This window comes from Fusarium oxysporum, chromosome 6 (assembly GCF_000149955.1).
Source record: "Fusarium oxysporum f. sp. lycopersici 4287 chromosome 6, whole genome shotgun sequence".
Lineage (NCBI taxonomy): Eukaryota > Fungi > Ascomycota > Sordariomycetes > Hypocreales > Nectriaceae > Fusarium > Fusarium oxysporum.
In genome coordinates, this window is record NC_030991.1 from 3,828,629 (window position 1) to 3,881,826 (window position 53,198).

At 48.3% G+C, this 53,198-nt stretch overlaps 12 protein-coding genes across 12 annotated transcripts; 6 read left to right on the forward strand and 6 right to left on the reverse strand.

The window, feature by feature from the left end:
* Positions 1–1,072: 1,072 nt before the first annotated feature.
* On the forward strand, positions 1,073–2,912 carry FOXG_14074 (uncharacterized protein; the record flags this gene model as incomplete). Its single annotated transcript, XM_018394140.1, has 5 exons — positions 1,073–1,114; positions 1,582–1,726; positions 1,894–2,345; positions 2,395–2,584; positions 2,638–2,912. 5 exons carry the CDS (start codon positions 1,073–1,075, stop codon positions 2,910–2,912), a joined length of 1,104 nt encoding a protein of 367 aa, XP_018253630.1.
* A 3,066-nt stretch (positions 2,913–5,978) lies between these two features.
* On the reverse strand, positions 5,979–7,783 carry FOXG_14075 (uncharacterized protein; the record flags this gene model as incomplete). The annotated part of the gene is made up of 6 exons (XM_018394141.1): positions 5,979–6,447; positions 6,543–6,631; positions 6,702–6,738; positions 6,797–7,512; positions 7,560–7,653; positions 7,749–7,783. 6 exons carry the CDS (start codon positions 7,781–7,783, stop codon positions 5,979–5,981), a joined length of 1,440 nt encoding a protein of 479 aa, XP_018253631.1.
* A 3,517-nt stretch (positions 7,784–11,300) lies between these two features.
* FOXG_21389 (uncharacterized protein) lies at positions 11,301–12,268 on the reverse strand (the record flags this gene model as incomplete). Its single annotated transcript, XM_018401724.1, has 3 exons — positions 11,301–11,563; positions 11,717–12,081; positions 12,234–12,268. 3 exons carry the CDS (start codon positions 12,266–12,268, stop codon positions 11,301–11,303), a joined length of 663 nt encoding a protein of 220 aa, XP_018253632.1.
* Positions 12,269–12,405: 137 nt separating this feature from the next.
* Positions 12,406–12,525, reverse strand: FOXG_21390 (uncharacterized protein; the record flags this gene model as incomplete). The annotated part of the gene is made up of 1 exon (XM_018401725.1): positions 12,406–12,525. The coding sequence occupies one exon, from the start codon at positions 12,523–12,525 to the stop codon at positions 12,406–12,408; it is 120 nt and encodes a 39-aa protein (XP_018253633.1).
* Positions 12,526–13,557: 1,032 nt separating this feature from the next.
* Positions 13,558–13,802, reverse strand: FOXG_21391 (uncharacterized protein; the record flags this gene model as incomplete). The annotated part of the gene is made up of 2 exons (XM_018401726.1): positions 13,558–13,646; positions 13,754–13,802. 2 exons carry the CDS (start codon positions 13,800–13,802, stop codon positions 13,558–13,560), a joined length of 138 nt encoding a protein of 45 aa, XP_018253634.1.
* A 772-nt stretch (positions 13,803–14,574) lies between these two features.
* On the forward strand, positions 14,575–16,621 carry FOXG_14076 (uncharacterized protein; the record flags this gene model as incomplete). The annotated part of the gene is made up of 3 exons (XM_018394142.1): positions 14,575–14,857; positions 14,950–15,587; positions 15,809–16,621. The coding sequence occupies 3 exons, from the start codon at positions 14,575–14,577 to the stop codon at positions 16,619–16,621; spliced, it is 1,734 nt and encodes a 577-aa protein (XP_018253635.1).
* A 1,897-nt stretch (positions 16,622–18,518) lies between these two features.
* Positions 18,519–19,838, forward strand: FOXG_14077 (uncharacterized protein; the record flags this gene model as incomplete). Its single annotated transcript, XM_018394143.1, has 1 exon — positions 18,519–19,838. The coding sequence occupies one exon, from the start codon at positions 18,519–18,521 to the stop codon at positions 19,836–19,838; it is 1,320 nt and encodes a 439-aa protein (XP_018253636.1).
* A 1,071-nt stretch (positions 19,839–20,909) lies between these two features.
* Positions 20,910–21,314, reverse strand: FOXG_14078 (uncharacterized protein; the record flags this gene model as incomplete). Its single annotated transcript, XM_018394144.1, has 1 exon — positions 20,910–21,314. One exon carries the CDS (start codon positions 21,312–21,314, stop codon positions 20,910–20,912), a length of 405 nt encoding a protein of 134 aa, XP_018253637.1.
* A 2,940-nt stretch (positions 21,315–24,254) lies between these two features.
* Positions 24,255–24,419, forward strand: FOXG_21392 (uncharacterized protein; the record flags this gene model as incomplete). The annotated part of the gene is made up of 1 exon (XM_018401727.1): positions 24,255–24,419. The coding sequence occupies one exon, from the start codon at positions 24,255–24,257 to the stop codon at positions 24,417–24,419; it is 165 nt and encodes a 54-aa protein (XP_018253638.1).
* A 10,244-nt stretch (positions 24,420–34,663) lies between these two features.
* FOXG_21393 (uncharacterized protein) lies at positions 34,664–38,540 on the forward strand (the record flags this gene model as incomplete). The annotated part of the gene is made up of 6 exons (XM_018401728.1): positions 34,664–34,904; positions 35,193–35,244; positions 35,298–36,019; positions 36,069–36,770; positions 36,825–36,883; positions 37,587–38,540. The coding sequence occupies 6 exons, from the start codon at positions 34,664–34,666 to the stop codon at positions 38,538–38,540; spliced, it is 2,730 nt and encodes a 909-aa protein (XP_018253639.1).
* An 801-nt stretch (positions 38,541–39,341) lies between these two features.
* FOXG_21394 (uncharacterized protein) lies at positions 39,342–39,731 on the reverse strand (the record flags this gene model as incomplete). Its single annotated transcript, XM_018401729.1, has 2 exons — positions 39,342–39,426; positions 39,484–39,731. 2 exons carry the CDS (start codon positions 39,729–39,731, stop codon positions 39,342–39,344), a joined length of 333 nt encoding a protein of 110 aa, XP_018253640.1.
* A 1,724-nt stretch (positions 39,732–41,455) lies between these two features.
* FOXG_14081 (uncharacterized protein) lies at positions 41,456–44,487 on the forward strand (the record flags this gene model as incomplete). The annotated part of the gene is made up of 4 exons (XM_018394145.1): positions 41,456–41,627; positions 41,700–42,827; positions 42,882–43,129; positions 43,177–44,487. The coding sequence occupies 4 exons, from the start codon at positions 41,456–41,458 to the stop codon at positions 44,485–44,487; spliced, it is 2,859 nt and encodes a 952-aa protein (XP_018253641.1).
* Between the last annotated feature and the right edge of the window lie 8,711 nt (positions 44,488–53,198).

Below are 53,198 nucleotides of genomic sequence, written 5' to 3' on the forward strand. Positions count from 1 at the left end.
CATCCTGACATTCCAGATGAACGCGACAGCTTCTGCGAAAAGCATATTGGAGGTCAAACTTCCAAACAATCCGTTGACTAGGACCTTGCAAGTACACATGAACTGACGAAGCTCAAGGAGTTAGTCATTGCAGGGGCAAGCAACGGCAAAGTCTGGATAGCCCTAACAATTGTTCAAATTTGTGCTGAGATAGATTGAGTGCTGGGTCATTTGAATCAACTTTCAAACCCCCTGTCCCATATGCAAGGCTCTGGACCGACGCGCCCAGTGTCTTATTGAGCCTCTTCACGCTGACTCCAGAGCGCAAGGCTGTCGACTACAGAGAACAAGAGGAATATCCGAATCGACAGTTGCAGGCCGCATCAGGTTGAAAGGTTTCTATCCGACCCTGGGCACTCACTCTGCTCCTATTTTACAAGTAGCTTCGAAGTTCTCAAGACCGCCTTTTATTGATGGTGGTCCCGTATTTGCGGATCAGCCTAGATGGCACGTCAACCATGATGTTGGACACTAGGGCCCTGGAAGCATTACGGTGCACGTCAATTCTCAAGGAGTAGGCTGACGCGCAGGTACCTCAATGTGCACGACAGTCTCGTCGGGTCTGGCTTGTAATTCTTCAGTCAGCCATATCACTTGTGCCGCATATACTGTCCCACTTTATGCAACATCAGCTAGCAAATCGGCTTATTAACGATCTTTGCGTGCGTCAAGCGCGGTGGAAGCGGTGTACGACTGTCACCAAGAGACTCAGCCGAGCTACTAACCAAATTGCGATGGTTCTTTATCAATTATATCTAAATAAGGCTACTCGCCGAGCGTAGATTTCCCTTACCTGACACTAAAACGAATAGAGACGCAACACGTGGCCTAAGGCTTATCGTTCTCAGCCTGAGCATTTCGTTAATGCTTTGCCACTGGTGAACAAGCCGACAAGACGGCAGCAAAGCTTCCAACTAGTAACAAGGTTCAGAGAGAATATCGGTAAAGGTTTGGCTCTGACCGGACTGGTTAGGGAAATTCTTCGCTGGGGGCCTGTTGTTTGAAATATCAGGCGGCAGTGAGAATTGTATGCATGTGTACTTCTATACAAGGGGCTCTGGTCAGCCCAGCTTTGGTAGGTATACGGTACCAGCCGAATCATTTCGATCATGCAAAAGCCTCTTCCTCAGGCATGGTTGTTGAGTGGTCATAGCCGTCTCTGAGATTTTGCTCCTGACAAGATCGAGAAGGCTCTTGCCACAGTTGGCCCGATAACTTTCGCATGGTTATTGTATCTCGTAACTATACAGGCAATTGGGACCAGAAGGAAAAGTGGTACGCAGCCGAATATCGCCATGAGAAGATTCCTGATGATCTTATAGAGGAGTGCAAGAAAGCCTTTGCAGTCTGTCCCAAAGGTCGTCTGCCTGCCCTTCATCTGCCTCACAAGAACCATTTCATTCCCAAAAAGCTCGAGGTTGAGAAGAAGGACATGGATGAGTCGGCACTGAATCCATGAGTTCTGCGCAATGATAGGATTGCCAGGACAAGGTGGAAGAAGGATGATACCTTCTGGGTTCCTCGCGCTAACGTCATTACCAGTTTGAAGAACCGCTCATCTATGCTTCGGCAGAGAACAATGTCAAGGCTCGACTGTTCTCTGACCTGGTCCGTGGCGCGGTCGAGGAGTACTCATACGACGCGGAGCTGGCTGGCTTACAGAACAACATAAGTCTCGACTCACGCGGTCTGTTCTTGGATGCTAACGGCTACAATGATAAGCTGCCTGTGCTCTTGGAACAAGTCGTCACAACAATGCGAGACCTGGATATCAATGAAGACCGTTACGAGATTATCAAGGAGCGCTTGACCCGAGGGTACAGCAACTGGCAGCTACAATCCTCCTACCATCAGGATGGCGATTACACCAATTGGCTCAATACTCCCGAGCGGGGCTTATAGTAGAGGAGCTCGCAGCAGAGCTTTCGAGCGTCACATTCGAAGGTGTCAGACTGTTCCAAGAGCAGATGCTTGGACAAGTTTTGATCGAAGTGTACGTGCATGGTAACATGTACAGGGAGGATGCTCTTAAAGCAACCGACATGGTTGAGTCCATTATGAAGCCGCGAGTTTTGCCTAAAGCACAGTGGCCTATCTTACGGTCACTCATTGTGACCGAGAGTTCCAACTATGTCTTCAGAAAGACCATCAAGTATCCTGCCAATGTCAACCACTGCGTAGAGACTTGGTTTTATGTCGGTAGTAGAGAGGATCGCGATGTTCGAACCAAGACTCGACTTCTGGATCAGATGCTCCATGAGCCAGCCTTTGATCAGCTCCGGACTAAGGAGCAACTCGGTTACGTCGTCTTGAGCGGATGTCGATACTTTTCGACGACTTATGGTTTCCACAGAGTTCCTTGACTCGCGTATCGAGGCTTTCCTCATGAGATATGCGGACACTCTGGAGAAGATGAGCAAGACTGAGTTTGAGGACCACAAGCGAAGTTTAATCGTCCGGCGTCTAGAGAAGCTTATAAAACTGGATCAGGAGTCCCAACAGAATTGGTCCGAAATCGAAAGCGAAGAATATGATTTCGAGTTTCGTAGGCCAAGAAAACATGCGGTCCAAGCTTGTGAATATACTATTCATTGGTAGCCCAACGCGATGCCGCCCGGATTAGACAGCTAACCAAAGCTGAAATCGTGGATTTCTTCAACCAGAAAAAAGCCGATGAGAAGCTCTCACCCGGGGATGCTATGAAGACGGCCGAGGAAATCACTGACGTTGGACTTTATAAGGCCGGTCTTGCTGCCAGCTCAGGAGCCAGATCCGTCAAGGACATTACCATATACAACCCCCCTTTCGACAGCCCCACCCTTTCGTCAAGCAAAAAAAAAATAGCACCACCAAAATTCGTCAACTTCACTTAACGTACGCGATAAGCGAGCGGCACAGACAAGCGAGCGGCACAGCATACTGTACAGCTAGAAATAACCTACCCTATAGGAATATACTTTTTAAATAAAATAGCTAAAAATCTAGAAAAATTATCTTTAAAGATAGTATAGTTAGCTTAATAAAGGGATATTTTTATAAGATTTTTCGCTATTTTATTTTATATAGAAAACCTTAAAATACAGTGTATTTTACAGTATAAATAGACTTTAAAGTTTATAGCTATGTAGAATCTTTTTTAAAAATTTAAAAAAGTTCATATAGCTTATTTTAAGACTTATATATAAGCTATTAGAATCTTAGCTATTTAAAGCCTAGTTTGAATTTTAAAGAATTATTTAAAAACCTGCCTTTAAGGTGATAAGTGGGGTGTGCCGCTCGCTTGTCTGTGCCGCTCGCTTATCGCATACGTTATACGAAATTTGGCCAGAATAAATAGCTACCTAAAAGAAGCTTCTTTTATTGATTATATAAATGAGTGGAGATAATTATTTTGACCTGTTGAGGATGTGCTGGGCACGCGATATATGCAAGTCATGCTATTGAAATATTTTCAATATGGTCACTAACCTCCTCACCGCTCTTTCTCGTGATTTTTGATCTTTACCCTCGACAACAGCAGAAAAATGCCTAAATCACGACTTAAATGGGAATATACAGAGGACGATATGGCTGACGCCATATTGGACATTACCGATCATGGTTTTTCACCCCCTCAAGCGGCCCAGAGAAGAGGAGTGCCCCGAACGACCCTCATCGATAGACTTAACGGCCGTGGGGCCGCTGAAGACCAGATCCAGCCTCGCCGACGTTTGTCCAAGAGCCAAGAAGATAGGCTCGCTTTCTGGATACTCCGTCAGGAGTCTTTGGGCTATGCTCCGTCCCACAGTCAGATCCGCGCTTGCGTCATGGGCCTGCTGAGACAGCAGGGCGAACATCCCGACTTAGGACGTAACTGGGTGATCAAGTTTATCAATCGCCGCGCAGACCTAAAGACCAAGATGCGTAGACGTCAAGAAGCTAAAAGGTTCGACTCTTTCACACCTAGAGCGGTTCATTGGTACTTTGATATCCGGGATGGCCAGTATGGCTGGATCAAGCCTGAAAACACCGTCAACGTTGATGAAGGCGGTATTATGACTGGTTTCGGCAAGTATTCACCTCTATTACTTGTCGGTGCTTGCATTTTGACCGACTAATTCTCTTCATTCAGGCCTAGATAGCTTAGTTGTTGGAAGCGCGGACCCGAAGCGCAAGGCCTTCCTCAAGGGACCACAGACTCGGAATTGGACTTCATTCATCGAAGCTGTCACTGCTGACGGCCGCGCTTTAGTTCCTGGCATAATCTTCAAGGGGAAGGAACTGCAGAAACAATGGTTCCTTGACGAGTTCAAGCAGATAGCAGACTGGTATTACATAACTTCGCCCAACGGGTGGACTGATGACCACATAGGCATTGAATGGCTTGAAAGAGTTTATCTGCCCCAGACTACACCTGCCGACGAGTCAGACGCGAGACTGATCATCTTAGATGGTCACGGAAGCCATGCAACAGTATGTCCTCCATTTTCCCCATCTCACGATCAGTGCTGAGTGGTGGAAGGATGAATGGATGGCCACGTGTTTTTTAAACAATGTTTATTGCTGCTATCTACCAGCACACTGCTCTCATGGACTCCAGCCACTGGACAATGGAGTATTTAATGCGTCGAAGGCTGCATATCGACGAGAGTTGGAAAAGTTCGCTTCGTTGACTGATTCCGCTCCAATGGACAAGGTCAATTTCATCAGGGCCTACGCCAAGGCTCGCCGAGTTGGAATGACTAAGAAGAACATACTGTCAGGCTGGAGGGTCACTGGCAACTGGCCGATTTCGCGTTCCAAAGCGCTGCGACACCCTGAAATCCAACGAGACAGGCCAAACAGCGACCCAAGAGTGACTCCTGAACCTAGGCCGTATCTTGGCTCGGATGATACTCCACAGACGAGCCGTCAAATTCGAGATCTTGGGCTGAACAAAACACCAAAGACGCGGAGACGGTACAACGTGATAGCCAAGGGCTTTGAGGCTCAACAACAGACAGTAGCGGCGCATACGCAGAGGATTGCCAGCCTAGAGGAAGAATTGGCTCGGCTGAAGAGAGGGAAGAAGAGGAAGGCGGTACCGAATCCTAACAGGCGTTTTATGACTCTCGGGGAGACTTTAGCTGTTGGAGAAGCCATACCTGAAGGGGAGACTCAAAACGAGTCTGTCGTGGTGGAATCTGTCTGTTCAGACGAGCGAGAGTCAGAATCAGAGGCTAGCTCGGTCATTGAAGTGAGAGAGGAAGCCGTACCTCAGCAACGAACCACGCGGTCAGGACGGCTTATTAAAAGACCTAAATTCTAATAGAGATAGTTGTTCGCTATTGTGAGATGAGATATTTTGCACATGTCCCTCATTTTGGCCGAGTTGTTTATAAGTGAAGTTGTCCATTTTTGGTGGTGCTATTTTTTTTTTGCTTGACGAAAGGGTGGGGCTGTCGAAAGGGGGGTTGTATATGGGTAATGAGTATGAAAACCCGGATGCAACACTTTAGGGGGTGTTAGGTTACGTTCCGTCCTGGAGTATTTCTGGGCTCACTACTTGAATGTCGATCGAACTTTGGTGTGAATTTGTCTATGATGTGTAACCGATCTCTTCTTTCCACTAATCAGAGTCGAGAGAAGTGAAGAGTTGGTAGCGTGTCCTTCGTGTGATTATGAATGGGACTGTCGACGCCTTTATGTACAATACGAAGAGGCAAGGCTCCCGATTAGCCAAGACTAGCAAGGTCTGACTTCTGCTACGAGAGAAAAGTTTGCGACGCATTCGGAGTAAACTCTGGGTCAAACATGACGTAAGCTTCAGACGACAGTGGAAGCATCTAATGTAATCCAGCTCGTTGTGCTCTTATGTGTCTCTATTCGCGTACGACCGTTCAAGCGTTCTCCCGCGAGACAGAGTTGAGATTCATTACATTACAGACTAATCTAATTAATGAATAGTTGGATTGGTGTATTTATCGAGGCGTTGGGTCCTCTTCCAACATACAAGCATTTTCAAGCATGTTGGTCCATTTCCCGCTTGTCCCTGCGTGACTATGCTTGATATGCCGTCTAAAGTGATCCGCGCGAAAGAACTTGCTCGATGACCTGCATTCTCTGAACTTGTGCACCTCTTGCAAATGTTTGATACGCTCCTGCCAGTCCTGGTCCGTGGCGTGTCGAGGTGCATCACCACCAGTCGCGACACCTGTATTAGGGACACGTCCCGACCGTGGGAATTCACCGCCACAGTAGCCGCAGATGTCAGCTTCGCCAGGCCTGTTAGCAGAATCATGAAAAGCCCTGTCATATCCGGAGAGAGTTGAGCATGACCATGAGTGGCGGCGTTTGTGCAGCGATTTCTGGTGTCGCTCTGCCTCGTTCTGGTTCTTGAAGCGGTTTCCGCAGGATGGACATTGGTGTGGCTTTTTAGCCTCGTGGGCACTGATTGTTGGTTAGCTTTGAAACATATACAACAAATCCTATCATCCCGAGCAGTCCCATTCAAAATGAGACTACTGAGTTGAAATCTGACTTACTTGAGTTCCTCAAGCGTCTCAAACCTCTCGGGCTTCTTGGGGCAACATCCGCACACGAAGGAGTCCTGCACCTTAGTTTCGCCAGGCTCCTACACTTCAGTAATCTTAAATGTGCTTGCGCTCAGTATGTCCTTAGAGCAAATTGATCCTAGATCGGACGCGGAGGTCCGAGGGCTTGGGTTGGTAAATATAGTACCTGTGTCAGACGAATTGTTAGCGTGAGTGGCAATCATAAACAACAAAAGCGAAGAGACTCACTGGGCTTTTTGGTATCTGAACAAAAGGTGGTGTACAGAATGTGTAACTTCTCCTTCTTTGGTATGTCCATGTTGCCACGGCATGGCAGACCAGTCATATGGTTCTTCATATCCTTCTTGCCAAATTTGGCATAACATCGCAAGCAAATGACCACACCATGGTGGCTCTGGTCAACAAAATCATCGTCCCCCCATGTAAGCAATGAGCAGCATTTGCTGCAGTTCCCTCCCTTGTTGCTGAAGTTGTCGTAACTATGACAACTCGCCAGGTACCCCCAGCTACGGGGGCCGTAGTTGGGATGTATTCCACGAATCAGGCCATGATTATTGGCGACATGTGCAACAATATGAGATATTTCTTTTTTCAGTCCAAGGCATGCTTTCCAACCAGGTAGAATGAGATTTGGCTTATATAGTAAGAAGGGACAAATCTTGTCTACATTCTGGAAATCATCGGGCGTAACCGATTCGCGTGATTGGCTCTGTGCTGATTCATCTTTTCTGGGGCTAATTGAGCCGGTACCACCAGCAGCATCAGAAGACCGTGTAAAGCTCCGAGTTCGTCGCTCGGAGTCTGGCGGTCTTGTTTGAGGCTTTGGTTGTTTGTTGAATTTCGAGTGGCCCTCTACACTTGGGCTAGGTCTTGTAAGAGCCTCCTCATTCTCTTCTACTCTTCGTTCGGGTAGGCCTGGGGGAGTCTGTTCAAGGAATACCTGCGAGATGTTAGCTGAATAGGTAGAATCGCGGCTGCTTGGCATACCTGTTGAGTTGAAGAAAAGTGAGCTCCATAGTTTCTTTTTGAATAATCTCGATCGTCAACCTTCGACTCCAGTAGTAGGACGGCTTCACGCGCGCTAGTTGTTGGTCAGCTTTGAAACATATATGACAAATCATGTCATCTCGCGCAGCCCCATTCAAAATGAGACTGCTGAGCTGAGATCTGGCTTACATGAGTTCCGCATGCGTCTCGAAACTGGAATTCATTGTAAAAGCGATCGTATTCAGTGGGAATATTGTCTTGAGATCTGCGATCAAAATAAGGTTATTTGGTTCATCCAACTTTCATACCAAGCCATTGAAAACCTGAATAGCAGGAATATTTGATAGCTCGTATTCCGTACCTGACAACTGATGGGTAAGTAGCATAACCTTTGTGTTGGTTACTCAAGGTTGAGGTGTTGCCGCTTGGCGGGCAATTTGTAGAATACTCGTTATTTGAAACAGGCACTTTCAGCCGAGGCATCAAATAGATCACAATCAGAATGTAGATGAGATTCGGCCGTGAAATCTTCCGCCATGCTAATGCCGTAACTGCGGATTAATGGCAACCTGAAAATGGACAACTGCGGCTTGGGAAAAAATGTTGGACGAGGAAGATGGGTTGCACCCCATGTCCCGTTTAGCGGCCGAAATCGACGCTTTGTACTGAATCGATAAGGTTACCAACCACGAGGGCCAATGAGAAGGGCATGGAAGGCGGGGAGGGTTCATTCCAGGCTGTCAACATATCCCTGTGTACATCGCGAAGCACAGCCCTTCAAATGTTCCTCATTGAAGAGCGTCCAATTGGAGACTTTCGATGATTACGCGGGGCATTTGCTTCGATGGCCAGGACGTTAAGGCCCCGAAAAATCCAGGAGAATTAAGTGGGGAAAGCCTCTGTTAGATTGGCGGCTGGGAATGGGCTCCACTTCCCTTATTGCAATATTATTCTTGTATCCAAAAGAGGGGTTTCACCCCTCTTTGACAGACTGATCAAAGAATCAAGTCGACGATCAATAACATCACATTCTGGTCCACACTTGGATACACTCACCCCATCGTATTCGTGCGTATCTAACAGCCTCAATTTCACACCAACTGGAAGAGCCTCTGATTGATCAGAAAAACAGGACTAACCCCCTCAAAGTTAGCGAATTCAATGGTTGGAGAGACTCGATAATAAGGATGCAGATGTGACATCAAGTCAAGGCTACGTTTTCCGCGCTCGTATTCGCAGTCACGAGTATGCAGTTAAAATCGTACGTATCAACTAATGCCTTCAGTGAGCTACCGCTTCCTGGATTTGTCTTTGGAACTTTCATGGCTTATAATTGATTTCTTTGCCAGTTCAAATTCTTCGATCTGATGACCGAAGAGTACCGTATATTTTCATGAAATTCGGTAGCGCCAGAGAGAGCCTAGCGTGACCCCACCGGCGCTACCGAATTTCATAAAAATACGGTACTTTTAGGGGTCAGCGCTGGGCAGAGATACTCCCCTTGATACAGCTGCGTACTATACTGATCCGATTTACGCACAATGTCGAGCATACGGCTGTATTCGCGAGGCTATAAAACAGAGGGTCCCCAAGGCGGATGTCGCTATTCCATGCCACGGATTTCTTTTCTTAAGACCTTATGATCAAGATGCATTGAAAAGTCTCGACATTGATCTCGGACTGGGCGATATAGATCTGGATTACCAGAAATCTACTATCGGGGATTAAGAGCTATTGTGAAAGACATCGCATCTTCGGATAGTGGGGTTAGCTCTGAAGGTATCAGAAAGATCCTAAGTAGGGTCATATCGATGAATAGAGCAGGGATATACAACATGGACATCCGGATTGATCATTTTCGTGATGGAAAATTGGTGGACTTCGGCTCATCATGGACAGAGCCTCATGCCCTTTTGGATTCGTTGAAGTCATCGAATCAGCGCGCAGCCCTCGAGTCAAAGATAGCAGATCGAGTAACGATTGAACAGATGGTGAATGACGAAGAGATAGAAACCCGATGGAAGGTTAAAGCGCTACATCCTATACGACTTCGGTCTCAGACCAAACAGTAATAATGTATATTCAGATATATCCTTTCATCCCGATAATCCATTCCAATAATCCAAGCTATTAATTAATGCTGCAAGAGATAGAACAGTGACTAGATGAAATTTGCTTTACATATATCGTGACAACGATAGAGGCTATCAAGAAAAATGGCGACTGGTGAACCTTATAATGATTCTGAGATGTTATTACGTCTAATGGAGCGCCAAACTCGCCAAGCTTATCTAGTGAATGCTCAAGAATGAACTCTTCAGTGCTCCCACTTAAAGTTTCTCAGCCGCATAGTGTTGTCGTTGCCGTATTGGTGACGGGTCAAGGCTCGTGATCATGTGGAATGGCTTGGCGATGACAGTGGGCTTCCAAAGGACGAGGGAGGTCTGGGGCGCCTACTGACATTCGAGAGCTATCAAAGGTTGGGCCAAGAGTGACAACGGCGAAACGGGTTGGGCTGGTACCTGTTACATATTTTGATAGTATAGTTGGTGAGATGAACGTGTTGAGAGCATGCAAGAGAAGAGGCTTGAATGGCAGTGGGAGAAATCTCAGCGATGAGGACGGGGACTAGGGAGTGCTTGGAATAAAGGAGGCGTCGTAGCCCCATGGGATCGAATGCTGAATCTTGATTCGAGGTGGGGAGGAAAGTGGGCGACAGTTTAGGCAATCCAGTCTTCGTGTAGAGCTGGCTGATATGGATGTGTCTGATGGCGAGAGCGAAAAGGCTGGTGCTGGTGGTGTACGACATGAGCAGTAAGTGAGCTGCGAAAATCTGGAAGCGATAGAGGTGCGCTGTGGAAGCTGATAAACACTATTGCAAACGACAGAGTATTTCTCTGGCAGCTAGTCATCCAAAGAGCCCATCTGGATCGTCCTTGAAGACAATCGACGGCGCCGTGCGCTCAGCAACCCCCGATACCTCTGTCCGAGAGTAACGCAAATGATCTAGGCACTCGCATTAAGGCCTAGCCCGATGGATACACACGGGCAAGCCCCACTCTCCCTCTCCAGTGCAGAAGCTAACCAGCTCCCTCCTCCCAGCTGAGGCACACTCAACGTCGACAAAGTTCGCAAGGTCAAGGACCCCCGCAGGAGCGATCCCGATCCCGGTCCTAATTCCTACCAACACAAGCTCCTCAAAGGTCGAGTTCAAGAGCCTTGCTCACGAGCGAACCGGCGCCGTCTTTCCGGTTTTTTACGTTAGACAACGCAAGAAAGAGCAAGGTGGACTCGCTCGACCTTCTAGGCAGGGGCGCATACCTCCCAGGCATCATAGGCGGAAGCTGATGTGAAGTTTACTCGAAACTTATGTCGAAGGTGGCGTGTTTTGAACAACAGGTCTGATGAGAAGCGTCCGCTAGAGACATTGCGCCATCTTCGCTGTACAGCCCGTTCCAGGATCTTGTCATGATGCAAATCAATCAGTCAAGATAGAGGGACAGTAGTCGATTGCGGCTAGCTATTCAATCTACCTATGTCAAATCAATCACTATATCCACATCAGGCTCTCCCAACTCACCCCCAGCGTCATCGTCGACCAGGATGGCTTCGTGATCGTCGGTCTAGGGCGCCATACCGTCTTCCCGATCTGCCTCCTGATCGAGGTGGTGTTACCGAGGAATCGGCGCAACATTGGGAATCCCGGAGCTCGCGCAGGGTGAGCTCCCGCGGGCCGTCTGGTTAGTAGAAGTTGCCTCCTCCACCGGTGACGGTCTTGGCGAGACGCCCGGCGTCGTAAGGTGCCCTCTCCGGGTCGAAGTAGTGGGCATGACCGAGGTCGTGGGGGTCGTCTCCAGGTTGGGCGGCGCTGGTGACGCTGTCAATGCTATTATAGGGCAGAAGCCGCTCGCGGGGTGCTGAGGCGATCATGACGAGCCGCTTTCTGTCCTGGGCGGCGCCTGGGTGCAGAGCCTGACCACCCGCCAACGGACCGAGTAGCCATACTAGGTAAAGTCGCCAATAAAACCGTTCAAGTGCTCTCCGTGACGATCCGAGGGCACAACCTCTTCAGCATCAACGGCCTCGGCGTTTCTGGGTTGGGCAACTGTCGACAGGCGGGGACCAGGAGCCTCCTCTAACGGTAGTCTCTCGCCAACCTCGGCGGAGCTTGTCCCTCGACACCATGATATCGCTCGGGTCAACGCAGGCAAGGGACTCTTTCACCACCTTCACTTGTTTGCCAGATGTGATATCGACGATAACTTCGGTCTGGTAGTCGCCGTCGATTGTGCAGGAGGATTGAGACCTGCGACGTTCCGGTATTCCAACAAGCTTTCTCTGCCAGGCAGACAACGTCTTCTCCCTGTAGCTAGTGGTCAACTGGCATGGTGCGGTAGGGCTGGGTGAAGCACTGGTGCCGTGTGTTGCTGAGGTTGGGCAAGCTTCCGAGGGCACAGGGTGGTTTGGGGGCTTGCGGTCGGGGAGGGCATTCGGCAGATTTCCCGGACTAGCGCATCTATCCCTAAGCCCGGTTAGCCAGATCGACGAGCCACGGTCGAATATACAGTCACCTTCAGGAGACCTTCGTCCTACCTAGTTGTCTCCATGATCGTTCAGCGCCCCTGGCGCACCTTGTGCTTCTCCGCTTCAACCCACTCTAAAGTCTCATCTTACCGTTGTCGAAACGGTAACGGGTCTGCAAAGGACATCTCGAGCTTCGTGTGCTGTGAGGAGACTATATTCGCATCTATTTGGGCCACCAAATTGGGTAGATAGCCCACAACATGCATTGTTCGTGGATGATCTCGTTGTTCAACTCTGTAGAGGCCTGTAGGATCTTTGTGGCCTATCCATTGAGCTCCTCGGTCAGCTCCATGATGACCTTGGGCACGGGCGCCAGTGGATCTCCCTTGCGCTCCTGCAGCATAGCAAGCCCAGCCCCTATCTGTTTCGCCAGGTCGTCCATGATAGTCTCCAACATCTCGTCCCGCTCAGTGCGGCTATCGGAAGGTGTGGTCTCGATTGGGGAATGCCTGTCGCGCCTCCTAGGAGTTGCGCATCGACTCGTGAGGGCTCGTCTCGAAGGTAAGTTTCACCTTGGAAGGAGTGAAGTCGAGGGGAGAATTCGCTGACGAGGATTCGAGGAGGGAAGTCGCCGGGAAGGAGGTCTTGTAAGGAGGCTCGTCTACTGGAGCTCTGGTCGATCAGTCAGGCAAGCAAACGCCGGCAACTCAATGCGTACCTGGTTGCGTAAGGGAAATGCGACGAAGGAAGATGGATCGAGATAGAGCAGCCAGGAAAGAGCAGCGGCGTTGGAGAAGGAAGAAACTCGGTCGCGTTGTGGCTCAGTAGTGAATGCAGAGGAAGAGAGCGTGATGGAGGGAAGTGGAAAATTTGCGGGGCAGTGTAAACAGCCACGTGGGGGCGCAGCAGCTGTTCTCTCTCGGGGCTGGTGAGCCAAAAGCCCCCAATTGCACGAAACACGACATGATGTCGGATAGCAGGCAGGATGCACGGTTACAGTGCAAGCATGGCTATCTAAATCTCAATTATGGCCGGTCCTTTGAGTAGCCACGCGTTAGCCACGATTTTCGGATTAGCGAGGGACAGGAACGTACCATTTCAGGCCGCTTGACCTTTTCAGCAAGGGCAGAGGGGCCTGGCAGGAGACTATGGACATGCTTTATGGTCGCTCGGATTAGCTACAAAGCTTGGTTGGTGCCATTACCTGGTGCCGCTGTCAGCTACTTCCCTTTTCTCACTGAGTCCAAATCGGGTTGTTCTTGCCAAGCTCCCTCGGGCGGCACTCTACCCACTGCCTCGCTTAGCCAGGTGATGGAGTTCTTGGTGCTTGGGATTATAGATGGCTTTGACGTTCAGATCGGCCTGTAGGACATGCTAGATTGTACGAAACTCTCTCAAGCAGTCGGATTTGCTCATCTCGGGTCGACAAAGGTGGCGAGTCCGGCTCTGAGATGCTTGGAGACACCGACTCCCTTCAACCGTTGCCCAGCCCGCTCAAGCTTGTCGTCTCGTATATTCTCGCATCGTTTCGTCGAGGATCGGTATCGTTTTCATCGCTAACAGCTATACCTGCGCATGTCGACAACGTCAGCAGTCGGTCTCTCGAGACGCGTCGCTCCGGCCACCATGTGCAGCGGAAGGTTAGGGCAGGGAATTGGTGGATAACTCACCGCGGGACTTCGGGGCGAGGATCTTCTGCAGGCCAGCCGCGAAGAGCATGGTCGCTGTTGCTGTTGCTGCCGCTTACAAGGAGGAGAGGTGTAGGTTTGAGAAGAACCCAAAGCCGAATCGGGAGCCGGCCAAGTGGAACGCCCACGCTCGGACCAGCCGGCCCCGTACCGGGATCTCGCCTCTCACCCTATACCGATCGATATTAGGGCCAGAATAGCCTCGATCACCTTCTGTCGCAGGCCGGGCATGGTCTCAATGATCCTCAGGAACAACAGCCCTTACTAATCACGCTAGGTGATTTAAAGTAAAACCTGTGGGATGGAATACCCCACACAGGAGAACAATCAATCAACTCACTACTGCTGCTCATTCTGAATGACCCGACCTTCAATCCATTTTAAGCACATCCAGTGCGACACCTTCCTTTGTCATCTCACTCTCTTGGCATACAAGTGTTAAGAAAGTGGCCTTATCTACACCTAAATCCTTAACAAGAGCACAACAAACGCCTCAATCTGCTGTAGACGAAGCCATCGCCGCGGCTTGCGACTGCGCAAGCGCAGATTGAAACGTTTGTTGTGCACTTGTTAAGGATTTAGGTGTAGATAGGGCCACTTTCTTAACACTTGTATGCCAAGAAAGTGAGATGACAAAAGGAGAAATAAGTACCCTTCCCTGTCACTTTAATCCACCTGCCGTTAGGGCGAACCAGACTGTCGGGTCGAGCAGAAAGAAATAAAATTGCGCGTCGTTCCCCCAATACGACGAAAAATCCCTCACTTCTTTACTCGGTTAATTCTGTTGCAAAACTCTCCCAAGCATGGATATCCGATTTCCATATGGCCCGCACAGGATTGCGCCGCAATGCCAGGCCCCTCCTATTGTTATTCGGCATCCTCACTATCCGACCTACCAGAGCACACTCCTACGTCTTCCCCGTCTCGACGTGGTTAAGAAGAGTGGTCAGTTCGATTCGAATTTTGCCTATGGCATCAGTCATGAGACAGCGCTTTTAGCGTGCCAAATCATCGCTGGAAATGCTCAAGACGCTTTTCTGAGTTACGACCGCTTAGGGAAGCAAAGCGTGATAATGAGCAGTGAAGGTGTGCTGATGCTCGCGGAGTATTATTTGCAAGTTCCTAGTAGTAAGCTTTCTCCCACCGAGACTCTATGCTTTGCTTATGTCTTCTCTTAGGACAGAGTGATAACCTCCCATTCCCAATCATCTGCGACTTTGAGGATTGGCAGTTTCCGCACGGCCACCTTCCAGAGCCATGGCTTCTCATTGAACATGAGCTAATGGAAAACAAATCTTCGATGAACTGCTGCCTTGTTTCCGGTAATAAGGGAAAGCCAGCTTTCCTCGTCCCCCAAGAACTATTCCCCTGGCTTCAACAAAACCGCATGCGCGATTATGTCGCCTTCGGTGACGAACGAGTCGGCTATCAAAGTCGGGCGAATGTCTGTCACCTCCGTGCAGATATTCTGGAAGACTTCAATCATCGCGCCTTCGCTCTCGTGCCAAAGATGACATCTCAGGGCTACCGCCTTATCATGAACTATTTCTCTGCAGCTGACGACCTGTCCGTTCCTGCAAATGTTTTCCACAACCGAATGGTTCACCCACTTGGTGGAGCCAGACTCGAATTCTTGTATGCGCGGTTTGCATATGCTGTTTTTGGGCTTGTTGAGGGGTTTGCAAAGACGACGGTACGACGAGTAACTATTGTTGAGCCTGGGCTCGACGAGCTTGGGCTTCGCACCTGGGTCTCCAATGTGTACTGGAAATTTCCGAACCAAATTGCGGCTCGACGTGCAAACATGGCAAATCAGGTGTCTAAGAAAGATCTCCAGAGAGGGCTGAATTAGATTCCGCGGCTTATCCTGTCACGAAACTGAGTCAACGATTGCCCACAGCTGACGGGTACTCGCCTCAGCTGGCTCTTCGAGAGAAGTCTAAACCCAAAACCTGGAACATGCCGCCTAGTAATCGCGAGCTGGGCCCTTTGTCGTTCGCCAGCTTTTCTACTTTTCCTGAAAATGTCCGCTTGAAGATTTGGGAGGCAACTTGGCCAGATCCTCGCGTGATTGAGATACGGTCACTGCCGCAGGTTGATTCGGATGATATCTATGATTTATCAAGGCTTCAGTTATACGGAACCATTTCAAATTGGCTTGACAAGGATGATTGCGACGAGGATAATGATGAAGAGGACGATGTCGAAAAAGGCGATGCTATGAGTCAAGTCCCCAATCGTGGAGAAAAGTCCAATGACGGCACCTCCAATGGAGGTTCCTCTCTCGCTTCCGGTGACAGCGAGGATTTCGATATTGAGGATGCGCGCCGATTTGGACGAAATCCGAGAACAATATTTTGGCGGATGTCTCGTGAGAACCAGCACCCAATTGCTCTGTCTGTGTGCGCAGAATCGCGTCAACACACGCTCAGGAGCTTTTATTACCTCAGGCACCACGAGCGATCTGAGTGGTCATTCTACCTTGATCCGACGCAGGATGTTGTGTGGCTATCTGACTCTTTGTGGAAGGACATCTGTTTTGACAACGAAGACGTAGTACGACTTGGACGCTCGTACGGCAGCCGACTGTCGCATGTCGAACAGGTTATTGTAAATGCGGAGAAATGGCGAGACTTGGAGGAGCTCAATATTTTACCGTATTTTGGATGCTTGAAGACGATCAAGTTGCTTCTTGACGACAACATCACGCCTCTGGAAATCTCTACATTATTGAGAGATATCGAACTGCGGTTTGGCAATGATGACAGATTCTGCCCTCGTTTCGAGCTAGTCGATAGGCGATATCAAGTGCGCGGTCAGGTTCGGGTGAGAGACATCACTAGTAACTAAACCTTTTGGCCATTACAGCGAGTAAGATAATTCAGGGCCAGCCACATTGAGAATTTTGGTGTTTATAGACTGCTTTACGCATAGCTCGCATTGACTTAACGTCAGCCTCGGTGAACTCAGCGGCCAAACTTATTGAATGGTCTAATTAAGCACCTTTGAGTGAATACCTTTCTATTATAACCGCAAGTATGCCAATCGAGACAGTTATGGTAATAATTTGAATTTCCTCTTACGCTTCTGTTGTTGATGTAGCTAGATAATAACTGCTTGAAGGGACTCATAGATAGTTTATGATGTAGGACTATTTTCTTTATTTTGAGGCTACCTTCTGTTGTCTTATGAGGTTCTCTGTATGTTTTACGGTAGACTGATAGTTATTATGTCTGAGACTTTACCATGAAGCTGTTTGCCTGATTTTCTCTTTTTATCCCGCAATGACTACTCCAACAGGAATTGAGATCGAGCTAACGCCGAGATGCGGTCTAGTTAACCCAAATTGAGGCCCTGCTCCTCAGATGAGCTATAGGTTACGGTTAACCCCCTGCAAAGCACCGATAGCCGGAACGGAATAATTCCGAACCTCCATTCCGCTGTCCAATAAAACGTGATCTAATCTTATCTCTCAAGTCGCAGTGCGTTTCCATCGCGGGAAATATGGGGCGAGAATACTAGACCGTGATTGGTCAAAAACAAGAAACGCAATGCATTTCTGGCGATAATTCTTGAGTAGGAGGCTTGCCCTGAAAACCGTAATGAAAATATTGTAAAGTGTCGGATCCTTAATAGCGGTAAAAGGAATGGCGAGCATTGATAACAATGTGATGATTTATACATCCTTTGAAGTAATTAACTGCTTATAGTGTGGGATTTATAATTTCGAGTGAAACGCTGTCTTGCGTTTGATGTGCCTCTCGGTGTACTGAAATAGAACTTACGTTGATAATCTCCCATATAGTCAGATCTGAGCTATTGTGATAGGTGACACAATGCATTGATGCCTAACGCTAATGCCTAAGCAACACAAAAATACATCGCCATTGTAGACGGCTCTATCAGGACGCTCGAGAGACATCCGCAACTATCAAATGCGTTAAGAAATTCGGAGAAAGAATTCTCTGCTTCTTTATCAAATGGATCTTTGTAATCAGTGTCTTTCTCTTAAATTTGGACATGTGCCAAACAACCTCCCGCACGAGCTATTCACATCTTTTCGCGCCTTGGAGGAATCAGCGACTCAGACGAAATGCCCTTTATGTCAGTTTATTGCCTACGAGTTTAAATATCCTAGTGTTACCGTTTCCGGACACCGTTCTTCATCGCCCGCGAGCACAGAAGAATTGCGCTCGAGCCCTGTCACAATCACGGACTCAGGACCCGCGGATCGATGGTTTCTGGTCAACTGTTCTAACAGCTACTTTCAAATTTCATGTTCTTTGATTCCCCGTAAGCCCCAAACAACTATGTTCAAGCTACGAGTGACTCATACTAATAATTTGCGTTCTTCAGAATCACTTCAATTGTATACCAACAAATACCACGATCCCTCTGATACCCACACAGGATCACAACGGAGCTTAAGTCTGGCTAAATATTGGCTTCAAACATGTGTTGAAGACCATCATGATTGTTCTGTGTACTGCGGAACATGTCCTACCTTGTTGCCGACACGTGTCCTTTATCTTGGATCGATTGCAGCCGACGAAGATCCAGTTCTACAAATCTCAAATGGGCTCATGGCTCCTTATGTGGCACTCAGTTACTGCTGGGGGAAGAAACCATTTATCAAAACATGCCGCACTAATTTTGGCCAAATGCAACAAGGTATCCCAATCCAGTTGCTACCAAAGACCTTCCTAGATGCGATTGCTGTTACAAAGGCTCTTGGCTGCGACTACCTATGGATTATGCCCTATGCATCATCCAGGACGATCCTGAGGATTGGCAGCGAGAATCCATCAAGATGCGCGATGTTTATAAAAATGCCCTGGTCACAATATGCGCACAAGACTCACCAAATCCTTTTGGGGGCTGCTTTAGCCGGCGCGATCCTTTAATCCGCCGACCAATAGTTCTACCTCTTTACAACGAAGAGGGATTGCTTGACGGGGAATTGTTCTGGTCTCGAGATGTTGGAGTACCAAGTGGATCACCGGGTCCACTGGGACCGCTCGATTATCGTGCTTGGACCCTGCAGGAACAAGTACTTTCCGGTAGAGTTCTTGCGTATTGCGAAGGGACAGTCTTTTGGTTCTGTTCAACGACCGCACTATGGGAAGCAAAACCAATTTGGGAGAAAGACATCCAAAGGCTGTCAGACTACGCGAAGTTGAAGCGACTTGTTATCAATTATGATGCATGGCCAGTATCACGAATGTTACGATCCGCCAAGAAGACGAGAAGAGCGGCTTACGATGCTTGGTACGACTTGGTCGGAAAATATTCCGGCAGAAATATAACCAAACCAAAAGACCGAATGGTCGCAATCTCGGCCGTTGCGGAAGCAATGAGTCTTATTCTAGACGACCAGTATGTCGCTGGTCTATGGAAAAGAGATATAATCCGTGGGCTCCTTTGGATGTCAGTGAGAGGAAGAAATGTGCGACCTCGACGAGCAAAAAGGGGGCAAGGCTATGTGGCGCCTTCCTGGTCATGGGCGTCTATTAATCACGGTGCAGTACTGGCTTTATTCTCGATGAAACTGAATTGCGGCATCCTCACCTACGGCAGCCAGATAATTACACCTGAATTCAGATTTCGCCGCTATGAATACATGGAGGAGTTACCTGTTAAAGCTCCAAGCGATCCTGAAATATTGACTGTCCAATGCAGTAATATTGGAACAAGCCCTTTCGGCCAGGTAAAAAGTGGTACTATTCGACTGAAGGGATACACACGCGAAGTGGTCCTGCGGCCTAGGGGTAAGAATCTGTATGACCGCGCATTACACACTAAAATCGGCAAGGCGCATATAGATGAGTTCCGTTTACTATCATCTCGTAAGCTAGTTGTAACATGCCTCTTCATGGCGAGATATGTGAAGGAAGATGAAGAGGCCTTTCTCAGTAGTTCCAAGGACATCCAGCAATTCGGAAAATGTATTTGTTTAGGTCTTGTGCCTACTAGGCTGAGGAAGAACGAGTATCGTCGGATCGGATTGGCTGAAATTGATTACTGGAAGTGGGATATGGAAGAGAAAAGAGAGATTTTCCTAGTTTAATACTATTTATATTATAAATCATGGGGCTTATAGCTTCAAGGCATCTGGCTTTGGTATTACCTCTTGTTTTCGTGTTTGATTCCTCAAATTCGGTCTAGTAAAATGATATCCATATTCACTTACAAGACCTTGTTATCTAGAACAACTTTGTATACCATCTCAACCTTTGGAACCAGCAGGCACCATTCTATCAACAACCTTGACGCAGAGTGTCACCAAGGATGTCTCGTCCATAATGTCCAACATCGTCACCAAAGCCCCTAAATGCATCCGTATCCAATTACGAACCTCCACAGCAGCCAGTGAGTCGATGCCATACACAGAAATTGGCCGATCTTTTTCCAAGGGTTCTGAAAGACGAATCATTCGCAAAGCATTTGTTAATTACCTCTTCTGTAGCTGCTACCATTGGGCCTCTCTCTGTTTCCCCCGACTGCAGGCAATTTATACCTCTATGCCTTATTTTACAATTTAGCCTTACTTAAGGTTTAATTAGTTGCTGTATAAGCCTTTAGGATACGCTTAAACTGTATAAAAAATACTGTGTTCTTTGTTATGTGCAGCCTGGCGCTACCTTCATTACATAGCCGACCTAAGGACTTCTGCAAATATCCATATTTTAAAACTCTCTCTCGCCAATGCGATTCGGAACATGGCGGAGTATACTCATATTATACCTCACTATGGTTGGGCTATTTCGATCATGAATATTATCCCGAATTGGTTTGCAAGATTATCTTTCCACCCTTAAAGCCCGTTCTTGAGTTTAGTGAAGTAAGTTACCTCAACCTTACCTTGACCTTCAGTAGCTAACAGTTTCAGGATATGGTGGTTCAGATCGCAGACCTTTCAAATGGTCTGAACCATGAAGCCAAGGAAACAACTCAACCTACTGTCTTTCATGACATCCTTTCGTCTTTACTCCCTCCATATGAACTCTCACTCGCGCTGCCTAACAATGAAGCCGCCGGGCTAGTTGCAGCATCAACTTACAACGCTACCTAGATCTGCCGTTAGGGCCAGAAGTCAGGCTAGCCTCATCCCTTTTTGTATTTATGAGTCAATCCCTGATCATCCCCCAAGCAAGTCTGGACCTAGTGCCTCCTTCAACTCCAGCGTTTGTGGGTGCAGTTCCTCTGCGTCTTCATGCTTGCCTATCCTGTTAAGCAAGAGTGCCAAGTTGTTTCTACTAGCACGTGTGTCCGGATGCTCCTTGCCAAGCACCTTTTCCATCAGCTCCGCCGTCTGTCGATGCATCTTTACTGCCGCCTCGTACTTGCCTTGAGAGTAAAGAGCCCCTGTAAGGTTGTTCCTGCTGGTAAGTGTGTCCGGATTCTCCTTGCCAAGAACCTTCTCCCTCAACTTCAGCGTTTGTCGATGCATCTTCTCTGCTTCCTCGTACTGGCCCATACTATCAAGTACGTTTGCCAGGTTGTTCATGCTAGCGAGTGTATACGGATGCTCCTTGCCAAGCATCTTCTCGCTCAGCTCCACATCCCGTCAATACATCTTCACCGCTTGTCCATAACTCCCTAGCTTCGAGAAGCCCTCAGCGACGTTAAAAAGAAGCCTCCCTATCGCTTCGCCATCTTTACATTTCTCATCGCTCTCCAACACGCATGCGGTACCCCTCACTCGGTCATACCCCTCTACCGGTCAGCAAAAAAAATAGTCTCCCATATAAAATGCGATTTTTCACTTGCATAGTGTTTGACCAAAAGTGAAGCTATTAGCGTGGGAAAATAGCTGCCGTATTTAAAATTGCGTAAGATTTAATATTTTAACATTCCTTCTCCAGTGACGCTTGCGGTATGACCGTACAGAACTAATGTGGATTGTCTCAAAACGCCTCCCTCATCAACCTCCCTCCGCCAAGTCTCATCAGATTTTTATCTATACCAGCCTTTCAAAACCACGCTGAAAATGCCTCAATTACCTTATACAGAGGATGATGTTATCGAAGCCATGCTGGATGTCACAGATAATGGACTCTCGCAACATGAGGCCGCCCAGAAGCATGGCATGCCCCAGACCACTCTTTCTGATCGACTAAGAGGCATACCGCCTAAATCTGAAGTCACCCATCCTAGCCGGCTGTTATCCAAGTCTCAAGAGGCCAGGTTGATTACCTGGATACTTCGGCAAGAGGCCCTAGGCTATGCTCCATCCCACAGTCAAGTTCGCGCCACCGTCGCTGCCCTCCTACGGCAACAAGGCAGGGAACGGCCTATCGGTGTCCATTGGCTAACCAGGTTCGTGAAACGCCATCCATCCATAAAGAAGAAGATAGGAAAACGCCAGGAAGCATCGAGGTTCAATTGTTTTACCCCGACCGCCGTCAATTGGTACTTTGACATTCGGGAGAGAGAATATGGCTGGATCAAACCTGAGAACACGGTTAACGTTGATGAGGGCGGTATAATGGCTGGATTTGGTAAGTATTTGTCGTTATACCCATTGATTGAGCTAATCTATTGCGAATCCAGGCTTGGATTCCTTAGTTATCGGCAGCAGCGATCCCAAGATGAAGGCCTTCCTCAAAGGCTCTCAGTCCCGCACTTGGACTAGCTTTCTCGAAGCCGTGACTGCAACTGGCCGTCTTCTGAAACCGGGGATTATCTTTAAAGGCAAAGAACTTTAACAACAGTGGTTTATCGAAGAGCTCAAGGAGATAGCCGACTGGTATTATATCACGTCCGACAACGGCTGGACAGACAACCATATCGCAATTGAGTGGCTCAGAGAGGTCTATCTTCCCCAAACACAACCGGAAGATGAGTCCGATGCGAGGCTTATCATATTAGATGGCCATAGAAGCCACGTATCCGTGCGTATCTGCCCGTTCCGGGCCTTCTGAATAAAGAATGTCGCTAACTCAAAATCCAGGATGAGTGGATGGCTACGTGCTTTTTGAACAACGTATATTGTTGTTACCTGCCAGCCCACTGCTCTCATGGCCTACAGCCACTTGATAATGGGGTGTTCAATGCCTCCAAGGCTGCCTATCGTAAAGAACTTCAAAAACTGACAAGCCTGACCGATTCTGCCCCGGTGGACAAGGTCAACTTCATCAAGGCTTATGCCAAAGCCAGGGAAGTAGGCATGACGAAGAAAAACATCCTTTCTGGCTGGAGAGTGACTGGAAACTGGCCGATTTCTCGGCGGAAAGCGCTTATGCATCCAGAGATTCAGTCAGCCAAGAAGGAAACGACGCCTGCATCGGACGGCCCCAGCGACGGGCAACGCGACTCTGATAACACGCCAAAGACCAGCCGTCATATCAGGGATCTGGGGAAGAACAAAAGTCCCTCAACGAGAAGACGGTATTCTGTGATATCGAGAGGTTTTGAAGCGCAAGAGTCAAAGATCGCCTCGCTAAGCTCAAGAGTAGCCAGTCTAGAGGAAGAAGTCGGACGGTTGAGCAGAGGCAAGAAGAGAAAGGCGATACCGAATCCCAACAGGAAGTTCATGACACTAGCCGAGGCTCTAGTGGTTGGTAATACTATTTCTGAGCCAGACCAAGCAGCTGAAGAGATAGAGGCTGTTGAGGATGTAATTGAGGTGGGAGGAGTGGAAGAGGATGAGGGCTCAAATTCAGAGGCGGAAGAGTTACTAGTTGTACGGACTCGCGCAGGCCGCGCAGTTAAAAGACTAAGGGAATATTAAAATACAGTCAATTCTAATCTTGATCCGAAACGTGAACTTGGTTTTGCTATTTTTGCCAAGTTTTTGCCGTTATGTTGAAAAATCGCATTTTATATGGGAGACTATTTTTTTTGCTGACCGGTAGAGGGGTATGACCGAGTGAGGGGTACTGCATGGTAGATGAAAGTCCTATGATCTAAGTTTAGGGCTTCAAACTTTAATCCTGAACCTTAATCCTGAAGTTGAGGGTGAACCCTCCAATATTCAACACTTTCTTTGTTTATTTCGCGGCTGAGGATTTGCACAGAAATCTTGCGATCTAGCCCATCTATCCATTTGTCCATCAAATGCAATAGGACGTTTGCAGATTGGATATTGACAGTGCTGCTGATTGTGGGCTATGATAAGGGAATGTATGACTTTGAGGTCCTCGCCGGCAGCGCAATAGCGTGCTTCTATGTCACCTTGGTCTGCATCCAGGTTGTGAACTGAAGCATCCTTCAAATGGGGATGAGTCTCTTGAACGATCTTTTGGCTATGTGTCGTTGCCTCTCCGCCATCGATGAACTTACTGTGGAGATCCTGCAAAAGTTCTTTGTAGAGAGAGTGTTGTGAAATAATTTCGTCAGAAGGTTGGCTCCCAGCTTGGGACTGTTTTCACTCCTGTTTAGCGGCACGACAGCACCTAGATATATTGCTTGCCGACCAAGGCTTCCCGCACTCTTCACATTTTTTGGTTATTCTTGGTTTACGCCCCTTCGCGAAGCTCCCATGGCAGTGTCGCACGTGGTCCAGTACGCTCTTGAGTTCTTTTCCTTTATCTCCTTTGCCCTTGCATCCGTCGAGTTTGCACCATCCAAGTTATTTCTCAAAAGCTTGTTTCACGTCATCCTCGTTATTGAGTGTGATAGGCGGATGTTTGCTACTGTTACTTGAGCAGCTCTCGTTTGGGAGCGTGGTCGAAGTCATATAGATCAGATGGTTCGACGAGTTGGTTCAACGAGCAAGTTCAATAAGTCGGTTCAATGAGCTGGTTATTTCTCACATTCCTTAGACCCTACAACTTCCTTTGACTATGGACTACTCGCTTCGTGGGCCTGCCATACCAGCTGCAGACCGGTGAGCGGTTCATACCCGTCTGCCCTGACAATGCTGTCGTTCCGATTCTAAGCAGTTGCCATCCCGACCAGCCATGGATGCATTCCGTTCTCTCGTGCCCTGCAACCTGCATTGCGTGCCATCTCATCATAATGGTGAAGGATATCATCTATAAGGATATTTTCAGTGACACCTTCCTTCAGGCACTACTCTACAGGGAATATAAAAGGATTTTCCTCATCTTTATTGATGAGCGTTAAGAGGCATCCTGCTCTTTCTAATGCTTTCTTGAAGATATTGGCCCATTTTCTCTGGTGGTCTGTAGACTTCTCGAGGAAATCCTCAACTGATGTTTGTCCATGCTGCCTTTACTACGTGCAGATTCTTTGAAATGCCTTTCTCGGTTGGTGGATGTCATTTGTTCGTTGCAAAAGGGCACCTAAACGTAGCATTTCTGATTCTAGTGCCCATGGCCTTGGCTTCTTGACGGGTCGATTATCGATGGCATCCTCGCTATCAGCGATGAGATGCTTTGTGGCAGCCATTGTGAAAGATTCTATATATTGTTGGGCTGAGGGAAAGGCTGTCTGAATGGCTGTCGAGGGTATCACAGAATGGCCGGGAACAAATTGCGACGTAAAAATGGGTGGGACGTTTTACAGTGAGTGTCAAGTAATAATGACATGTGGCTGGCTGGTCCAAGTAACGAACAATTTGCAAAGAAGTGGACGAGAGGACTGACGAGAGGACTGTCGTGAGGACTGTCGTGAGGACTGGCAAATGACCCTGGACTTCCTGTTCGCCTTCTTGGTAGCTATCCCAGCAGTCTCCCAGCCTGTAGACCGGTGAGGCTTCAACAACCCAGACATGGAGACGCTATCCTCACCCCTACTGGGCAGCCCCTGACTGTTCACGAACATGAGGCTACAGGATCACCAACATGTTCCTATTCCAGCCAGCCATGGCTGCATTCTGTTCTATCGTGCCCTGCAACTACTTCCCTTCCTCCAACCGGCATTGCGTACCTTGCATTCGCAGGGGTCTAGAGAGACGCCCAAAAGGTCACGCACGCTCCTGTATCCGTCCTTTACTTCGAACGAGACTCATGGTCTTTAAAACTTTTCTCATCTCTGTTTGACCTGTTCCTCCTTGGTGTTGCTACAAATACACCACACACAAAATCATCGGGAGTTCCTGGCCAGCGAATTTATCAACTTCGTATTCTTGAAGTTCGATGTGGGGGGGCGCGCTAGTACCAGGTTTGCATTAGGCCGATCGGAAATACGTTCTAAGATTAGCGGCTGAGGATACAGGGCTGGGGAAGGCGGAACAGGGATCTGTCGCTGATCTCCATAACCAACAACGAACATCCTTGCTTTTTTCCCTCGCTTAAGTGACACCTGTTTTTCTGCCCTCGCCTACCGACACCTGTTTTCTGTCCTCGCCTACCGACACCGGTTTTCTCCCCTCGCCCAACCGACACCGGTTTTTCTCCCTCACTAATGCGACGGCACATGTCATCAGGCTTAGGGTATGATATCTCCCAAAGCAGCACGGGATTTCTTGCGAATGCGGGTCGGCACGAGCCATCGTGCGTTGAAAAGCGATCATTTGAGTGGCATGCATTCGCGTACTTTGTGACATATTGTGTGACCCTAACCTAGCTTGTTTGCAGAAGGCAATTGTCTCGCTTGTTAAACTGGCGGCGCAAATTCCCTCATACCCTGTAGTTCCGGCTAATCATCGAATATGACGTCACGATAAGCCATGACCCCGGGAGTCATGAAAAGATTACCCTACACTGCCCCTATTCTTTCTTTGAACATAACAATTTTCCTCGCATCCGCTGTTAGTGCTTCGCCAGGGCAGAAAATTTTGGGCGCCAAAATGGCAGTAAGTGTAGTGGCGGTATTAATGAGACTCTGACAGTTACCAGGAGGAACTTCATGACACGCGAAGAGAACCATGGTGCTCAGGTCCACCAACTGGCTCTGGTGTCCAGGCTTACTATATCATAACTCAGCACCATCACCATGTATATCCTGTTATGAGCGAAGACTCGAATGATGATGAATTTTCCCGAGGAGTCGTAGTCATAGGCATAAGGAAGTATGGCAAAGTACCTGGAGCCCCAGCAATGGCATCCCGCCAATGAGGCACCTTCACGGGTTTTTCGATGCACAACTCTGCTCCGTCCATCCTCATGCACTCCGCATCCGGGTCTTTGTTCCATATGATGCCTCGAGGAAATTAAAAGGCAATAGAGCTTCAGTACACACAGCCCTCGATTGAAAGGCCCTACGCCATCACTACGACATGTCATGCATCGAAAATATGACCGCTGATCGACCCATCCTGGATGCGATTTCGCCTTCCATAAGTAGGATGACCTCAGGTACGGCAACACCAGTTATTGCAAAGACTGATTTACCTGCAACACCGACCTCGGGTGAGTCAAGCAACAGGATGGTGGGTGGCCCATCTGAGAGACGGCGATGGAACCATCCCGACCAAAGCCGTCAAAGGAGACATTTCGATAAGGTAACCCCCTACATGAATCGGCGATGGCAGAGGGGCTGGATGAAAGAGGGAGTTGCTGACCAGAAACTGGAAGAGATTCAGGGAAATGGCTCACTCAATGCAGGACTGGGAGTCACGTTTGGTCAATAGCAGGGTAGTAATGATCCCGAAGCAAAATGTCGATGTAAGATGAAGCTAGTTGCCGGGTTACATGTCGGTAGAGACCTCGCTTGGTTGCGGTTGATATGATGTTGGCTTGGCGGGATGGAGAGGACTTTGTCGACAACTGGTACCCTATCTTGGTCTGGCATCAGCGAGGCTCACGTCTTGAACTCTAGCTTCGGCAACTGAGCTATCATCTCAATCAGCTAGGTATAGAAGTGTTTTCGTCGCATCGACGTATCGTTCGCTAACGTTTGTAGATCGAGGGGCTGGCCAATAATGACGTCGAGAATGCGATAAGCCTGTGTCGTGGGCTATCGCGAAGTAGGCTCTCATCCCGTCCGTATACGTGGAAGAGGAACTGTTGTCTTGCTTTCGAGTCCCGGTCATCCCACCTACGTCGGACATCGTACGAGAGCGGTTTGCCATGACTGTTACCGCATAGTGATAGTGTCACGCTGGAGCTTGGACCAGACGTCATGTAGTACGGGTTCGATCAGGATCCTCACGATCCAGTTCGCGCGTTTCTTCAGGAACTCGATGAAGGAACAGATGTTGAAGCTACCGTGGTTGGCGTCGAGGGTGCGGCAGGGCCTTTTGTTTTCATGTCCAGATGCTAGCGTGCGAATAGCATCTTGGTCGATGGACTCGACGATCGATGAATGTCTGCCTCTTGCTGTTGATTTGGTATTGGATGAGGGGGTATTGATCGCGCGCGTAATCTTGGTAACCACGCTTCTCAGTCAACATCGGCCATTGACCGATCCCGTATGACCAATAGTCCATCACTGGGTGCTTCACCCAATGATTCTGATGAAGCTCCCTTGATAATGAAGGGTATGCGAGGTCCTGGTCTCAAACCGATTCATGAGGTGCCAAGGTCTAACACTCAGCCTATCATAACTGGCCCCAATCACCTTAACTCGAGATGTATGTATTGGTGCCTCATACGAAAGTGCTCCCTTATACGGCGTGAAATTGATTGGAGCTTTTTCAGTGATGTGAAGCACTCTCTCGAGTGATGGTGATTGCTATAGAGTATTCGGCAGCCATTATCTGCATCTTAAGCAAAAGTTGTAGATTGACTCAATGATCAGAAGGGGGACAGGAAGAGCACCACCAAACATGTAGAGAATGGGCGAAAATCCTAATAGAGGAAGTTTGCCGAAGACAAGGTAGCGCTTGTGATACTGGCTACCATTCGCCTCGGGTTGTTATGCATATTAACACCGCCAACTTGCCGTCTCTTACGCGGTCATTGACCGTTTTCCATGCCTAAACCCTACAGCCCAGTCAAATTGCACCTTCCATTTGGCGGCCTGAAAGATCCACGAGGCCTGGACCCAGATTCACGATGCTTCTGAACAACTCCAAGCGGATATGATTATCCCGTACCTGTTCCATGTTGCATATGGTCGACATGCTACGCCTGGCCTCTAGCGCTCGATAAACTCAGACACATTATTAATGATCATTAGGAAAAGGCGAATCGGAAACTAACAAGGTATCCGGCCCTGGACCGAAATCCCGCCGCAGGGTCTTGCGTGGCGGCGGGACCTAAATTTTTGTTTGTTTGTTTGTTTGTATATTTTTCGTCTGGGTGGCTGTAACGAAGCCAGATCTCCTACTGGAGCAAAAGACGTGCTGAGCTAGCTAGGTACAGGGAAACCCCGCTTCCTTCACCATCCAGCATACCAATGGCACAAAAGGTGCTGTATTTCTCAAGCCCGTCACCCGTCAGCGGGTTCGGGGGCAATCTACTGTCGAGCTTTTTCCACCGACCAGAATTCTCTCACGCATCACTACATCTGCTGACGCAGTCCACAATCTCCAGTAACCAAGTTGTAGCTCGTAGTCGACTGTCGTGGCGGCAGGGAAAAACCTTGGGAAGGAATCAGAGGCCGGCGGTGCGGCTTGCCTTCAAAGGGGAAAAACCCATCGCAATCGGCGTCGTTGATCGGGAGGATGTCGCTACCGATGCCACGGGCACCGTCCTCCGATATCTAAGGCGTTCTGGTTCTGAGGTGCCGCCATTAGATCCGACAAAGGTGTTGTCAGAGAAGGTGAACTCTCCAAAATTCCTTCTCTGAAAACTGCTGTTAGGGAGCCGATGGCGTCCCCGCAGTATTGTGTGGCCGAGTAGCCCGTAGAAAATCCCGCTCCTAACAGTGCACTAACAGTGCGTGCCAAGAAAGAATTTTTACAGGGGAGAGTTGCGGCGGGACCTAAATGAAGACTGGCAGGGCTAGTCAAGGGTAGGCAAAACTCCTAATCCTCGGCCGATTCTCACCCCACCTCAGCCAGACCCGGTTTGATCTCGTCGGGGATCACCGCTGTTTGATGGAATCATGTTTATCCCCTAATTGAAGTGCCACATTTCTTCGTTGAGGCTAAAGCTGCTGGGATCTTAGGTACGTTTTCATTTGGCAAGCTAGGGCGGCTACGTGTCGGTTGTTGCGGATGCCGCCATTTGGCGCGGGATGTTTTGGGTTAGCAGATCTAGTCTCACGACCGTTACTCCATTTGCGACCTTACTCCTGTATAGGAAAGATCCCGGATTGTGGCCTGGAAGATTGAATCTTCTGGCCAAACACTTCTAGCGTCGAAACACACAATATTGCCCGAACCTACTCTTACACCGCAGCGGCTTCTCTTTACATCCATCATTATCCTGCACACAAAGCTATGAAGGCATTTCCTAAGATCGGTGACGTTCCAGTGTGGTCAGAACCGCCTGACGGTTATCTCGTCAACTTTACCAATCCACAGAAAGACACGGCGCTTCTGTACGCAAGTTCCGGTGTCTCGATTTCCTGTCTTGTTTCTTTCCTCTTAATGGGAATACATTTCTATGTGGCATCTTTCGTCACAAAGAATCTATCCTCCCGACATTGTAAGTCAAGTCTAGTATATGGGTATTTATTATTAAGGATATCTGTACTGATTCTGATAAAGTTTTGACACTTGCTGGATGCGTGCTCGCGACGGCTTCACAAAGCATCATTTTCGTTTGCCAAATGCGGGGCGTCGTGGGCGTACATGTTTGGGAAATGCCTCTAGATCATACGCGCTGGGAATCAGCTGTATGTATGTCATTAGATCAGAATGTATGCTTATGCTAATGTATTGACCAAAGCTTCTTCTTGCTGCCAACTTACTGGCCATTCCTGCCACAGCACTCGCGAAGTCAGGGCTCTATGTTTTCTACCGCGAATTCATCGGACCAACACAATCCGCTTACTTCATTCTTATTCCAGCTGTTTTAAGTATCGCTTCTTTCGTCGTTGTGTGGATGTTTCAACTACTTGCTTGTAGTCCAGTCGAGGCGGCATGGGACTTGAGATTCTACACTGAGACAAGCTGCCACAGCCGCTACTATTGCGGTACGGTCCAAGCGAGTGTTGAAATTCTCACGGACCTTTACCTCACCTGTTTTCTTTTATTTAAAGCTTTCCCGCTGCAAATGCACATACGTGGGAAAGTAAGAGTAGTTTCATATTTCCTCAGTAGTTTACTCACACTGGTGCCGACCGCATTGCGGTTGCATATCTCCGTGAGCGGACATGGGAACCAAAACCCTGACCCGACATGGGACCTTTTTCGGATGGCGACCTACTGGTTATATAATGCTAATTGTATTATTAAGTCAAGCACCCATGTAACCGACCCCCCCTGGTAACCGACCCCCACCTCAGACACGTCTTCAGACGCGTCCACACCAGTATTTAAATCCACGATAAATCGAGTTCTTCTTCAATTCAATTTTTTCTTTCTTCATCCTCTTCTTTTACTTCTACAATGCCGGTATACTCTGCGGACGACCTAGAAAATGCCATTGCAGACGTCAAGAATGGGGTCTCTTTGAAGACCGCCGCGAAAAAAAACGGTCTACCACCCAGCACCCTACGAGGTCGCCTCACTGGTGCGCAAAGTCGTCAGGTCGCTCGCCAAGAACAACTACGCCTTACTACCGATCAAGAAGATGAACTTGAGCGCTGGATCCTGCGACAGGAAAAGCTCGGCCACGCTCCAACTCACGCGCAAGTGCGAACTATCGTCCGCAGCGTTCTCGCGCGTCACGGGGATCACGCGCCATTAGGAAGGAAGTGGACTACGCGATTCGTGGAGCGCCACCCTGCCTTGAAGACAAATTTGGGTCGCCGTACAGACTGGGAGCGTGTAAATGCTGCGACCCCGGCGAATATCAAGCGCTTGTTCGACGTGTATGAGACCGTGGATTGGATCCCCCCCGAACGACGGTATAACGCCGACGAGGGCGGCATTATGGAAGGCCAGGGCGTTAACGGCCTCGTGATCGGCTCGTCACAGGAGAGCCCTAACGCGGTACCAGTCAAAACAGCGACCGTACGTACGTGGACTTCCATTATTGAGTGTATATCAGCGGTCGGGGTTGTCCTCCATCCGCTCGTTATATTCAAAGCGAAAAGCATTCAAGAGCAATGGTTCCGACGCGAATTTTTAGAGAAGCACCTTGGTTGGCAAGTTACCTTCTCAAAAAATGGCTGGACGAGCAACTCTATTGCGTTAGAGTGGCTTGAGAAGGTATTCCTTCCCCAAACGGCTCCTGCAGATCCAGCTGATGCCCGTTTATTAATCGTTGACGGCCACGGCTCGCATGCAACCGAGGAATTCATGGCCAAGTGTTACCTGAACAATGTTTATCTTCTCTTTTTACCGGCACATTGTTCTCATGTACTCCAGCCTTTAGATCTCGATTGCTTTTCTAGTCTGAAGGCGGCGTACCGTACTTTGGTTGGCGAGCATACCGCTCTGACGGATTCTACCCGGGTTGGGAAGCAAAGGTTTCTCGATTTTTATGCGAGAGCCCGCGAAATCGGTTTCCGGAAGGAAAACATTCGATCTGGATGGCGGGCAGCTGGCTTATGGCCTGTGAATATTAACAAACCGCTCGCTTCGCGTTGGGTGATGGTGCTCACGAAGTCGGCACTACCTCCCTCAGAAACTCACGATATCGTAACGCCAAAGCGTGGCGGCGACGTTGTAAAGCTTTTCTCTGCCAAAAGGAGCTCTCCTTCTTCACGGCTCTCAATTCGAAAAGCGGCTGCGGCGTTAGACAAGGTTGCAATCGAGCTCGCGATGAAAGACCGCGAAATTGAGCGGTTACGCGCCCAGCTTGAAGCGGCGCAACCGAAGAAAAAACGGAAAGTCAGGCAGGACCCGAACGAATGCTTTATAAGCCTCGCACAGATACTTGCAGAGGCCAATCGCGAGCCTGATCAACGTGTTATTCAGTCACAGAAAGGCGATCTTAATTGTATTGTGGTGGATGGGAAAAGTAGCTCTGAGTCGGAGGAAGATCCAGCCCCTGTGCGCCGATCAACCCGCGTCAGGCGGCCTACAAAAAGGTATATTAGACAGGATTTGAGTAGCGAAGAGAGCGATTGAGAGACTTTTAAATACCATTTTCTCTGCATTTTTAGCTATTTATTTGACAAAGTTGTGTTAAAATATTGTAAATAGATCGATGGATTTTCTGAGTCTTGCAGATGGGTCGGTTACCAGGGGGGGTCGGTTACATGGGTGCTTGACTTATCTACCATTCACTACCAGGATTGCGACAGTTCATCAACCCCCTTATTTCCCGGTTATTCAGAAAACCAGCGCCGCCAGAGGATTCTAAGGATAACCATACTCGACGCTATCCAAGAGGACTATATTTTGTGGGCGGTACCCCGATGAATGATGGGGAGGGCTACAACTGTAGCAAGGTGCGACTTAACGCTTCAGGGATCCTGTATATGGAGTCATATAATTCATAGGGAAGGCTTTGGTAGTTTTGAATAGTGTATGGTGGATATGTTAGGATATCTTTGCGAATTTGAAGTATCGAAAAAAAAAAAGAGAAAAAAACATCCTTGATGTTCTCGTTATTGCGTAAAACCTGCAAAAGGTAAAATATGCCTCATAGTAAAGCTGTCTCGTGAAAGATGTTCACAAGGCAACTTTTCCATTCCTCTTTTTATCTTCTTCAGTGCATTCTGCATATATCATCAGGCTGTAGTTACGTGAATGAAACCTACGCACTAAATTTACGCTCTATGCAGTACTGGCTCATGAAGCAAGTCAGTTATTATTAGGTTTTGTCTCCAAAGAGGACTGGGATGCCTTCTCCGCAAGCACACAAAGTTTCATCAGTTGATTATCTACTATAGAGGTATGGAACCATGCAAGGTGACGTTGTTGGGAAGGCGAGTATAGAAAAAAGTAGTTGTCGAAGGTCCTACTTCGCCAGCCTCGTACAGCTCGTGCAAATGAGGATGCTGATAATTAGACGAATCAAATCGGCCTACTTTACCTACTGAGGAACGGAAATAAGGCTGATGCGCATAATTCTTGCATCACGTGAAAGAAAAAGGCAATCGACCAAGCACCAGTTGCGCAACACGGGCCACCACGCTCCTCTGACGCTAGAAACGTCTCTTGGATGCACATTATAGTCCCCTCCTGATTGTTTCCTTTTCCCTACGGTTTATTATTATTAGTCCGACAACCGAAAGAGGCCGACGGAGTACGTTCCTAATGCGCTGCAGGCCTGTGCTAAAAGAGCTAAGGCATGTGGAGAAGCGAACGTACTCAACTGCAGGGGAAAGCGAGACATGCCCAACAACCACTGCTCTTATCTAGCACCAACCGATGCCGCTTCCCCACGGCAGTGTTCGCCTGAACTCCTGAATTTTCCGCAGTAGGTACGACGCCATGGGCATTATAAACCGTAAAGACTCCACTCTGGTGGAGCCACGTGACGGAGTCGGTCGAACCGGGTTGAGATCAGGTGTAAGAGGCAGATTGGCATTCTGGCCTTTGATTTTATTGTTCCAAGAAGGACAGTCGTCACTTTTTTTCTTCGAGTCAGGCCAATTCCGAGCCACACTGCTTGCACTGACCGTGGTTTTGATGCCTCTGAACAACCTTAATAGACCTTGACCGCAGTTTACCATATGCATTCACCATTTGCAGTGTTCAACAACCGAGACTTCACAACATAAACCACACCCTCGTCAAGCAGCAAGTCGCATCAGTTCAGGCTCCGGTCGTTATCTGCAGCCCTTCCGTTAAGACTCAATCATCCCTAAAGCTATCGGAGCTCTGGCTCTCGCTCTGGATCCAAATCAAATTCTGTCCGATTCAGGTCAATCCCAGGCCTTAACCCCAGTTTGTCAGATCCAGCTCCCACTCTGCGATGACCAATTGACGAGACTGGTATACCTTCAAAAAACTGCCGCTTATCCACTGACCGAATAGTTTGGTAAGCTTGGTATCATCCACAGATGTTTCACGGGGTGCGCTTACATCATACTTATCACCAATTACGACCCCTCTCCAAGCCTTCGCCTGCCCATATACCGCCTCAACCTTCAATGTCCACGTCTGGTCCTAGCCCGGCTGACTGGTGTCCAACTCTCGCTATTCACGGAATTGGCCTTCAATCTTTAGCCTTTGCCTCAACATCCCTAGCTAACGCGGATGTCAAAGACGCGTCGACGCCCGTGGATGGAGAGAAGCCTCCAAAGAATAAGCAAAAGCGCAACAAGCTGACTCTCTCATGCCATGAATGCGTCGAGCGCAAGACCAAGATAGGACATCATTACCTCTTACTTGGTTTCTCATGTTGTATCGTGCTTACATCACATCTTGATCATCCCTATTCACGATTCCATACAAGATGAGCCCACTCTACCTTTATATTCTGGCACATTATGAAATTTGATCAAGAAATGTCTGAGAATGACAAATCAATACCTCGACTTTCCTTCTGTTTGCGAGAATGGGCTTGGTCGGCTGGATAACCTACTGACGTATTCAAAGTGTGATAGAGACCGACCTCGTTGTCATGCTTGTATGTTCAGTCGCAGCCTGTCCTGTTAATTTTATCTTAACCTCAGCCAGGCGTAAAACGGCAAACTGACTGCCGATATACACATGTCGCCAACCTTCTCAAGTATGATACCTCCCGAATGAGCAACTGTTTGCTGTGATTTAACAATCAAGTAGGGAGACCACTGGATCCGCCTCCAATGGCTGCCGCATTACGACAACCTCTAAGAAGAAGTATGGTTCCAATGGAAAGCCCCGTATTCCAAATATTGCAGATAGAGGCATGTTGAGTGATCTTAGGGCCTCCTCGCACGGCGCCGATGCGCTTTCTATTGGTCTTCTGTCCAACGTACCTTACTCTTCGCCTTCTGCAAGCAACGTTTTTGGTATTGGATCCGAGCACCCTTTTGTCAACTACTGGACTGGTGAAGGGGGCTTACATGACCCTATTTCAGTGCTTCCAGAGAAAATCCAAGCCGATATACTACTCAGCCGTTACTTTGAATGTGTTGACCCTGTGTATCCGGTGATACATCGCCAGACATTCTATGCAGACTACGAATATTTCTGGCAATTAAAGCAGCAAGAAAAGACCAGCAGCACAGATCCAACCTTCGTTGCATTGATATTTGCCATGCTAGCCTTGGGCACACAGTTTGTCACATCGACAACACCTTTCCAAGAACGGAAGCTGACAGCAGAGTTCTATGCTTCGGCCAGCAGCCAGTCTCTGCGTATTGCTACGTATCTTAGCAGTGCATCATTGCGGTCAATCCAGGCCATGGTATTATTAGCCTACTTCCTGGTCAACAACAACCACACATCGGATGCTTGGGCGTTTTCAGGCATTTCGATACGGCAAGCTCATGCTATGGGTCTACATAGAGATCCAACTATTGGTGTGTGCCTGTTGCTTGTTGGTGTCTCTTCTTTTACTGATCCTGGTAGTAACTCCGGATGCCAACTTGTTCGAGAAGCAGCAGCGACGCAAGATCTGGCAAGCTGTCCTCCTCCAAGGTACATCACTGGCCGTCATACTCTCGCTGCCGCCTCCAGCGACACATACGGATATTTCCGTGGAAAATCCACTAGATGATAGTTCGTCGATTGCACAAAGCGATTTCGCAGATGCAGCGTATATTCGAGGCTGCTGGACTCTCGCCAACTTGGTCCAGGAGACAATCTGCTCGCCAAGGTCGTTAGAGCTGCCAATTTGCACCACAGTAAGACAGAGATCGAAGTTGATTGCCGATTTCCGAGCTGTCTACCAATCGTTTCCTGATGTCTTCAGGTCTTGGGATCCTGATCGCATCACGGCAATGGCGAAAACAAATAAGAGGGTGGTTCGTCAGACTTTGTTCCTGACCAACAACTACTTCCATAATCTGATGCTCGTTTATGCTTCTGAGAGCCCTGATGTTCCTGCCAATATTCATGCGACCCTGGATGCAGCACACGACGCGATCACAGCCTTCTTCACTTTCTTCTCCCTTTTTGAAATCGAAGCGTGTGCTTGGTGGGGATTCAACCACCGAGCATTCTTGGAGGCTCTGTGTATCGGTAATGTGCTGAGCGAGACTGCTCTAGAGCCAGAAGATAGAAACAAGGTGACAGAAGGCCCTCTCCTTGTCAGGGCAAAAGCCGATATCAGTGCGTGTTCATGCCTTGCTGGCTCCGGCCTGTTTGCTCACAAGTTGTTAACAGTACGCATGATTCAGATCATGAAGGTTATGGGCGAAGACTCCGAGGTCGCAAGACAGCGAGTGCGAATTTTGAGTGACTTTCTGGTGTGAATGAGGCGAAGTTTTCCCAACTAGAATAAGCACAAATGCAGTTCCGACGACTTTGCGACCTGAGTGAGGGTAAGCCAGTGGTATGGAAAAAACAGGCGGTAATTGGAGATTTAGGTTGTCGGAATTCAACCTTGGCTATGAGTCTTAACTCTTCACAAGCGCAAGGCCCGCGTACAAGGGCTGAACCTTCTCTCACGACAATGGATTCCCGCAGGCGGGGCCCTCATGACTACAAGAAGCGAATTCGAAATCTTTATAGGAGGTTTCGGAGTTCAAGAGTTTCAGACTAAGCACGAATCATCACACGTTCGATCCACAGACGACACGGAGTCAAGCTTTCCTGCAGCCACCCGATGATGATAATGAGTATTAAAACGACCTGAGTATATAGACTACCACAGGTATGCCTAGCCTTTCACTCCAGGAGATGAGGCCTAGCTTGTTATAAACCAAATATAAATAGCAAATTGCATGCACACTGGCCAATGCATTCAATTGGGCCCGGAAGCTTCTTTCTTTGCAGACTTAGATAAAACCTTTGCCTTCAGTTTCCTCCTGACTCCTCTCTAGAAAAGCGTCATAGGTTTCCTTGTGCTTCGATGTTAAGAAAACATGATGGTTGGGATGTCGCCGAAGCAAGCATTTTATCTTCTGACTAGTGTTATTGATCCAGTATTATGCCGTCGACAGCCTCTCGCAGGTTGATCATATACTTCAGGCCGCTCGCGAGGTTGCAGAGCTTGGAGATGGAGACGTGGCCACTGTCCTTGCCGAACTCAAGCCCTTTTGTCGACTCATCTCTTCCAGCAAAGGATCTGACAAGCCTTTCTCCACCCACTTTGGTGTCAGCACAGAAGTAGCGTTCAAGATCATCGAGAAAGCTAAAAGTGATGGCCTCACTTTTGTTGGCCTTTCAGGCTATCGCGGCACTCAGAACCTCGCCAAAGACGCGTTTGTTCAGTTTTCCAAGCTCTTCCGGGATGTCAAAGGAGAACTTGGTATCAAGATGAAGCTTGCCAATATAGGTGGAGGGTGGGCCGGTATCTCGACCAAGGATGCCCCTTCCTTCACTGATTACAACAAGACTACCATGGATGATTTCTCTTCGGCCTTTGCGGATTGGGATGGCAAGTTGACCATGACGACGGAGCCCGGGCGTGCCCTTATCTCCAAGGCGGGATGGCTGCAAATCCATGTCATCAACATCTCCCAGCCAAGTTTGAACACTGATCTGAGTACTAATCCGAGTCGCGTCTATCTCTCTGCCGGTACACATCACGGATTGAAAGAAGGTAGCAAGATTTCGTTCGAGTGGCATACATGCCATCCTCCTGGAACAACGGGGCCTTGCGTTCTCTACGGGCCAACCTGTGATAGTGACGACATTATCCTGGGAAAGGATGCAAATGGCAACGAGAAGATATACGGCCCCGCTGCCTACGGGCCCAGCTACTGCACCTCTTTCAACAGTGTTCCTCCCCCAAAGGTTATCTACGTCAACTACGAGCAAAGTATGATCGATCGTTACCTGATCTCATCCATTCCTGGGATCATGAGACTATTAACAGCGCTGGCGAAAGAGTATAAGAGAGTGGCTCGTCAGAGTCTATGCCTGATGAACAACTAATGTCAAAGCGTGATGCCTCTGAATGCTTCCGAGAGTCCTGATGTTTCTGGGTATCAAGGATCGTGGGACATCGGAAGTAGCACACAATGTCAGCATGGCTTTCATCCTTCTGTTCTGGGGACTGCAGAGCTTCGCTCACGAAACCTAAGTGGTCACATAAAATGTATTCAAACGAAACATAGCAAGGCTTATGGCTCGAATTGTCAGGGTTCGCGCGAACTAAGATTCCAATTTGCGGATATAACGTCAGTAAAGTCTCGAGGCCAACCATGTCGACTCGTTGTAATCCCAAATGATTGAGAGGCTTGAAACGATGAGTGCTTGTGACTGAGCCCAAGTAGCGTCTATCACTCATGAAAGACGACCGCAATCGCGGTTAAAAGACTAGGGAATTCGTTTGACTGGAAAAGTGCTTTTATTATACTTAGTCTGACTGAAAGTTACACTTTAAAGGCAATAGAAACCTGCCTTTTTACAAATACACGGGAAACCCATTGCCAGTTGCTGGTCTTCTTTCATGCTAGCAGACAGAAACGAATAAAGCACAACTGATGTTATCTATTTACTTACGGGAAACCTCTATCAGATCTTATCTTCAAAGACTCCAAGAGCTACAAATGGAATCCCCTCATAACAATGGTATCACCACACGGATGACTGAGTGGTGTGAGAAAGAGAAAATAGGGGTTGATTTGAAAGCCTTGGGCTCATGCTCTTGTGGTATGTATGCCTCAATAGCCTCTAGTGTAATAGAACATGCTTCTTTCAATACATTTCATTGCCACTCGCAGACGACGAAACTCATTTCACCAACTGTTGATGGGAATAGCCTCGACCGGGCAATTGTTCAGAAACAATGGAATTCCATAGACTATTGAGTTGCTCGCTATCATCCAGGTCAGTTCCAAATTCCGTCACAATTCTTCTTTGGTGTTACACTTACGGGTCCCTTTTGTCCAACTTAATGCCCCTTTCTCTACAAAAGAAGTGAAAGCGTCGCATTGTGCGTGCTCGTGGAAAAGATGCCATAACATCGCCTCGAGGCTTGCCATCCGCAGCAAGCTTTCCGGCATCCTTTTTCATAACGATGTGAACGCGAAGTGCTTCGATATTCCATTTCATCTCCTCAATCTCTGCGAGGTTGACATGGAAATCGATCTCACATCTTTGAGTGCTTGGTGTTGGAAACATTGTATCTGACCAACCCAGGTCCAGTACTGTGTGACATTGACATGACTGGTATATAACCGAGTCTTGACTACAGCAAGCCGCCAATCGTACTTAGTGATGCTGCCTCCGCTGCATGAATCTGTGTCGGACCAACCCTCGAAGTGAGATTCGTCATGTACGGGGCTTCCATATGTAGGTGTTGAATGTTGGAGGGTTCACCCTCAACTTCAGGATTAAGGTTCAGGATTAAAGTTTGACGCCCTAAACTTAGATCGTAGGACTTTCATCTAGGACTTTCTAGGACTCAAGTCCTAGAAGGAACCAGTCGAAGATATATGGTCTCAATAGTCCTTCGATTGCGACAAAATCAAGAAATATACACGATACACCTTAATATCTGACACATAAGTTCAAGCTCTATTCATACAGAAACAACCTGATTCTTCTCATTACTTAGGGTAATCCCGGAATCTAGCCTGCATACAAAAAGACCTTATATTAAGCCACTATCCTCATCAATGAAGCTCTTGTTCTTATCGTCACCCTGGCCATCCTCTTGACGACTGTCTCCGCGGGTCCTGCCCCAAACACGCTGTTGCAGGCGACGATTGATGCCGGGACTGTAGCTCCGACGGTAGCACCCCATGTTTTACCCGGCTGCACCGTAGCAAGCCATAACAACACCAGCGCAACCGGCTTGACAGTCGCCGTATGCGACAGGACCCGCGGCTTGTGCCAAAGTAGCCTTGTTGGCCCCTACACCATGAAGAAATTCGGAACGGAGCAGCACTTTGGTTTCGAGATTAAATTATCAAGCGGAATGTTTTGTGGTATAGGCACTACCGATCATTATGTTGATGAAAAGATTATAATCTAGACAATTCATGGATAATGGCCAAGTTTAGAGCACATGGGGATTTGATAACTGCAGGTCTACTGAGGTCTTTTCCATTATTTAGAACAGTAATGGTTGTCTTTGAACCACGATAGCATTAGTCATGAATTTTCGACTGGCTTGCAGAGGTTTCATCTCAGGTATCTGTCATCTACTAGCTTATAGACATGATTGTACATGGATAAGTTTGAATAATAACGAGACTGCTCGGCAGGCGATTTGAGAAACAGCTCTAGGTCGACTCTTTAATCTCGTATCTATTGGGTTTGTTACTCTAAATAAGTTATCTAATCTTCTCATTTTGAGGCCATATCGTTCCGACATATCCAGTATGAATCGTGGCCAGATGTTTTCCCAAGTGGGGTTTGGGGGGTGCAGATCCACAGACGGCATCATGACGATTATATTCACGTGCGGCGATTAGTTTATCGCTTGCAGGATGCGCATTACTTTCATTGTTGGCTATTTGCCCACGTCATACCATATCATGTACGCAATCTGCACATTCTGATTGCTTGATTAGCAGCTTGAACGGCTCACGCATCGTGCGCCAGAACCAGAATCATGGTCACTAGGATCTACATAACGCAGGGTTGAAAAATAATAGTGGAAGGTTTGGGGACAGTGGCGAGCAGGGGCGTTCAAATCACGTCACAGTAACTCGGCTGTCGGTCAACCCGCTTCCGGGCATAGCCACTAACCGGAATAGCAGTCACCCAACACCCCGCTTCGCTCCTTCTCATTCAATCTCCTTCGACGTCTTACGGATCGCTTTGCTTCAATATCTTGCTTGGATTCCCAGCTCAGCCATTCAATACCATGTCTAGTGGGAACAGAGGCGGTGGATATCATGGAGGCCGGGGAAGAGGCGGAGGAAGAGGTGGCCAGGGCAATTATGGACCTCGGGGGGGCAGCGGTAGTTTCCGAGGCGATACGGGCGGAAGTAGAGGACGAGCTGGAGGTGGAAGAGGAGGGTATAGAAGGCCGACTGGCGGTGGTCAACAAACTATCCAGGTCTTTCCGTAAGGACCATACGGAGCAAAGTTATGGTCGTACCAAATGCTAATTTTGTCGATACTATAGCAACTCCCAAGGCCAGAATTCCCAGGTTGCAAAGGTCGAAGATGCATTGCACCTAGCGACAAAGAACAAGTTCGATCTTGATAGCCTGAAGCTAACCGAAGGCTTTCCCAGTCGTCCGGGATATGGTACCCGGGGCATCAAGGTTCAACTCACGGCAAACTACGTCGAATTATTGCCGCCGTCGAACTTGACCTTGCATCGATACGATATCCAGATCAGCCCTGTAGCTGTCGGTAAGAAACATTTCCGGGTTGTGCAGCTACTACTCCAGGCGCCGGAATTTGCAGCCCAACAGGGCGACATTGCAACAGATTTCAGGTTTACTCTTGTCTCCAAAACTAAGTTTTCGCAGGACGAGGTCCTCGTTGAGGTCCCCTATCGCTCAGAAGGTGAAGACGAACCGACTGCTAGGGCTACCATATACAAGGTTCGCGTCCAATATACGAAAACTTTAAATGTCGGCGAGTTGGTCAACTACCTGAACTCAACGAGCCTCAGCCAGTCATTGGTAGATAAGCAGGAGTTGACGCAGGCTCTGAATATCTTCCTGAACCACTATGCCAAATCCGCAAAGAACCTCGTCACAATTGGATCGACAAAGAGCTTTTCTCTCAGCAGTGACGCAGCAAGAGGAGACATCGGCTCCGGTTTGGAAATCATTCGAGGCTTCTTTTCGAGTGTGCGCGTAGCGACTTGTCGCATTCTCGTCAATATCAACGTGAGCCATGGAGCGTTTTACCATGCTGTTCCTTTACCGGAGCTCATGAAAAGTTACGGACTTCACAACACCGTCATGTTGGAACGATTTCTCAAATTGGTTCGCATACAGACTACGCATCTTCCCGAGAAGCGTAACAAAGCCAACGAAGTTGTTCCCCGCGTCAAGACTATCTTCGGGCTTGCTAGGAAGGACGATGGACATGGTTTGGCCCACCCACCGCGCGTTAGACAGCACGGGGCAGGTGCCAAAGATGTGGAGTTCTGGCTCGATGGTGAAGCCAGCTCCTCTAGTGCACCTAAGCCGGTAGCCAAGGGAGGCGCGAAGGGGAAGGGCAAAGGGAAGGGTAAGGCCCAGGCAGAGAGCTCAGCAGCTTCTACCTCTGGGAGGTATATCACTGTGTTTGACTTTTTCAGAATAAGTGTGTCATTTTCACTATCCATCACTCGATACAGCATCACTGACTGTGACGCAGCATACAATCGAGTTCTGCAAGATACCCAACTTCCGTTGGTTAACTGTGGCAACCGGGACAATCCGATGTATCTCCCAGCAGAGGTCTGCGTTGTCCTCCCGGGTCAGCCCTCCAAGTCGAAGCTCAACGGCAGCCAAGCGCAGCAGATGATTCGCCACGCTGTTCGAAAGCCGTGGGAAAACGCGAACTCGATTTATAGTGAGGGTGTGCAGACTGCTGGTCTAGATGAGAACACCAATGTACTTTTGGTACGTTTTCGCTTCAATTTTGTATATTACATACTAACACCGTTCAGCGTTCTTTTGGCCTGAAAATCACACCGGGACTCATCAAAGTCCCAGGTCGCATCCTTTTTGGTCCAAAGGTTATCTACAAGAACAACAAGGCCGCTGATCTCCGCTTAGGTAGTTGGAACATGTCGGATATTAGATTTAACATTGGCGCGTCACTTGCTAAATGGTCATACCTGATGATCTCTATTCCTGGGATACGCGACTCTTTCGACCAGCAAAGCTCGCGGGCCGTTATGAATGAGTTCCATGCCGCCCTACAGAAAATTGGCGTCAACGCAGCTCAACCGTTTCCAGGTCAACGCCTCCAACTTCAACATCCAGACGATCCCGCGCTCGGCTCAACTTTACAACGTGCCGCTGGAGCTTTAGATCTGCTTTTCATCATCCTTCCCGGAGCAAACATACCATTATACAAGCGCATCAAGACGATCGCCGACAAGAATTATGGTATCCACACTATCTGCTCGGTGGGTTCCAAACTAGCGAAAGACCGCGGTCGCGAGCAATATATGGCCAATGTCGCTTTGAAGTTCAATCTCAAGCTTGGCGGTATCAATCAGATCGTGGAGAACAAGAATCTCGGCGTTATCGACCAGGACAAGACAATGGTTGTCGGCATTGACGTTACGCACCCCTCACCTGGCTCGGCTTCCAACGCGCCTTCTGTCTCTGCAATGGTGGCTTCCATTGACAAGTTCCTAGGTCAATGGCCCGCAACTTTGCGCATACAGCGCGCGAGACAGGAGAATGTGGACGATCTCACACAAATGCTTAAATCTCGCCTTGGCCTCTGGAAGACCAAGGGCAAACACGCCGCTCTCCCGGAGAATATTCTCATCTACCGCGACGGAGTCTCCGAAGGCCAATATGACATGGTTCTCTCGCAAGAGCTTCCTCAACTCCGCCGCGCATGCGAACAGATGTACCCAGCAGCTGACACCAAAAAAGGCCTTCCGCGCTTCACTATCATAGTCTGCGGCAAGCGGCACAAAACAAGATTCTATCCCACTACCGAGCAAGACTGCGATAGGTCTGGCAATACTAAACCTGGTACCGTCGTCGACCGCGGAGTGACTGAGGCGCGGAACTGGGATTTCTTCCTGCAGGCACACGCTGCACTTCAAGGGACCGCACGCCCATGTCACTATTACATCGTGCATGATGAGATATTCCGGCAGATCTATGCGAAGTCGATTCCAGTTCCATTCCAGAGCATTGCCGATATCGTGGAGGATCTCACACACAATATGTGCTACCTGTTGTTGGAAAATCCGGGAATCCCCTTCCCTTCAGGATTCAGACTGTTAGTCTGAAAGTCCTAGATTTAAAGTTCAAAGTCCTAGATACAATCATCTAGAGATATAAACCCGAGAATAACTCTCAGCTCAATAATGAACAACCAAGTTTCATAAAAATACATTTTCACCCAGCACTACTGCGCAATATAAACAACAGGTTATGAGCCCGGGTTAGCAAACACCGGGTTTCTCTTCTGAATCAAAGAACCAAACTTTAACTTCAACTCAAGATGACGTCACGACGAGCCCCACCTTCCACCATGCGAACTCGCAACACAATCAGAGTATCGCCTGCATCCGAATCGTCGCAACCTGGTGCTTCAGGTCAAGACCACACACCATCCTCAATGTATGACAGTACCACGGTCATCTCTGAAAAGAATACTCTTTTCCTTCCGCAAGAGCTCAAGCTAGGCGGCCCCTCCAATTGGGAGCAATATTGCCCAGCTCAGAAGGCCATTCTTCGGATCAATGGCCTCGAAGATGCTGTCTTTGGTGATTACCCTCCCGAGGAACAGCAGACTATGGATCAAAAGATCAGGGCGGCAAAAGCTGCCGTCTCCATCCGAGGTAACTGCACTGGAGAAGCACTCAGTCAACTAGTCGGGATTGAGAATCCCCAGGAGATGTTCAACCTTCTCCAGGCCTATTGTATTGGCACGGGCCCAGTTCTTCTGCAGACAACACTTTACCAGTTCATCCGGATCAAAACAAGCTCTTACGAGACAATTCCACAATTTAATGTCGACTTTGAACGACTCGTCAAACTTCTCCTCGAGCAGAAAGAACCAATCTCAGATACCCTCAAAAAGGTTGTTTATCTGACTGCCTGCGAGAACGAGTACCCTGACTGGACTGCCAGACAGCGCGCTCTCCTACGCTCGGAGCATCCGCCAACACTACGATCAATGCAGCAAGATCTCATTGATGAAAACAGGTCATCAGATGATGATGACAGTCATGGTACTGCCTCCACGTACTGGGCTCACAGTAAAAAGACTGGAAGGAAGGGCCCGGCCGCAAGAAAGCAAGAGGCAAGTGGCCGGAGGAGAGGATCTTCAAAGAACCAGCGAGCCGCGAACAAGTCTAGCCAGGAAACCAATCATCGAGTCGGCAAGAACAAGGAACATACCTGCACGAACTGCAAGAAGAGAGGACATCATGAAAATGATTGTTGGTTCGCCCATAAGGATAAGCGACCCGACTGGGCAGTCCGTCTCGCCAAGGAACTCATGGAGCATGATCTTCAACGCGACAGCACCAAGAATCTCCATATCAAGGAATCAAATCACATGACAGTTGAGCGATCTTTTCTGATTCTTGAAGACAGCGTCTCAGACGAGCTACCTATGGACAATACAGAGACGTGTAAAGTCTCCCTTGATAACATCTCTTCAACCGCAGAATGGCTGTTCGACACAGGTTCATCAGTCCACATCTGCAACGACCAAAGCCTATTCACAGAACTGCAGCCTGCAACCCGAACGGTCCTCGTTACGGGCGGTGGGAAGGTGTACCCATTCGGTAAGGGGACAGTCAAAATTTGCTTCATAAACAAATGGGGTGAGCAGGTCACAATTAACCTCAAAGACACGCTGTTCATCCCTGAGTTTCCGGTAAATGTCATGTCAGGACTCAGGCTATACAAGAACGGCGGCTGGATAGACGGGAACGACATGTACGACCCAACAGGAGATGTCTTTGGTCTCCTCCGCATAGGAAGGGACGGTCTGTACGTGAACACTGAGGTCGGAAAGACTACTGTTTCAAACCAGGCCGTCTCGGAACTCCAGCCAGAACCATGCAATCATCACACTGCTTCATCAAACCAATGCCTGAATGTCGACCTTTGGCACCGAAGACTCGGCCATGTTAACGCATATCAGGTGTCACAGACTGCCAAAATGACCAGAGGAATGTACTGTGACGGCCACCACGACCATCAGCCTTTCAATTACTGCCTCGCCTGCGACATCGCAAAGGCCCTACGATGGACTCCGCGAAATAAACGGAAACGAGCCTCCAGGGCCGGGTTCATTCATGTTGACACCTTCAAAGTCAATCCACCGGGCATTAGAGGCGAACGATGGGGAATGATTGCCACAGATGACAGGCATAGAATGAGATGGGCCTACACGTTCACGAGGAAGGGGATGGCTTCGGAACTTCTAGGCCAGCTCATCTCCAAGATACGAACTCAGTATGGCATCCGAGTGTACGCAATCCAAATGGATGGCGGCTCTGAGCTCTATGGTGCGTCTCTCAAAAACCTCGAGTACACTCACGGCGTCAAGATCATCAAGACGACACCATATACTCCTGAATTTAACGGAGTTGCTGAGCGCTCTAACCGCATCATCTTTGACAAAGTCAGAGCAACCATGGAATCGGAAAGAATCCCGATAGAGCTCTGGCCATTGGTCCTGGAAGATATGGTGCGCAAGACAAACGTGACAGCCACCAGGGCAATTGATGGCCTCACTCCCATGGAAAGCTTTCTCAACGAGGCCTTCCCCGGACAAGACAACAAGCCGGATCTGTCCGGAGAACGAATCTGCGGCTCACAAGTCACGATACACATACCGCAGGAACGAAGATTGAGATCACACAAGTTTGGCCCAAGAGGAGAGGCTGGAATCTACCTATGCATGGAAGGTTCACAGATCTACACCTGCTGGGTGCCCTCTCGCAGGAAGGGACATCAGATCGTCCGTTCTGCAAATGTACAATTCTACGAAAAGGTTGGGGAGACAGAACTCCTGACCGAAACTGAGCATGATGTTGAGCCGGAAATCCGCAAGAACGGAGCTCCCATCTCAAGCCGGCCACAGTCCGTCACGGAGCAGACAAAGACTCCAAGGCCACAAAGGTCTGAAGTGAACAATCTTCAGCATGCTGAGGTGCATAATCCTCAGCATGGACAGACGACAACATCCATGACATCAGCTAAGCTGCCCGATCTCCGAAAAGAGGTGATCACTGAGCCCAAAACAATGACTGAAGCGCTTCAAGGTCCGCAAAGGGAGCATTGGCTCAGAGCAATACACAGTGAGCTGCGCAGTCTCCTCACGAAAGGAACTTGGCGCATGCTGGACCGCAACCAAGCTCACAATAGGCCACTTACCGTCAAATGGGTATTCAAGGTCAAGAAAAACGAGGACGGCAACCTCGACAAGTTCAAGGCGCGGCTGGTGGTCAGAGGCTTTGAACAACAGTTCGGCTTTGACTACAACCAGACCTTTGCCTCTGTTGCCAAAGCGGCGACTTGGAGAATCCTCCTCACCGTTGCTGCCTGTCTTGACTGGGAGATTGAGCAGATGGACGTGTCGACGGCGTTCCTGGAAGGGGACCTCGAGGAAGAAGTCTTCATCGAAATGCCGGAAGGGCTTGTAGAGTATTTCGACCAACACCCAGAAGACCGTCCGCCAGGATTCTCAACCGAGAAGATCTGCAAACTGATCAAATCCCTCTATGGACTCAAACAGGCGCCTCGGCAATGGCAAAAGAAGCTGAAGGAGGCCTTGGAATCCCTTGACTTTCGACAAGTAACGTCTGACACGGCCGTATATCACAATCCCACAACGGGAGTGATCATCATCACATATGTGGATGACTTCCTCATCATGGGCAGCAACAAGGAAGCAATCCAAGGGTACAAAGCCCGCCTGGGAGAGATCTTCACAATGACTGATCTCGGTCCCGCCAGCCATTTTCTTGGAGTAAGAATAACCCGAGACAGGAACTCAAGGCTGATCTACCTTTCCCAGGATGCATATTTTACCAGAATACTGAAGAAATTCGGCTTAGAGGATTGTCGACCGGTCAAGACCCCGATGGAGCGAAATTCACTCTCGACACTGCAACCAAGAGACAATGGCGACTCGGCTTCTCCAGAAGAACGAGAAGACTATAGCTCGAAAACCGGCTCGCTGATGTATGGAATGACCCAAACCAGACCCGATTTAGCTTTCCTACTCTCGGTACTCTCAAGATACATGTCGAATCCATCACCAACACATTCACGAATGATCAAAAGAGGTCTCCGCTATCTACAGCAGACAAGAGACCACGGCCTGGTGCTTGGGGGCGTCAAGAAAGATCCTGAATCCGCTTGGAGCATCACAGCTTGGGCCGACTCGGATTGGAAAGGCGACACTGTTACGGGAAGATCGACGTTTGGATGGCTTGTTCAACTTGAAGGATCTACAGTCTCATGGAGGGCCAAACGGCACGAAACAGTGGCACTATCGACTACCGAGGCTGAATATACAGCACTCTCCCAGTGTGCCAGAGAATTGGCCTGGACTAGGAACCTCTTCTCTGAACTGCTCCTTCCGCTACATATGCCTATCCCACTGAACGGCGACAACCAGGGTTCCCTAAAGCTATGCAGAAACCCTGAGCTTCACCAACGGACAAAGCACATTCCGTTAACCGAGCACCATATCCGAGAAGAAGTTGAAGCCGGGAATATTGATGTGCAATACGTCAGCACACATGAGCAGGTAGCAGACGGACTCACTAAACCATTGAACGCCGTCAGCCACGGTCACTTTCTAGAAGCAATTCGAGTCAGTGCATGTCCGATCGAGGAAGCAGGTCGTATTATTTGGAGTACTGAAGTCCACGATGACTCTGTGCCCTGAAGACAAGGTGGATGGGGGCGTGTTGGAAAATCCGGGAATCCCCTTCCCTTCAGGATTCAGACTGTTAGTCTGAAAGTCCTAGATTTAAAGTTCAAAGTCCTAGATACAATCATCTAGAGATATAAACCCGAGAATAACTCTCAGCTCAATAATGAACAACCAAGTTTCATAAAAATACATTTTCACCCAGCACTACTGCGCAATATAAACAACAGTTCGGCCGCGCCACCAAGGCTGTTAGTCTATGCCCCCCGGCGTACTATGCTGATCTTGCGTGTGAGCGCGCGCGGTGCTATTTGGCTAGTCTTTTTGACACGCCGTCGCCGAGTGCAGCCCCGTCCGTAACTGGAACTTCGGCAGCTGGAGGAACCGGGCAGCCAAGTCCTGATGATGTACAAATCCATCAAAAGCTGAGGGATACGATGTTCTATATCTAGTTTAAATATCGTGAATGCCAAAATGGTCGTTTCTGCTTTATTCAATGACACAGCCTACATGTGCCTCTAGGCCACAGGCCTAATAGCTCTATCATTGATAATATATTATTTTTCTGAACTTTAAAAGCCTAAATGCCACAGACTTTTTGGACGGGGCAAGTAGTAACTATTCAAGTTTGTTTTCCCGGCTTCTCTGTGACTACACATGTAAGCCTGGTGGATCCTATGGAGGGTAAGAGCACTGGTTTACCGGTCCAAGGTATCAAGAACCTTGGACAATTATACGTTTATACTATTAATAATGAAAAGTTCTTGCCAAAGAAAGCTCTATACGAGGATGCTTGGTTACGATTCCTCCTTCAAGAAATTCTTTACAAAGTATGGTTTTCGGTATAAAGAGCCAGTGCAGGGTATAGGAGGAACCATGGAACAAGCAATGGATTCATATGCTATAAGCTGCAAAAAAGGCTTAGCTAAAAGTTATGTTTTTGGCTTTTCTGTATTCGCTAAGTTCACGAAATAATCAAAGTTAATGCCTTGAATTACTATATGTGTCTCGCCAGAAGCGGCTCTAAGATTGCCTGACAGCTGAAGGCGTTGGCTTGGATTATTTGCAACAGCGCAGTTAACGCGGCGCTCATTGTGGTGCGTGACGCAGGAATCAGACCATATATAGGTGTCAGATATTAAGGTGAATCGTGTATATTTCTTGATCCTTTCGCAATCGAAGGACCATTGAGACCTTATATCTTTGACTGGTTCCTTCTAGGACTTGAGTCCTAGAAAGTCCTAGATAAAAGTCCTATGATCTAAGTTTAGGGCGTCAAACTTTAATCCTGAACCTTAATCCTGAAGTTGAGGGTGAACCCTCCAACATTCAACAATAGGACATGCGAATCGGGCTCCCCCCAGGCTTGGGTCCTTGGTGGTCTTAGTGGACTTCGCGCGGGCAGTCGACAGAGGCATTTTATTTTGTAAAACTTCAATCACAACGATGCATCTAGCGATATGTATATAAACCGATAGAGAATAAAGCAATTAATTAATCAATCTCCATAGAGCCATTTTTACTCCTCGTTGGCTAAAAAACACGGTAAATGGAGGTTGCAAATTGTAGGCCGATACTTATCTACAGTCAACGCATTCCTCGAGCGGTTGCTACTTCTTGTGCATATCACTGGAGGCCAGCCAGCACGTGGGACGGAACTACTTTGTATTCAGCACTCTAACCCTAGAGACGGGTCGGGAGGCCGTCGAAATATCTTTGTTGAAAATGGCCTCGTTAGCTTCGTGACATATTATCATAAGGGATATAGCGTCACTGGTACAACCAAGATCATACATCGATACCTACCAAGCAACGTTGGGGAACTTCTTTTATACTATGTTGGCTCATCGTCCCATTTCTGAGCCAGCTTTCTCAGCTAGTCAAGATTCCTGGTTTCAAGCAAGGATCCACCCCATACTTATGCGGCGAGTTTTCCATCTCGCAATTGTTGTCATCAGGGAATACAAAAGTGCAGACCCTGCCTTACCTGCAAGCGAACGATAAGGAAGCTCGTAAAGAAAAAAAGAAGGCTTCTCGCATATTGCAGAAGTTGACAACTGAAAAAGCAGAAACTGACTCAGTAACAGCTGGTGTCCCGGATGGTCCGTGGTCGGCTACAAGCTTAATACGCATTACTTGATCATTAAGAGACGTGACAATTAACGTTCGCTCAGTATAACGCCCTACGCAATCTGCAAACATAAACCTAGTACGGACTAGTTTCCCTGTTTGAAACCCACAACCGTCACATATAGTGTACTGAGAACCTAATAGACAGTAAGTTCTAGTGAGAGGATCTGGCCAATTAGAGTTATAATTTAGATCTTACATTAGTGTGCTACCCCCAATATGGCCTTTGAACTGGGTAAAGAGAAGGTAGCTTTCTAACGATCATAATCCTCGCCCCCACAACATCCAACTGCATTGGTTTAAAATTTGCATGAAAAAGCATGAAGCAGCTAAGTCCTACAGGAAATCCATCCATTTTTTCTATCGTCAACAATAACCCATGTGACCTTCCAATCTGAGGTAGAGCTCTTATCCCTGTGTGCTTGCTATCTCCGTCATAATGTATACTTAATTCGGCTAAGTGGCGCCAGTTAAATTCCACAAATGGAGATTGTATCCCTTATATTGGCATAAGCAGAGAGTAACCTTCGCCAACAGATTGGCCATCAAGCAACAAAGCGGCGTGCCTGCCTCTATGACATGTACCCTTGCTAAGCCCCCCACTTTGGCCCCCTGCATAGCGTCGTATTGCATTAATCTCTCTTCCGCCTTTCAATCGATCTCCATCTCTACAAGAGATGGGATCGAAGCTCCTCGGTCCCCTGACCATCTATGTTCCTTTTGTGACGCCAGTCTATATTGTTTTACTGTGTGGGAGCCAGAGTCTCGTACTCCTTCAGCAGGGAAAAGAAAGATTCTTTCATGTATTGCTCGAAAACACGTTCATGCGGGCTCTGTACCTCAACTTAACATATTTGCTGGATGAGTATTATTTCACTTGAGTGGCTTGTGCGGCATGGCTCGTCCCAAGTACCTCTCTTCTGCTCTGTCGTCAGGTTATAGCTCCTTATGTGATTGACTTTGGATAAGTCAGTCAATTCTTGTACCGTGCTAAGTTGCGATCCAGTCACAGTTGCTTCCTCAGCTGACCTCATTGTCCGTAATATGGTGCCTAAAGGGCTGATTTGACTTGGCCTATATCCACTATATTCCGGCCTTTTATTCGGGTAGCTGCTGCTGCCAGACTTGTCCTGTCGTCGCAGGTCGTCAATACGGATCTAGCCAGATTCCAGGCTGGTGAAAAGGGGCCTAAAGCTGGGTATACAAACAGTGACAATGAAGAGGCACTGGACCAGTTGTAAAGCGATAGCAGCTTCCCAGTTCGCGAAGGTGAAATCGGTGGAAGCAAATGTCTTGTTGGATAGGTAGATTTGAACCGCAATTGCAGGTATTATACTTTTCCGTCGTTGTTAGTGCCTTATGCTGCACGCAAGCTAGAAAGATCCATCACCATGGTGGGAGTAAAACATACAGGATTCGACTGCCAAAAACACTCGTGACAAAAATCTTCTTAGACCATGGTATTTGGATTTTCAGAACGTTTTCGCAAAAGACAATAATGATACCAATATCCGTGGTGATGTTCGTGATGGAATAATAAGTCCAGAAAGCGGTTCGGTCGATACATCTTTTATCATTGGTGTATATCCATGGTGTAGGTAGTTCACACTGAAAAAGGTTGATGATAAGTGCAGACGCTCCCCACCAGCCAACGACGGCCTCAAAGCCAAGAACAATCCATCTCTGGCTTTCTCGGCTTATCATCCTGAGACAAACTGTGCATGATAGCTTGCAACAGAAGACGGAGGCGGCGAACATGGTGTTGGACGCATATTGGCTCTATATTCATAGACTCGGTCAGATCTTTAGCCCATGGCTCTGCGGATTGAAGCTGAGATATCTACCTTGAAGAATATGGAGATTTCTCTGGAGTCCAATCTACTAGCCGGCTTTCCTAGTCCATTATCACACCCTATGAACGTAGCGATAGACTGTCCAATTGCAAAGACCTGAAGCTTCGCGCAT